Here is a 62776-nt window from a genome sequence, read left to right as displayed (position 1 = left end):
CATTTGTTTTTTTTTTTTCCTTTTGTTTCCCTTGCTCAAGGAGATATATCAGAAAAAATATTACTAGGAGCAATGTCAGAGAGTTTACTGCCTGTTTTCTTCTAGGATTTTAATGGTTTTAGGTCTTACATTTAAATTTTTCTTCCATTTTGAGTTTATTTTTGTATATGGTGTAAGAAGGTAGTCCAGTTTTCCTAATATAATTATTGAATAGACTATCTTTACCCCATTGTATATTCTTGTCTCCTTTGTCATAGATTGACCAGTGGTTTTTTCATGCTCATCTAATTTAATGTCTTTATATCTATTTATCCAACTTCTAAAAAACACAAAATACTTTCAGGTAGCTCCTTTGAATCCAACCCCAGATATTGAGGATAATGATAACATGCCAAATCACGACTCCTATTAGTCACAGAACAGATCCCCAATTTATTTGCTCTTTTCATTTTCCTATATGTAGATAGGATAAAAAATCTGGAACATTTACTTAAAAAATCTCCTTCAGCAGAAGATGAATACAACTGTTGGTAACATTAGTATCATGAGATTATTTTAAGACTTGAGATTTTCAATCTATAAAATGTAGGCTACTTAAAAAATATGTTCTTCACTGCTCAGTGAAAACTCTCTCAACAGGGAAGAATATGAAGGGAAAAGGTGAGGTTCTGGTGGTCTGGAAGAAGTTTCTTTATTTAATGATTTAATAAATTCTTTATTAAATTGATAAAAATGAATTTTTAAGAAAAATTTTCTCAGTGTGAATTGTTTTCCTTTTCCACCCCCAAAGAAAATACAAAAATTATCAGCACCCACACACATATACACCCAAAATTATAATAACCATCTCTAAACAGAACTACATTAGGTAGAATTTAAATTGCTAAAAAATCAAGACAATTCCAATAAGTGATTACCGGGATTTTTTTCTTCAAAAAACAGTTGACAGACAATATAGCAATTTAAACTTCTTTTGGTTGTCAAAAGTTTCCTGATGGTCACATTTCAACTAAAAGCAGATCCAAATCAAGGTTCTCCTTACCTCCACCCTCCCCTGCTCCTAAGAAAAAAATTGGATTTTTTTTAAATTAAAATTATTGGGGTGACATTGGTTAATAAAAGTGTACAATTCAATAATATGTCATATGTGTATTGCATTATGTGTTCACCAAAATTAAATTTCCTTTCACCACCAAATATTTGACCCCCTTAACTTCTATTTACCTCCTCCCTCCCCTGCTTCCCTCTGGTAACCACTAATGTACACATATCACCACCAAATTAAAGTAACAGAAACACAAAGGCAAACAATGGAGACACCAAGCTACCGCAAAAGTTAAAATGGCTACAGGAAAACTTCATATGTTTCAATAATCACCCTAAATGTTATTGGACTGAACTTACCAATAAAAAGGCACAGAGTAGCAGACTGGATCAGAAAACAAAACCCAACCACGTACTGCCTTCAAGAGACACATCTCAGCTAAAAGGACAAATATCGACTCAAAGTGACAGGGTGGAAAACAATACTCCAAGCAAATGGCATCCAGAAAACAGCAGGTGTAGCCATACTTATACCTGACAAAATAGGCTTTAAGATAAAAAAAGTAACGGGAGACAATGATGGATTTTCTAATATTCTCTGTTTTCTATGACACTTGGAATTTGGGGCAAATGTGTTCAGATCAGCCTTCAACAAAAGTATTATTTTTTTCATTAATTTTTACTTTCTGTAGCCATAAACAAAAGGAGGTACCTGGGGATTCTGGGCTTCAGGTACATACCATGATGTAAAGATCCTGGTAGGAAACACATTTTAAGATTCCTCCACTCTTCCAGAATTGTCAGGGCTATAGACCAGCTCCATTCTTCCCATCCATTCTCAGCCTCAGTTTGCTAAATTGTAAGGCTCAGTGACAATTTCTCCAGGCATCTCCAAGCCTACTTTTCATGTTTCCCCTCAGTTGTAACAAGTCATCTTCTCTCTTTGGCTGCAACATTTTTAGGCACTATTATGAGTCTCAAAACATATCACTCTTTCTTTCATTTAAGTGATAAACATTAAAAGTTAAGAGGCACCTGAACTCACCACCTTTTCTGGTTAAGGTCCTTGTTTAGAACCAAAGTACCTCATAATGGCATTCACATAACATTCTTAATCAAAACAAGTAAATGGATAAATTCTCATTTTAAGGTACATGCTAAGGAGATAAAAAAAAAAGAAAACCAAGAAAGGTCTTAAGAGTACACAATACCTAGTGTTAAGATATGGCCAAACTAAGACACAAGCCTCTTACCCTTAAAGGGCTTAATTATTTCTGAATCAGAGACCTCCTAACTGGGACAATGTAAATTCAGAAGGAGCAAGAGTGGACATCGGGACATGGGACACCAGTGCAGCGATAGGATAAAAAGCACACAAATTAAAAATAAATTTTGTGCACACACACACACACACACACAAAACAACAGGGCAATTGACCCCTCTCTTTCCTTTTATCATTTATTTTTTTTGTTTGTTTTTATTTATTTTTAGGCGAGGCAACCCTTGGTTGACCTCACAGATTGCAAGGACCTTGTCAGCTTACAATCCCTTATTTTTTAATTTTTTTTTACACCTACAGCACCTGGTCTTCCTAGGTGGTCTCCCATCCATGTACTAACCTGGCCTGATCCTGCTTTGCTTCCCCTTCCTTTTAAAACCAAAATAAAGCCCTTTAGAAAATCTGCAAGTTGCGAGTTCTGAGGCTAAAGCTATTCTTTTGAAATATTATAATCTGGGGGTCTTTTGGACATCATCTCATGTAAAGAGTGATGAAAAAACGATTTAAGGAATAAGTCAAAATCTTTCTAACACATATAGATTAGATTTATAAAGTGGAAATTAACTATAACTATCCTAACTGCATCACTGATCAGTCTTTCTTCCCCAGAAATTCGTCTCAAGTGAAGGGAGCTGAAAAACCACCAGAAAAATTATATGGAAGAAGTTTCTTCATGACATAGAGATAAGAGAAATGAAATGAGTCTACTGTGGTGTAGATTCCCTAAATTCTTGTGTGTTCTATTATCCTATCTAAGGAAACTGAAAAAGTTAGGGCTTTAGGTAATTCTAATGTTATCAAGCTTCATTTCTACCAGTTTACAATGCATTGTGTTTTCCTTAGGGGATGAAGTAAAATATAACTCCCAGCTTCAAAAGTTTTAATACTAAACTAGCATAATAAAGTCATATCCCATTAAGTTTTATGGAATTGTAAAATTAACCATTCCTGGACCTCAAAGATTTACATTTTATAAATCCTATCCATTTTCCCTCAAGTCTTTAGTCATTCCTTCTCCAGTTCCATCACAGAACAGACTTCCAACTCACCTCGAGTCTAGATTACTACCAGAGCTTCCCCAACTACCAGTCAGCCCATATAATCTAACTTTTTTCAAAATTCCTTTCACATATTTCCCTCCTCAAAATCCTACAATGGTTTCTATTTCCTATCACATTACATCTAAACTCTCTTGCCTAGATTTAAGGCTATAATTAGGCTCCATTTTTCCCATCCATTTTATATGATTTCCCAATCAACAGGTCCCCTCCTCCTAGGATAACTATGAAATTAACCTGCTCTTTTGTAGGAAAAACTTAAAAGAAAACAAGGAAAAGAAAAACAGACACTGAAATCCCTAACAGCAAAAGTTTATTTGCAATTGAAGTTAAGGAATAATTTTAATTCATGCTAATAAAACAGTAATATTCCAAACTTATAGGTTACTATTTGATAAGGAATACAAGACAATGTTGGGAAAGGTTCTGGCATATACAACTATTGGAAACGGGTTATCAGAACACTTAAACTATTAGAACTTTGTTATCAGAACACTTACATACCACCACCTACTTTTATATCACACCAACTTCATGGACAGATCATCTTCTAATTTCTCACTAGCTATTTGAGTAAATAGAATTCAAGGTTAAATGTTAAGACTGGGGAGTAAGAAAGAAATATAGAAGTGGTAAGCATCACAATATTTCAGAACCTACATATACGAATACAACAGTAAGATTAATTAAGAAACAGTGTTTCAATTTTTTCCTGAAACAACATTTGGTAATGTTTAGCGCATGAGAAGACACTGCTTTGGTCCATCCACTCTTTCCAGCTTTTCAAAGTGTTTCCTGGCATTGCGGATGTTGATCAGAGTAGCTGCAGAAGCTGCGGGTAGGGGTGGGGGAGATACCCAACAGAGTAAGTACAGGCAGCCCAAGGAATGTCTGACTAGTAAAAACAAATGAAAAAAACAAATAAACGAGAAACAAATCTCTCCATACAGTATGTCACAGACAATATACAGGAATAGGAGGCCCCAGTTTAACTGGGGTTTAAATTTTCTGAAAAATTAGAATATGTGTCTATATTCTAAACACAAAATTTCCAACATAAATTTTCAAAATCTTTTGGTTTGGGACTAATGGTATAAAACCCATTATCTTATGTTATATTTTAGTATTATTCTAAGGTAGAAAAAGCTAGTGGATCAGGGATAATTTAAACTTCTGGGAACATACTGGAAATACTGCTAAAACCTTTATTTCAATGTTTGTGATGTATATGGCTATTATGGCATAGAAGCACCAAATATCTCCCTTTATGCTCATGACACAAATATGGGAATACGGTACTTAGGAACATACACTGATATATAAAACAGTTTAACATTTAATAGTTTAGAGCTTAGATTGACTAGTCTTTTAAAAATCTACAACACATGGAGCATAAATCATGCATTTGGGTTCTCTTTTCTTTAAAAATCCCTAGATTTAGTAACTTGATTTTTGAAGTTCTCATGAAGAAAACATAACATAATTATTTTAAATAAAAAACTATTTCCTTCTATTACTAAAGTAGTTTTTTTTATTGTAAAATACACATAACAATAAATTAACCATTTTAACCATTTTTAAATGTACAGGTCAGTGGCATTAAGTACATTCACACTGTTATGTGACCATCTCCACTAGAAAACAGTTTTTCACATTTAATAAAGTACTACATCTAGGGCAATTAGTTTAAAGACTATGTGGCTTTGAACCTATGGTGGATAAGTTTAAACTTACGAATGGATGGATCAGACATCACAACCATCACATAAGTGTTGGATGTAAAGATGTCAATGAAAGCAGCAAAGTTAGAGTTCCTGACTTCCATGCTCTGGAAAGAGGCAGCCAGCTTGCTATAGGAGAAAGGAGAAAAGTAAAAAACATAAAATAATAGCAATATAAGAAATCCTTATCTTTTGTGTTAAACATTTTCATAGCATTATACTTCAATTCACCACTTCTTTAAGACAATTAATGACAAACTCCAATTTGTTTTCCAAGGAAACTCTAAAGCTGAATTTAACATCTTTTAGCAAGTGACCTTAGGAAGTGAGTTAGAACTTGATATTGACTGTGAAATGAAGCAGGCTTAGAGTTAGATTCATGTTAAAAATCATGCTATATAAGATTTCTCTAATATTTAAGATTTTTAAGTTTAAATTTCTCTGTCATCAAGATTAATAACAATATCTTTTGAACTTAGTTACACTGAAATTCGAGAAATAATCCCATTTCTTTGAAAACAAAGTAAATATTTGAATGTCATTTGATATTTCTTAAAAATGTTAGCATTAAACATGTCAAAAAGTCTCAAAGTGCCTTTAATCCTGTGGCATAAAAGGAAAAAAAGACTTTTATCTATTCTACTGTCTGGGTATCAAAGTTTTATCAGGATAAGAATTTTAGTTCTTAAATCTTTACTAAATTATGATCAGCCATTCTTTCTTCTTATATTCATAAAGCTAAGATTTAAATTGTATTTAACCAAAGCTGAAACTACATGATTAGACATTTCTAGACTCTCTATTTGTACCATTTGTAAATCATTACCTCCCTATTTTAATTACTGTAGTTTTATAGTAAATCTTGGCATTTGGTAGGGTTAATTATCCTTCTTTCTTTTTTTTCAAAACTTTCTTGGATATTTTATTTCTTCCCAAATAATTTTTTCTAGAGAGAAATAGATCACACAAGATCTCTTACCTGCAGCTCAGCTTAAACTGCTTAATAATGTTGCTGATTTTCTCAAATCTGTGGGCGTCACGCTGCTCTTTACACTGATAGTGAGAAATCACCTATGAAAATGAACAATGCCCTTTAAATCCATACGATGTAGTCATATCACCCTCTGCTACTCTTCAAGGCAGGCATCTGTCAGTCTCTTGGTCACTCTAATTTTCAGGGTAGACTGCACGTGGCTTATGCTCTCTTTTCCCCCGTCCCATACTCTGCATACATTATGAATAATTTTAACATCCTTATGGATGACCCATTCAGTACTGTCTGGATATAGTTTTATTAGATCATTTAAGTAGTATCTATACTGGTTCATTGCTGTTCTTTTTCACTAACTTTAATGATTAGATATTCATCTTATTTCAATATTTCACAGGATGGTCTTTGATAAAAAAGGTACGAATCAAAAATGAAAAAGAAATAAAAAGTCTTATATGTACTTAATATATTGTATTTAATTTAATTTAATTTAATTTTTTTAACGCCTATAGCACCTGGTATTCCGAAGTGGTCTCCCATCCAAGTATTAACCAGGCTTGACACTGCTTAGCTTCTGCGATCAGACGAGATTGGGCACGTTCAGGGTGGCATGGCCGTAGTCTAATGTATTTAATTTTAATGAAGGCTATAACCAAGTGGTTTTTGGTATTATATTTAAAATTGTCAACAAAGTGATTCTTATCTCTGAGAATTTACTACTTATAAATGAACCTATTCATGATGAACACTTAAGCCAGATGAAAGACTTCCCCTGCTTTCAGATTTTAATAAAACTGGACAAGCATTTCCTATAGGCTGAATATACGGATGTAAAGTTTTCTAGTAGGAAGCAAAACTGAGTCACTTGCCAGCATCTACGATATAGATTTTATTACCTCCATTTTATAGAAGCTCAAAGAGATTAAGAAATGTCTAAAATCACCAAGCAATGGTAGAGCACAGAAACAATTATTTACTGCGAGCTGCTCTTAGTTACATTTACTAAGCTGATCAGCAATTACTTATGCAGTGCTTTGTGACATCTCAAATTAGTTTCTATTACTATTACTTAAAAATTTTACTTAAAAATATTGGTTTTTGCATCCCTTCTCAAGGCCATACATACAGTAGGCTCTAATATAGTTAAGTTGAATTTATAAAAAGATTAAATACCAATATGCCTCTTTCCCCTTCTATCGGAACTCTTAAGCTATGTCACTGAGTTGACCATTACACCACATACATGTTAAATTTTCAAATCTGTCTTTTGGAGAAAGGGGTGAGATATGAGTTTCTTCAAAAGCGCAATGACTCTCATTTCATAATTAAATAGGGAGTAGAGATACTTTGACACAAATGTATAATGATTAGCAGAAATAATCTAAACTGTGTAGTAAGGAACACCTGCAAAAATCTAAGTTTTACCAACTACTAAAGAGCTATAAACCAAAAGACTTCTTTCAGGTCACATTCTGACACTATTTTATAAATAAGGTTATGCATGCTAAAGTAATGAGACAAAAGAGAAAAAGGTTTTTCCTGAAAGTGGCAACATGTTGTTCTCTATTGCTGAATAAAAGAAGGTAAGCGGAAGTACATCTGCAAAGCAGACAGTTCTCACCAGAAAAGTAGCTCTCTCAAATAGAAGCACTTCATCAGCCTCAATAATTTCAGCAAAATTCCTTAGGTTCCTTTCTAGCTGTTGAACATTGGGTATCAGCTGATAAACAATGCTGGACCAAGCCTAACAGAATAGAAGTATGGTATAATATTACTAACAGGTAGCCTGTCTCAGACCTTTCTTTGCAAATGCATTAAGTACACTATAATATATAGACAGAAAAATATGGTGATAACTGAGTCACAAATACTTAGAATATGACATAAAAATAAAATGAGAAAACATTTGATTTTCATCCTTCAGTTATTTTTGTTTTTTTTTTTTTTTTTTTTTTCAAACACTTTTGTAAAATGCTGGAGAAACTTCCTTCCACTGATAATTAAAAATAAAAATAATTTAATTCCATCATGTTGTCTTAGGAAAAGTTGAAAACTCTGACCTACTGGGCTAAAAAGCTAATTCAGTCATTCAACAAATATTTAAGTCTAATTGTACAGATTGCTCTAAAGAGCAGAACCTAATAATCTTATATTTAACATATATCGAAGATTTAATTTTGTGGCATTATCCTTTCTAAAGGCTTATTTTCAGCTGTATAAATCATTGATCAAATTGAATTAAAAATGGTATACTGTATGTTTGCTTAAAATTGACTTCATCTAGAGGAGTAGGACTAATGTAAGGAGTAGAAATTAACCAGACCTCCCTCTCTTCAGGCTCTTTTATTTGGATTTCCATTATAATACTTCCTCCAATCTCACTCTAATTTGTCTGGTAAGGTGTATAATGAATGTTCTTCTCTCTCCTTCTAGAGGGTCGGAACCTAGTCTTGGTCATCTCTGCATCTAACAGCATCAAGTAGATATGTAATGAGTGCTTGTAGAATAAAACGTATATAACAATTTAAGTTAGCTCTATACAACATTTATGTAGGAGATAGTAGTGCCATATCTCTGTTCCGATTAGTTTTATTACTTGGGCTTGAGGTTCCAAGTTCTCAGGTCGGTGTTAATGTCACTGCTGAATTTACCTTGGAGAAGGCACCAAAGCTAACCACAGCAGAGACATTGTCACTCACAGCAGTGTTGTGATTAGCCAATTGTCTTTGGTCATGTTATGTACTGCCATCCTTCATATCGCAGTTGGTTCTTATCAGTGCGTCATGTCCATCCTTATTCACGGTTACTTGTTCTATGGGAATAAGGCTTTGAGAGAAATTCAGCCCAAATTAATCTAGAACAGTATTTCCTAGACAGGTATCTCAAAAATGATCTGTTATTAGAGTGAGGCTGGGTCAACATAATATTAGGGAAAAATGAATCAGTTAAAAAAATAAATTAAGTGTTATTTTTAAAGTCCAATGTCTTTTTCTCCTTGGCAAATCAGGTTTCTGTGCTTCTGGTTGTAGATACTTGTCAGATGCAGTTGATACTGAGGCTGTGACAGAGAAGGATTCTTTTCCACCCAGAGTCAGACTTGTCAATGAATACCAGAAGCAGTTTGAAGGAAATGTCTGACCACAGGAGGGCCCAAAAGGAGCCTGTCTTTCAAATCACTAGATCAGTAGGAGAAAGGGAGGAAGCAAGATAAGGAGCCTATGTGCTGATAAGGTAACTTCGACTTCATCCATAACACAGCTATTGTTGTAACCTCTACAACTACTGCAAACAGTGTGGTATCCACTCCAGCAATGCTAGTTTCCATCTGACATGAAAGTTGAAGCTACTAAATACTAGGCATAACATATTTCATTCTAAGATTCCCTCCTCCAATCTCTCCCCTAAATATTGTTCTTCTATTGCCATCAAACTAAAGTAGACTGGTGTATATCCTGTAGCGGTACCTGAATATTAGACACAGCTCCGATCAGCATTGAGACCACAACAGGTCAAAATGGAAGATGGCCAGTGAAACCTCAGCTGTCATGAAGATCAGTATCAAATTAATTGTGACCAAACTGGTGAATTCTGTGTGGTTTGGTAGGTATGTCGACCCAATCTAAGATCAAAACCAAAATCTCTTAAGGTTAATTTTGACAATTTTTCAAATAATTTATTATAGATTATTTTTTTTAGTTCAACACATTCATATGGCTATGATAGAGTTTAAAATCTTTTAGTTTTGATAGTATCTTTCTAGCTTTTTTTCATGCTCTTAAAATGAGAAAACTCAGAGAAATATACACACCTTATAGAGAGTTTCATCCCAGATAGATGTTCGGAAACAAGAACATTCCAATGGGCGAGACAAACGCCTCAGATCTTCTTCTCGCTCTTTAAAAATCTGAATTAAAAAGCCCAACATACTGATCAGAATATATAGCTCTCCTCTTCCTTTGCAAAATCTGAGATGTAATTATTTTCAGTATATTTTAAACAAAAACATTTCCTATTTCCTCAAAGGAATTTTTCAGTGTATACATTACTTCAGAAACTAGGATGGCAGAAATATTTTCAGGTCAGGTCTAAAAGTGCAACAGCTACTAGAATTCCTTAGGCCCATGCTGCTTGTGCTGAGTACTAAGAGTACTATGTTGAAAAATAAAATTTACCGTATATAGGAGTCTTAAAAAAAACACATCTAACATTCCAGATCACCCAATCTGGGCAATTTTAAGATAGCTATCCCGTATCAAAATTTTGTACATCAAAATACCTTTGTAGATATCTTTCTCTTGCAAATACATATGTGCATACACTTGTATATATTATTTCTGTATGAACTGTATTTATTTGGCTATACAACACCCCCACAAAAATATCTTTTCATCTTGGATATGTATCTATGTATGTGTGCCCACATACATATGGAAAAATATCTATTTATACAAATATTACACACACACACACACACACAGCTATTTTCCATGACTGGGTGAATCTGTAGTAAGTGCATGTATACACTGTGATGGTTAATTTTATGTATCAACTTGGCTAGGGCATGGTACCAGACATTTGGTCAAACACCAGTTTAGATGCTGCTGTTAAGATATGTCTAGTTAAGAGTAATATTTAAATCAGTAAACTTAAAGCAGATTCCCCTCCATTATGTGGGTGGGCTTCATGTAATCAGTTGAAGGTCTGAAGAGGGAAAGACCACCACTCCCAAAAAGAGGGAATTCTGCCTCCAGACTGTCTTCTGACTTTAGCTGCAACATCTACTCTTTCCTGTATCTCCAGCCTATAGGCCTACTCTGCAGATTTCAGACTTGCCAGCCTCCACATTAGTATGAGTTAATTCCTTAAAATCAATCGATCTCACTCTATGCCCCTCCCTTGCCTTCCTGCCTGCCTGCCTCTATCTACCTATCTACCTCTCTATCCATTATCCATCCATCCATCCATCCACACACACAAACACATATGTGCACATGCACACATGCACGCACTTACTGGTTCTGTTTCTTTAATGAACCCTGACTAATACACACATACACACAGGGAAACATCTATCTTGCTTGAAACTGATATTTAGGGAAGCACGCTAGCCATTTTTACTTCAAAACTTCTTTAATAAAACAGAGTATACTTTTCTTAATTAAGCTTAAAATCCCACGGAGAACATTTATGTATCTTCTGGGATATGTATATAAGTATTCAGCAAGTAGTAAGTCGATTGCTAAATATTAGAAGTAATTAAAAAATTCATAAAGAGCTCATCTGTTGGAATGCTCTAGGTTTTTCTATTACAAATTGGACCATGAAATGAAGTGATTTTTACAGGAAACGAAACTGAAAACGGCAAGAAAAACAATAATAAAGCCCTCATAATCTCAAGACCCAACCCACATATAGGATTTTCTGCTGAACTAAAACAGAATTAATACTTAGAGAGGGAAAGGGAGAAGGAAATAAAAAGATTAGTTACTCAAAGTAGTTTTCAGAGCCAAATACGAAACTCTGTCAAGTAGTTTTTGAAAGCCTGTAAGCTAACCTAGAAACACCAAAACATACCCAAACACTGGAAACTTGGAGGCAATCCTATAACTAGTTACAGGAAAAAAAAAAGTATTCCAGACCAGTTACTAAAAAAAAAATCCATTAGTTAAATAAAGGGTGTGCTTAGGCTCCTAGGCTCCAAATTAAAGAGGAACTATATTCTTCTATATCACCAGCATATTTTAAAACTAGTTTCCTCAGCTTTACCCTTGGAAATAGAGCATCTTCTATTTCAGCTTAGAATCCAATCCTCTTATTTTATATTGAGCAAACTAAAGCTAGACTATATGTGTGACTTGACAATTTTGGGGCCTCATAGCTAACTAGAAGTTTGCCCTTTTTAGTGTGTCTTCTCTGGTTCAAATTTATGTGTACTAAGGCCCATGCTAGAAAAGAAGAGAAATATACCATATCAGTACCATAAAGAGGGACCTGGCATTCTGTCAAACACAGTGTGATTGGCACTTGAATTGCTGCATTCCAGTTTCCTAAGTCAACCTAAAGACAGCTGTCGCCTTTCTTCAACTCACTCTTGGGGGGGTCTCTTAGTCTTGACAGTAACTGTCCACTCTGAAGGACAGTAAAACAGGGGTGGCAAACATATTTTTAAAATATATAAAGGCTGCTTATTAATTATCACATAGTCAGGTTCCTTATCTAAATGTGAAAATTATTTGCTAAACGAATACTATCTTTCCCTTATCATGGATAATTTGTTTGATTGTTTTAAAAAAAAAACAAATGTCAGAACTTTATTCTGAAAGCTTATATGAAGATTTTTTTCCCAGAATTAAGAATGACATAAATATATATATACTTCTACAAAAGAAGTTTGCAAAGCACATCTACCATTTGCAGCAGCACTTTCTGTCTCTTACCAGGTCCCGTTGATCCTCCTGTACCAGATCCATTTTGTGCACCAAGCAAAAGATTTTTGCATCTGGGGAGTTTTGCAGAATGGCCTCCAGGCATGATTGGTAATAGTGCATGTCCTTTTCCAGTTCACGGCTCTCCACATCAAAGACATAAATCAAAACCTCCACATTTCGGAAGATGTTGTCTCGTTGGCTAGTGAAATAATTTTCCATGAAGGTGTCCTGTCTAGTAGGTAAAAAAAAGATCTACGTAGTAAGCAAGTCCTCACTTAGTCACTCCTACTTATGATCTATTTTTGTTGGCTTAATTGATGTGAAAGATAACCTTAAGGCTTCAAATTAAAGGGCAAATAATAGCAAATCAGTCTGGCCTCAACTTACTCTTGAGTGACACCTTGTAAGAACCTACACCCCTCTCCTTGTGCTCTAAATCCACTTTGACCTTCCCTCAGTTCCAGTGTCCCATGGTCTATTCACCAAAAGGGTCCTTTACACATGCTATCCCCCTACCTTTATATCTAATTAACTCCTACTTGTCCCTTTAGATTTCAGTTCAATCCATATTTCCTCACGGAAACCATCCCAGGCCTCCCAAACTTGGAAAACTCCAGGCACCATAGGCCCTATACCAATACACTGTTCTTCTTTTGAACATTTACAAGTGTGATATTACACATTTGTGTGAGATTCTAATTAATGACATTCACTTCCCTAGACGAGTTCTACGAAGGCAAGGAATATGTTTGTTACTGTTTGCCATTGTTTCCCAGCTTTTAGCACAGAGCCTGCCATAGAATAGGTGCCCAATGAATATTTACTGAATGAATAACCAGTCAAACAGTATAAACTATATGAAAATGACTCCAAGATAACTTTTTAGCAGAATGTTGCTCTCTGTTCCTTAGGCTGTTTGCTGTTTCCCAATAGTTCTCAATTACCAGCTGCCTAGCAGAAAACAGTAGAGTTTTGTTGTAGAAAAAAAAAAATTTTGAGAATATCATGCTAAGCGAAATAAGTCAGATGGAAAAAGTAGAGAACCATATGATTTCATTCATATGAAGGATACAAAACTGAAAACAACAAATGAACAAAACAAACAAACAAACAAAAACTCACAGACACAGACAACAGTACAGTGGTTACCAGAGGGAAAAGGGGGCAAAGGGAGGCAGAAAAGAGTAAAGGGGGCCAATATACATCATCTGTATATTGCATTGTGTGTTCACCATGCAAAGTCTAATCTGTTACACATTACCGTACATTTGGCCCCTTTTACTCCATCTGCTAGCAATAAGGGAGACATTTTCTTATAGAATATTTGGTTATTTCATTTTTCTTTCAACAAATATTCACTGAGCACCTATTCCATGGCTGGCTCTATGCTAGGAGCTAGGAAACACTGAGCTAACAATAATTATTTATTTTGTGAGGCATTTTGCTATGCATTTTATATATATTATCTTACTTAATCATCGAAACAACCCGATGAGTTGGCACCACCATTATCCCTATTGTACAGGTGAAGAAAGTATGGATCAGAGACTTTAAATGATTAACTAACAGAACTGAAATACAAACCCAAATGTAACTCTGCAGCCTAGACTCCTAACCACTACATGCTGCCACTAAGCACAGAGATAAAAATGGTCATGGGGTAGGTAGCAATACCTGCATACAAGCACAGGTATTGTGCATTTGCATTGGGATACTGCAGAATTGCCTTGGTTGTGAGAGGAAAACTATCTCCTGCTCCTTCAACATTGGGTCACTCAGCTGAAGGATATGTGTTCAGGTCTGTTCCACAGTACTCAAGAGTGCCTGGAGATAATTACTGAAATAAAGAATGAGGTGGTATGGTCTGATAGCTAAGAGCTCTGCACTGATGTCAGATGGCCTGAGATGGAAACCTAATTTCTTCGCTTGCAAAAGAGGAGGATAATATATCTCATATTACAGATACTTAAATACAGCTTGTGTTACTGCTGCTTAAACATGTCACATACAAAGGGCATTTTCACAATTACATAAAAGTCAGACATCTTTATTTAATCGAGTGCCAATTTTGAAGTAATTTCTATCCAATGCATCTATTACAAATGATAGTTACTCTAGTGTAGTCTCCATGCTGATTATACTAGATGTCAGCACTGTCACTGGCCTCACAAACAAGTAAGCAGATGGTACTTACCCACCGCAGTCCCACAGGTTCAATACCAGGTTTCCCAGAAATCGAACATGAGAATGTTCTACATCAACTAGAAAACAAATATAACAAATCTAGTAATTGTAGCATGTGAAGTGAAATTCAAAATAAGCAAAGCACTAACCCATGGAATTTAGAAGGACCAAAGTGGAGTGAAATGCTCAAAGCCACAACAAGAAGGTGATTTACAGCTTAGTAGTGTGGTTTAGTGGCAAGGTGGGCACCTAAACTACCCTGAGCTATAGAACTAGCTCTCATGTAAGTCATTTTACTTTTTAGTAGTTTAGTGCTTAGAGCAGAAACAATCTCCAATTATGATACTAATGTTAAAATTTCAACATGGAAGACAGAGACATATACCATTTAACAGTTCCCTGACCCACTTGCCCCTACCAATGCCCTCCACACACACAAAAAAAAAATTTAAAAAAAAAATACAAAATGAACATACAACATCACCATACTCACTCTACTGATTTCCTTATTTTGGTTACTGACCCTACCAATTTCCAGTTGGGATGGGGGTCATTTTTGACTCCTCTGTCCACATTCAATTATTGCTATTCCTTTGTCATCTCTCTCAATTCCACTCCTTGTTTTACAACCTGCCACTAACATTAAGGAAGGCCTGTACCTTCTCAAGTCTACACAAATACAATAGCTCCATAATTACTTTCCACCAAGAAGCCTTACTCCCTCTATTTCATTCTATAAGCTACTGCCAGGTTCATCTTCTTAACACTACTTTGAACATGTCACTCCCCATTCAAAAAACTTTCAATGACTCCTTCATGACTATAGGAGGACATTCGAAGTCCTTCAGAATTTAGCTTCCAATCTACCTTTATATTCCCCAATGAGTTACATAATAATGTCTTTTGCTCCAGTCCAATTTGGTTTTTTCATAGTCCTCCCAAATCCCACTACCTCCCCAACACCCAACATATCTTACATCAGGGGTCGCAAACTTGCTAATAGGGGCCAGGCCAGTAAACGTATAAAAGCAAAGCTGGTCATTTATGGTGAGTAAACATCTACCCAAGGGGACGATGGAGTGAGTGGCAGGTACTCAGCTCTAGCTTATTTGCCATACAGGAACATGGGTTCGGGGTTACCAGATCTTTAAATTTTTCAATATAGTGGGAAATCCAGATTTTTGTGGAAACTTTTACCTATTGATGACTAATTCCAATTTTTCTAAAAACATCACACAGGCCAAATAAAACACATCTACGGGCCTTATCCAACATATAGGCTGCCTGTTTGCGACCTCTGCCTTACACTTCCCTCCCCACCGTATACTTTGCTTATTCTATCCATCTGCCTAAAAAGTCCTTCCCACCTTTCTTTCAAAGTTAGATTCATCTTTTAAGACCCAACTTGAATCCCATCTCCTCTAAAAGCCCTACCTGGCCACCCCCACTTACCGTCTTCATTCCCTCTGAATTCATTCAAACATTTATTAAGCATCTACTCTCTGCCAGGCACTAAAACTCACAAAGAGGAAAAATAAAAATTCTTATCCTGGAAATTTCTCAAAGTCTAGCAATTATCATCTTTACAATTTATGTGACAGTCATAAATCACACAGTGGTGCTTCATATATGACTATCTCAAAGCTGGTGCTTAAACTGACTGTCATCTAACTTTTGTGCAATTTTAACTCCTCATAAACTAGATCAGAAGCGGCACTGTTTTTAAAAATGGGCACTGGAGTCAAACAGTCCTTAGTTCAAATACCAGCTTTACCTCTCTTTGTGACCTTGAACAAATCACTTAACTGTTAAGTATTAGTTTGCTCTTCTATTAAAAAAAAGGTAGGAGGCATAGTATTGACCTCACAGAATTACTGTGAAGATTAAAGGAGTTATAGATAAAGTGCCTGGCACATAGTAGGTGCTCAAACTACTTCCCTTCTCCCCTTTACTTCCCCCTCCTTGGAAAAGGAATCATATCTTACATGTCTTTGTATTTCCAACAGAGTCTACGAGAGAGTAGGTGCTCAAACTGCTATTAATTTGAAGACTATGTAAACGGTCTAGTACTAAAAAAAAATGGAAAGAAGTGCTACTGAGAAAGGGAAAGACAATAACAAAAGAAGTGACAGGATTCAGTGACTGTTTAGATATGGAGCACATGGGATAGATATCTGGTTTCTATAACCATATCATAGATAGTTGTTCTCATTAATTGACCAATGCCCCCACTGCCAAATCCAGTGGACTTTGTAGTCCTTATCTTACTTTCTGCAGCATGACACTGTTGACTACTTTCTTCTCAAAATATTCTCTTCTCTTGGCCTCTGATATCACACCTACGATTTTTCTGGCAGATCTTCCTTCACAGGCTCCTGTTCTTCTTTCTGTCCCTTAAATGTTGGGAGTTCTTCAGGATTCCATCTTTGGCTACCTATTCTTTCTGTGTTCTTCTCCCAGACAAGCTAATCTATTCATATTACTTTATTTACCATTTGGACACTGATAAGTAATAAATATGTATCTCTAATACAGACTTCTCTCCTCCCTTTCTGAACCATATACGTGACATCTTCACTTGAATAAACCATTAGTATCCCAAACTCAATGTATCCAAATATAAACTCATCATCTTCCCATACTTCCCACAAAATCTATTCCTCTTTTAGTCTTCTCCATCTTGATGAATTTAACCAGTTGCCTAAGCCAAAACTTAGATTCATATTTGAGTCCACTTTCCCCCACCATGCCCCCTCAAACTATCGGCAAGTCCTATTGACTCTACTTCCTAAATATCTCCCAAATCCACTTGCTTCTCACCATATCTACAATCACCACCCTAACCCAAGTTAAGCCTTCATCATTTCTGACCTGGTCTACTAAAATAATTTCCTAATTTCTCAATCTGTTTCTACCCTTGCTTCCCTCCAATCCATCCTCCATATTACAGATATAATGACCTCTCTAAAAAGCAGATTTTTATTCCTTTTTCTTTAAGAAGAAAAAAAGTCTGTATAGATATGATTATATACACCCTGAAAAAAAAAAAAAAAGGCCAGACAGATAGCTACTAATGGTGGTTGTCCCTAAGAATGAGGCCTCCTGAGATTAAGAGAATGAATAGTTCCCTTTCAATAATTAATTCAGACTGTCTGAATTTTTCACAAGTACTACTCTTGTAATTAAAGTTGAAAATTAAAAATTAAATCTGACTGTGTTACTTTTCTGTTTAAAACTCTAGGGGCTGCCTCTACCCTCAATTGAAACTACTTGACATGGCTTATAAGGCACTTTATAATCGAACCCCCACTTTCTGCCTCTCTTTAGCCTTATGTCTCCTATAGAGCCCTCTGACTCTCTTAGTCTTCCTGTCATGCTGTCATAAGAGCAACTGAAAAGAATCAAGAACAGAGCTTTGGGAAATCACATACACTTATGGGGCAGAAAGAAGAAAATATACTTTTAAAAAGGGGGGAGGGATGGTTAAAGATAAAGGAAGAAAACCAGGGTAATAAAGCATTAAATAAAAGCCAAGGGAACAGAGAATTTTGAGAAGGTAGGAAATCTCAGAGCCATCAACAGTGTTTTATACTAAAATACTTCATAATCATTTTCACTGATAAGTTTACTATTCCAACGAACATTTTAACAGCCCCCTAATAAATTAATTATATCACTATTCTGTATCCTTACTTTAAATTTCAAAACAAAGTAGGATCTAAGTTTAACAAAATAAAACTGGACTTTTTCAGCAATGACCATCTAGAAAAATACTAAACATTAAAAGTGATGTAGTATTTTCAAAGAAGTACTCTTTTACTACTTTTAAAGAAAATCAGCCACCGTGTAAAAAGAAATAGCAAGTAAAAATCAATGTACTATATGAATTTTAATTAGTCTATAAGTTAAGCAGTAGAACCCAGACCTTTCTTTAGCAATGCAAACTAGCTAATGATACACTAAGTATTAAGGCCAACATAATATTTTAAAGTATACTTTTACTACCTTTCAGGAAATACAGTAATTGCTAACAAAGTAATATCAATAAAGGTCCCATTTGAGATATCCTTAAGGGCAAGAGCCCTGTCCCATTCACAGTGCCAAGCATACAGGAAGCTCCAGAAAAGCACTTGTTGAATAAATGACCTGCTTCAATGTATAGAGGTCATATAATTCACAACATTCTGTTCGTAACTTTCTAATGATGCTGTTAGGTTATTTCAAAACTATTTTAAGTAGCTTGAATAGTCCTGAAATTTGGGTTGCAAGACTATTTACTAGACTTAGGGCAGTATATCAACTCTGCTGATTAGCTGAAAACAAAAATATTAATTGGACTAGAAAAAGGTGCTTTGATAAAATGTGCAGAATTTAAAATATAAAAAGAAAGAAGTCTGCCAGGAATTGTAGCTGTAGCATAATGAATAGAACAAGAACAAAGATTGGCATTCCATCTCTAACACTTACAAGTTGATTCGGCTTAACTTCTAGGTCATATTTTCTACATCTATTAAAATGAAGTTAATATAAAGACTAAAAAATAAAAGATTATACAACATTAGCTTTCTCTAATATACTAAAACCAACTGATTATTAAGTCTGGATATTTAACTTGGAAGAATAGAAAAAATAGTATCTAGCAAACTGAGACAGGGAGAAGTTTGGACAGATAATTTCTAGAAGGAAGCCTCTTGAGGCATAATAGGCCAAAGGACCCTGTCCCGACCAAAAATTGTGATGAACTACTTAGATGAAAACTAGATGAGATGCCTATCCAATGTATAAACTGCATGAAGCTAGGAAGAACAGGTAACATATCAGATAAGAGAATAGCTAAAATAAAAATAGAATCCAACCTCTTTCCTACAGATAAGGAAACTGAGGCCCAATGAGATAGTGACTTATTTTGGACTTAACAGTAACAAACACTGGGTATAGGAACATATCATGAGCTAAAACAAACAAAACTGAATAATTTAATAGAGATAAGCATTTATTCTTGGTTCAAAATATTAACTGCACAACAATCAGACAGAAAATATATGTTTTAATAACAATATGTGTTAAACGAAATTACATGTTTTTGGTATGACTCAGTATAATGAAGGCCACTCCACAAAAGTAGAGTAGGGCCTAGACTGTGCTAACAACAGCGTGATGCCCAGAACAAGAGATATAATAGTCCTACTCTGCCTTGATCAGACCACACTGGTATTCAAGTCTCAGGGCTTTAAGAAAAATATAGTTATGTTTAAACAAATCCTTAAAAATTCTTCAAAATTACGTCAAATGAGGAACAGATGGAGAAATTGGAGATGTTGAAGGAAGATAAGATTTGGGAGGCAAGAGATAGCTAGGATAGACCGAGATATTAATCATACTCAAGAGAACAGAAAGGGGACCAGCTAACAGAAACAAAGGGAAATAGATTCAGGGCTGTAACTAAGAAATAGATTTCTAACCATTAGTGCTATCCCGATTATGAGAGTATATACTACATTCCCAGTACTTTAAGAACAGAAATGAGGTTTCCTTCTCCTTTGTATCCCAGCATCTGGAACATACGGGTTTTAAAAATGTTTGTTGTTCTTAAAACCAGAGTGAGATACCTCATGAAATGGTGGGTGGCTTGTCCCTAAAAGCATTCAAGATGCTAGAAACCCAGATCAAGTAGGGTACCTCTGATGAAAGTCATCTAAAAGGTCAAGAACCAAGGCAGAATCCAGAAATGTTTAGATGCTGCAAAATGAAATGGCATAATAGCCTAGAGACAAAAGGAGTCTTCCAGGAGCATAGATCCACTGGCTGCCCAGCTAGCCTATACTAAGAAGCCTGATTTAGCATTCAAACCATAAAGGGCAATGAAACATTTCTCAGGTCAAAGCTAGAACTCCAGTGAGAACATCTATGTGTGTCCAGGAAGAGAAGCAGCAGAGTACATACAGATCAGGTTAATCTCCCTCTCACAACCACCACCCGCCTCCCAGCAATTTACTTTTTAATGAAGACTAGGACTAACTACTGCTTAAAAAAGAATCTTAGGGGATTTTATTGTTAAGATTGTAAATACCTATCAATTAATTTGCTTTATATAACAATTAAAAACACCCCCCCAAAAACACAAATAAACAAAAAGGTCCCTATGCTTGTTTAAGAAAGAACAGGGTAACAAAAGAAGTTGGACAAGGGCATCCCAATTGGTAAGCAACCTAGAAAGAACCCCCCAAGAAAGCGAGCAATAGTTACCAGAATTAGGCCATACAACTCTTGAGAAGAAATGCAAAAAAAGGGAAAACATGCTCCAAAACAAATCTTTCAACCTCTGCATCCCCAAGTTACTGCAACCAAGTGTGTTATGCAGATTATTAATAGTTAAGATCACCTGACTTTACGATAAGATAAAACATCTTACTTGTTGCACCAAGTCGACGTGTGTCTCTGGCAATATAATTTGCAAAGATAATAGACCTCATGCTGGTCTTACCAGACCCACTTTTACCCATCAAGAGCACCTAAGGACAAAGTGGAAAAAAAAGAATGAAAAGAAGTTAGCAATCTAGAGCCAATTAAGTCTAAAGGGATCTATTTCTCTCCCATACTTGATATTTTACTGAAATGACAGTACCAACAACCTGGTACAGATACTAATAACTAACAAGCTCCCTAACCAACTGTGAAGACAGAGATACCTAGAATTCCAGGGGCCAGGCACTTACCTGTCATGCATGAGTCACACATCCTCTTAGTGACAGAACTGCAGCGAATTCATTATGCTATTAATATACACTATCATATATTCAGAACTATATTAGAGAAATAGACCAACTTGAGAGGAAATTGAACCCTGATCTCTCATAATCTAATATTTTATGCACTGAACTACCTGGCAAGGGTTTTCAGAATAACTGAAAGTTTGTATTCCTGTTCAACATCAACCTTTCCACCTCTGCTCTTTATCTCCTCCCTTCTATTTACCTTCATGATTGTGTTCCATTAATTACTCTGTCTCTTTTTCTGTTCAAGTGTCCTATGGCCTACAGGATCAAGTCTTTATTTTTCTTCAATTGGCTGCAAAACTCTAGCTGTTTAATAACAGATGCTTCCCTCTCCTCCCCCACTCACAGCACCAAGAGAATCATGAGTCTAACAATATGTGTGTGTGTGTGTGGTAGGATGGGGGCTTTTTTTAAAACTACATACAACATCCTCCTTGATATGCCTTATCTACTCTTCTGCACTCATCTTCTGACCCTCTTGGCCTGGAACTTGTAGAATCCAGCCACACTGAACTGAAATGCCTGTAGTCCCTTTGATTGCTCCAAGATCTCCAAGGAACTCTGCTCTATGTCTGTTTCACATTGTACTCTCTTCCAGTAACTTGCAATTCCCTTTTCTCCCTTCAGTTAAGTTCCACTCATCCTTCAAAACCTGGTTCAGTATTCATCTCCTCAAAAAGCTTCTCTGACCCCAATGCCCTAGGCTGGCTTAGGTGCGTCCCACCTCTGTCATCTCATGACAATTGTATAGTAAAGACCATAATGCATTGCAGTTATCCATTTTTCTGGTCTGTCTCTCACAAGACTCTGAGATTCTGAATAGCAGAAAGAGTCTCTTCTGTAATTCCAGAGGCTAACATACAACAGATGCTCAAAATATGTTCATTAAAAGAATGAACAAGCTATCAAAACGAAGATATAAAACAAGCAAAATTTTAACAATGACACTTGTCCAATGGAAAGAATGGTCTTATGAAGGTGAATAGCCTTCCTGTCAATGTCAGCATTTAACAAAGATTCTACAGATTCTTGCACTCGGAAGAAATTGTGTAAAGCAACTTTTAAGAGTCTTTTCAACTTGAAATTTATGAAATATATTTCCAATTGTCTTGCTTTTCTAATGAAGGGGGTAGATAGTCTATCTTTAGTCCCAAAACATTTTATAAAAATTTCTAATTACAAATATAAGGAGTATTAATGGAAATATATTACACTTGGCCCATTTTAATCTGGCTATTTAGATAATTAACTTTATCTCACTAAAGAAATGTTACTGACTAGCCAGTCAAAAATTGTAACAAAATAGTTTTGTTTTTATTCTTAATCATGCAGAAATGTCAGGTATTTTTAGACATCCTTGTTGACAGCAACTTTAGACAGGCTCATTAAGAACATTCCCTTAGCAAACTGGAATTTTTTATATAAGTGACTTATTAGATGAAGTTAAGGCTAAATATGGTACATTTCTTGTTTTTTTTTTAATTTATGAAATCTTACCTCAATTGCTTATGAAAGACTTACCAAGGTTAACTGTGTTAGATACTAATTTAAGTGCTCTACATGTTATTTGCTCATTTAAACTTCCTAACAACCCTACAAGATAGGTAATATTATCATCATTTTACAAATGAAAAAAACTAAAAGCCCAAAAGGTTCAGAAATTTGCTCCAGAGCTGCACTCTTCTTGATTTTGCCCAAATTCCATGATGGGTACCATAGGAGTACAAGGGAAGGAGTGTTCAATTCCATCTGGTGAACTCACATATGACTTATAGTGGCAACATTTGAATTGGGTTCAACATAAATGTGCAAGCAGAGGCCTGTGTAGTGTGTGTGTATGGCTTACACAAAATGCAAATTAATTTATAAATTTTGAGAAAAACAAATTCTGTATGGCTACGATAAGGTGCATAGGTGTGGCAGATGATTTAGTCTGGAATAAATTTTTAAAGGGCATTCTAAGCAATGAAGTCATTTATATTTTATTCTGTGGGCTCTGAAAAGTTACAAAAAGTTCTTTAGTATGTGAGTGACCCAGTTAGATTTATATATTAGAAAAATTAAACCTAATAGCAAAGAAGGGGCCAGGAGTCGGAGAGAACACTAGAAGGTTCCTGCCACAGTCTAAGAAAGATGGTAATATATACACCACAAATATATTTTCTGAATAGTAACTTCTTACCTTTGCCTTCATATTTTTGATGTACCTAACACGTCTTACCTTTTTCTTCATGGCTGTATTTGGTAGCACCCACCTGCAGATATAAACCGAGACAGAGTTTGCATGATCCAAGTGCCTTAGATATTGAAATTAAATACAAATAAATGTGGAGATACAAAAGAGCATGTTTAGCACAACAGCTGAGTACAACTGTGTGTGGCCCTCATTTTCCTAAATTATAAAACAGAAATTATAGAACTGTTTTATGCTCCCTATCCCCTAATTATGTGCTCAAGTGATAGCTTATAGGAAGATTTATTTAGGAATATAAATAAGCCATTAAAATTCAAGATTTAATTTTTCATCATCTTAAAAAATTATCAAAGCAATATATACAAGTGCCTTCATAAATCGAACAATATTTTAATATTTGAACAGCCTCCTAATTTTAAAATCTGGGAGTATCTTTAGTCCTTAAGTTTTCTTTCCAAGTCATATTTCATTCATTACTTGCACAAAGCATATAAAATACAAGACTCAATTTCAGGTACACATTGGCACTGAAAGCACTCTCAAACCACTGATCTCTGCCTAGGAAATGCCAACTTTCTACCTAGTCTTCTTAACCTCGACATGATGTCAAATCTCCTCAAGTGATAATTCAAAGCAACTCAGAACAGTTTCAATTAGAATACCCTCCCAGAAGTGGTATCAGACCTGTCTTGTCCCATCCCAGGGGTTATTCCGGTCCAATTTGCAACCAGTCCTCTTTCCAGCTTATCATCTCACCAAAAAAGCATGATACTAATCAAATTTACTGGTAAACTGAAGTAATTTATCGTAGGTGGGGTGTTCTGATTCACAATATTCTCTTCAGTTAGAACGCCCCCCCCCCTTCAGGTTTGGCATAATACCTACCCACCCAGAGATCCTTCCCCGGTTCCCCTAGGAAGGATCATTCTCGACTTAGATTCTCTTTCTCCATCATCTTTTCTCAGGTCAGTCTTCCATCGTGCCAACAAGGTCAGTAGTCCTTCTAAAGCCGCATAGGCCTTTTTTTTTCTCCTTGTTGCTGCCCCTCAGCCGCCTATTCTCATGGCCTGCGGCCCTTAGGCCTGTTCTATTCTTGCCTCCGCCTTTGTCCACTGGGGGGCTGCTTCCCCCCTCCGTTACCTTTAATGCCTCAAACTTGGCCTCAAGGCACGGCCTAACCGGCCAGCTCAAAGGCTAAGTGATTCAGTGGTGTAAAGGAAGAGATGGAAGGTGAGAGGGAAAGAGGGGTGGGGGTGGAGGGTCGTCTCGAGTTTGGGCCTCAGGCCCCAAGGTCTCGAAACCCAAAGGTGACTTCACCGCACAGAAGTGGGGACGACGAAGGCGGAGGTGGGAGAAAGAGCAGACCCGTGCCGTAGGCACTAAGCAGTGAACGCCTCAGCCGACTCCTTGTTCTTGAGACTGCGCGCCCGAGAGAGTCCGCCGGCTGCTGCGGTTACGACCTAACCGCCCGCCCTTCAGCAACCCAGATACCTCACCGCAGCCACCCGACTGCAGGCCAGAATCACGTGGCTACCTGTCGTAAACCCGGAGCCCTTCACGTGACTGCCGCTACCCAAGGGGCGGGATGCTGGGAAGAATACCATAGAGAATGCGCGGAGAAAGACAGAGTGCCGCCGGTCGCCGTCACGTGGCCCTGGCTCTCACTAAGTCTTGGTTTGGTGGGGCGCTGCCAATCGATCAGCGCTTTCCTGGTGGTCGTTCTGGTCCCACCCACCCACCATGGAGAATTAAAGGAGACAGTTGTAATTTCAGTACGCCACAGCCAGCTTTTCCCCCGCCCCCCCCGCCACTGTTTTTTCACTCTTAACATTCTTGGTGGGAAGGCTGATGTTGTGTGTGTATCTTTGTATTTCTGTTTTTTAAGTCTCCCTTTTTAAAAAAAATTATTAGTCCCTGTAACTGAGCATGTAATTATATGAGTTAATATCATCAAAAGTGATTACAACTGTGTCTTCCACATAGTAAGCGTGCAATAAAATTATTGTTGGGATTAGTGGTTCATGGGAGATTTTATGAAACGTTCATCTCCCCACTCATTTATAACTAGAAGTAAGGGAAATAAATTCTCATATAGTAAGAAGTCAATAGATAAAGTCTAAAATTGATAATTGCAGGACTACTAGTAGGTGTATATTAACTATATTTAGATATAGAGACCAGCAGAAAAAATGGGTGAAAGAGTTCAAAGGGGTTGCTTCTGGAGAGGGGCAGGGGATAGGAAGTGAGGGGACTGTCGCTTTTCACCTTAAGCCTTTTCATACTATACATATAGTGTATATATAGTAAAACATATATATTTAAACCATGCGTATATATTCCTTGATAAGAAAGAAAAGGAAGGAAATGAGAGGAAGGAGAGAAGGGGAAGAGAAAAGAAAATGGACAGAAACAGGATGCTGCTTGCTCCCAGACTTCTCCATTTGCTTTCCGATATGATCCCTTCTCAGCACAACTGCCATGCCTCAAGAAAAATTTATTCTTTTCTGATCACGGGCTTTCTTAGCCCTATCACTCCATAATCACCTTCCTCTTCCTCATCAGATGTCTGCAAAACAACTCCTGTTCTAGTTTCCCCAGAGTGGTGAAGGATCCTGAGTCTCAAACCAGGAAGTCACTTTAGATGCATTACCCTCCATACAAGACAATGAGATTAAGTCATGATTAATGTCAAAGATAAACACTGCCTGAGTTAAAGCATTGAAACAAATTTTATTTAATAACTATTGACAGTAGGGGAAAAAGCTGAGTTCCATTCGAATTTGTACAGAGGTAACTGGGCATTTTAAAGGGACAATGAGGGAGGGGGAGAGCTAGGGCTCAGTAGAGTCAGAGAAGTGAAAAATTACAAAAGGTTGGTCAGTGTAAATGCATTTAAGCCAACTGTGTGTGCTAGCTGGCAGTTATCAAAGTTAAGGGTCTGTCTTCTCACAAATACTAGGAGACAGAGGCCCTAGTGTTCTTGATTATTACATTTTAAAGAAATGACTCTCAGGTCCTTTAGAAAGACTTCTGAGTTGTAAAAGATACATATTCACAATTGTAAGCCCCCCGCTTTTTTTTAACCAAATCCTCTGATAAAAGTAGGTCAGAACCCTACCATCAGATTAGAAAAAATAGTAAATTCTTGCAGTGTTGAGCTTTCTCAGACAAACATTTTGATGGGGGTTGGAACCAATGGGGAGCCGGGGGTCATCCTAGGAGCATGACAAGTCTCTTAGTGCAGTGGTTTAGACAGAGTTATGTGCTGAGGGTCCTGCAGTTCTCATTAGTCCTTTTCTACAATCTGTCTGCTCCTTCCTATTCTTACTGTTGCTGTTTTTTGTTCCAGCTGTTAGAATATCTAGCCTACGTAATTAAAATAGCCTCCTAAGTGATTTTCCTATAGTGGTAGTTCCAAAGGAGTTGGGAGTGAGTGGAATAAATTTCATCGGTCATCTTACCCCCCCAAAAAACATTCAATGTGAGTAATATGTGCTTGTTATGTAAAGGCAGCTTTCAAACATATCTTCTAACCCCCAAAACCACCAGCCTTCGCCAGCCAAATTGTTCCCTTAAACCACTCTTTTACAACAATTCACTGTCTCCTTGTTGCTGATCTCCCCTCCGCTTCTTCAAATCATCACGTTTCTCTACCCTCTCTCACTGCTTCCATTAAGGTTCATGAGGAACAGAGGAAGAAAGGGAGGAATGGGAAGAGGAAAGGTAGGAGAAAGGAGAAGAGGAAAGAGGAGGAATAAGAGTAGGAGGATGGGAGTGGAACGAAGATATTTGAGAAATATTGAGGAACTAAAGCAAATTAAGAATTAATTCCAAAGAATGATGAATAAGACTGTTAGCATAATGCATTCCTATATGGTCTAGAGGTTAAGATTCTGGTTTCCACTCAGGTATCCCTGACTGTTTATATTTGCATTTTCATTAAAGAATCTTACATAGATAAGAGATGAAGGTTGCTTTTTATTTTTTTCAAATTAATTTTTTAAACTTTTTTATATAGGTTCTTTTCAGAAAGCTCTACAGTTATTTGTGTATTCATCCAACAAAGATTTATTGGGCAGCCGGAAACTTTGTTGGACACTAGAGATACAAACAACCTTCTCTTTCAGATCCCACTGCCTATCAGTGCTTCTAACACGTAGCTCCACTACATTCATATACACATAAACATACACACGCATCAGTATTCTCTTTGTCCAGATCCTACCCCATATTTTTTTCTTTTTCTTTTTTAAGGTTTTTATTAAAACATAGCTAGCATACAATATTTTTAAAATCATCCATCTCAGCAAGACAAAGTAGTATAGATCCCTAAGATCCAATAAGATATGTTTCTTTTTATTCTTTAAATTCATTTTTGTCACCTTTATCTTCAGCCACATCTGTGGGCCTCCAGTTCCCAATTTGTCCTTCTTAACTTCCCACCCTTCCCTCCTTTATCTGTTCCCATAGCTATCACTGCTACTAACCAGAATCCCATGAGCTTATTCCTACATTCTGCTGGCAGCTTTTCCCTCCTCATTCCTACCAATTTGCTTGAAATATCAGGAAATGATCTTCCAGTTAATTAGACTTACGTATTTAATGAATAACAGTCTAATGGAGAGACTTACAGTTTCCTGCCCAGCATTTAAGGAGCTTAGAAGTTGCCACTCCATACTAACAACAGGTACTGGCAGCAGAAGGGGAAAAGTAACCATTTTGAAATAAACCACATTTTCTTTTTTTCTTAACAAGGTCTGCCCTCAGGAGAAATTATTTTATATAATACACTGGAAACGTATTTGATTATATTAATCAATAATAAAAAGAAAAAACTACACCTAAGCATATCATTTCAAATTACAGAACATCAAAGATAAAGAAAAAATCTTGAAAGAAGCCAGGGAGAAAAACCAACACCTTATCTATAGAGGGACAAAGATAAATATTACAGCTTACATTTCCTCAGAAGCCATGAGGAGTGAAATATTTAAAATATTAAGAGAAAAAAAGTACCAACCTAGAACTCTGTACTCTACAAAATTATCCTTTAAAAATTAAGGAGAAATAAAGACTTTTAAGGCAAATAAAAATTGAGGGAATTTGTGGGCAGTAGATCTGTATTACAAAATATGTTAAATGATCTTCGGAGAAAAGGAAAATGATATAGGTCATGAATTCAGATCTAGATGAAAAAAGGAAGAGCATTAGAGAAGGAATAAGTGAAAATTTATTTTTTTCTTTCTTATTGATTTAATAGATAACAGTTTGTTTAAAATAATAACAGAAGCAATATATTTGATGATTATAGCTTATATATAAGGTAAATAATGGCAATTATATAAAGGATAGCAGGGAAAATTGGGATTATTTTGTTATTATAAGGTACTTGCACCATCTTATAATATACTTATTATAAGATGAAGTAGTATAATATTATTTAAAAGCAAACTTGGGTTAATTTTAAGTGCATGTTGCATACTTTATGGAAACCACTAAAATTAATTTTAAAAGAAGTAAACTAATATTCAGAGAAGAGAGAAAAAATGGAATGAATTAAAACCACAAAAGACAGAAGTACTGGAAGACAAAAATAGAAAAAAGGAACAAGGGAAATAAATAGAAACTAAAAATTATGATAGATCTTAATTCAAATATATCAATGATCATTTTAAATTTCAGAGTGGATCAAAAGACAAGATCCAAATACATGTTGTTGTGTGGGAGGAAAAATTTTCCTTGACCATTTTGGCAATTTTGGCTGGATCTAAAAGCTAAACTGACAAAAATGGATTAACAGGAAAAAAGCATGTAATTTAAAAAATATAAGTCAATTGTGACGCAGGAGCCTTCATAAGGAAATGAAGACCCAAAGGAACAGACCTGTGTATTTTTATGCAAGCTTTGATGAAGAATGTACAGTCATGTAGAAATATGACAGGTTGAGGAATATAAGTGAGGTAAAACTGGGGAAACTTAGGAAGTACTGTTTGTTAGCATTCTTCTTGCCATCTCTTTGTCCTCAGAGATAAGGATGCCCCTTTCCTCTGGGTACAGGTAGGGCACCACTCACAGTAGAGATTTATGACCTCTTTATGGGAAGAAGGTGGAAGGGAAGTCAGAGTGACTTTCTTGCTTTTGTTGTTTTCTCATATTCTTTCAAGTTAAAATATTCAATATGTCAAGGTGCCACATTTTGGGGTAGTATGTCCTGAACTCCATTATTATGTACAAGACACACTTTAAATATAAAGACACATATAGATTAAAAGTAAAAGGATGAAGATGTGCAATGCTAACATTAATAAAAACAACTACATTATTCATTTTATTTATTTTTTAAAATTTATTCTTATTACGGTGATATTGGTTAACAAAATCCAGTAGGTTTCAGGTGTACAGTTCAACAGTAAGGCATACATATTGAATTGTGTGTTCACCACCCATAGTTAGATTTCTTCGTGTCACCACATATTTGACCCTTTTTACCCCATCTACGTCACCCCACATCCCTACCCTCTGGTAACCATGAGTCTATTGTCCATGTCCATGAGTCTCTTTGTTTGTCCTATTTGTTGCTTTTAGATTTATATCCCACATATAAGTGATATCATGTGGTTTTAACTTTTTTCTGTCAGACTTATTTTGCTTAGCATGATTATCTCAATATCTATCCATGTTGTTGCAAATAGCAGTATTTCATCTCTTCTTATGGCTGAGTAATATTCACTTGTATATACCACAGGTTCTTTAGCTAATCATCTATCATAGGACATTTTGGTAGCTTCCATGTCCTGGCCACCGAGAATAATGCTGCTATGAACATCAATGTGCAAAAAACTTTTTTGATATATGTTTTCAAGTCTGCGGGGTAAATACCCAGTAGAGGGATTGCTGGATCATATGGTAGATCAATTCTACCATTTTGAGGACCCTCCTTACTGTTTTCCATGGTGGCTGTACCAATTTTCAGTCCCACCAACAGTGTATGAGGGTTCCTTTTCCTCCGCATCCTCTCCAACATATGTTTTTACATGTCATATTGATAACAGCTATTTTAACAGGTATGAGGTGGTATCTCATTGTGGTTTTGATTTGCATCCATTTCCCTAACAGCTAGCAATGATGAGCATCCTTTCATATGTTGGTTGGCCATTTGTATGTCTTCTTGGAGGAAGTGTCTGTTCAGGTCCTCTGCCCAGTGTTTGATTGAATTGTTAGATTTTTGTTGTTGTTGTTGTTATTGAGTTGTATGAGTTCTTTGTATATTTTGGATATTAGGTCCTTACCGGAGAGTTCCTTGCAAATAGCTTTTCTCTTTCAGATGGTTATCTCTTTACCTTGTCGATGTTTCTTTTGCTGTGCAGAAGCTTTGATGTAGTCCCATTCATTTATTTTTGCTTTGACTTCCTTTGCCTTTGAGGTCAAATTCATAAAATCCTCTTTAAGTCCAAGGTCCATGAATTTAGTCCCTATGTTTCCTTCTATGCGATTTATTGTTTCAGGTCTTATATTCAGGTCCTTAATCCATTTCGACTTAATTTTGATGTGTGGTGATAGACAATGGTCTGGTTTCATTCTTTTGCAGGTGGCTTTCCAGTTTTCCCAGCACCATTTATTGAAGAGACTTTCCATTCTTCACTGTATGTTTTTGGCTCTTTTGTTGAAAATTCTTTACCATATAAACATGGATTTACTTCTGGACTATTGATTCTGTTCCACTGGTCTCTGTGTCTGTATTTCTGCCAATATCATGCTGTTTTGATTATTGTCGCTTTGTGGCATAATATGAAGTTGGGCAGAGAGATGCCTCCAGCCTTATACTTTTTTCTCAGGATGGCTTTGGTGGTTTAGGGTCTTTTGCGCTTCCATACAAATCTAATGAATTTTTTTTTCCTATTTCTTTAAAAAATGCCAATGGGATTTTTTAAAATGTGATACATACTTTTATTCAACATCTTTAAAATATTAGGTAGGTGGTGAACAATACTGTTTTGGTTTCTGTACTTAGCGCCAAGCATAAGAGCACTCAACAAAATTGACATGAAAATTTCTAATTTTAATATCTAAAATTGATGAGTAAAAATGTTATTTGGAGAAGGATTGATATGTATTGACAATGATGCTAAATTTTTTAACATGTGTACAATTGCTATATTTTTATGCCTGTATTTTAAAAAAAGTGGTAATATTTACTTTTATTAAGGCAAACATCAATTCATGTATTCAACAAATTTTTAAAAATATATTTTAATTTTATTTTATTAGTTTCAAATATAGAGTACATTGGTTAGACATTTATATAGTTTATAAAATGTAACCCCTAATTGCTCCTTCTCGCCTCTGGTTTTTCACCTAGCCAATATATTAATGCTAATTATTTCCCTATGCTGTGTACCCCATCACTGTGGCCATCTATCAACTACTAATTTGTACTTCTTTAAACCTTCACCCCATTTTCCCAGCTCCCAACACCCCCATCCCTTCTTTCTCTCAATAAATTGTCCTCTATACTTGTGAGTTAGTTTTTGAATAGTTTGTTCTTTTGATTCCTTAGATTCTGCATGAAAGTGAAACCATGTGGTGTTTATCTTTCTCTGACTTATTTCACTCAGCATAATAACCTCTAGGTCCATCCATGTCATTGCAAATGGTAGGATTTCATTTTTTTGTTTGTTTGTTTTAAATGAGGCAATCCTTACAGAATGCAAGGACCTTGACCTCACAGATTGCAAGGACCTTGTCAGCTTACAATCCCTTATTTTTTATTTTTTATCCCTACATCGCCTGGTCTTCCTAGGTGGTCTCCCATCCAAGTACTAACCAGGCCTGACCTTGCTTAGCTTCTGAGATCAGACGGGATCAGGCTTGTTCAGGGTAGCATGGCCATACACAGGACTTCATTTTTTTTAATGGCTGAGTAATATTCCATTGTATATATGAACCATAACTTCTTTATCCGATCATCTGTTGATGGGCATTTAGGTTGCTTCCATATCTTGGCTATTGTAAATTGAGCTGCCATGAATATTGGAGTGCATAGATCTTTATGAATTATTGTTTTGGTTTTCTTTCGGTAAATACCCGGAAGTGCAATCATTGAGTCAAAAGGCATATCCATTTTTAATTTTTTGAGAAATCTCTAGACTGTTTTCTATAGTGGCTGTACCAATTTGAAATCCCACCAACAATGTATGAGGGTTCCCTTTTCACTGCATCCTCGTCAACACTTTTTTTTTTTTATTTATTGATGATAGCCATTCTGACAGGTGTGAGGAGATATTTCATTGTGGTTTTAAATTGCATTTATCTGATGATTAGTGACTTTGAGCATCTTTTCATGTGTCTATTAGCCATCTGTATTTCCTCTTTGGAGAAGAATCTGTTCAGGTCTTCTGCCCATTTTTTAATTGGATTGTTTGTTTTCTTTGTCGTTGTTGTTGAGTTGTATAAGATCTTTATGTATTTTGGATATTAACCCCTTATCAGATGTATCATTAGCAAATATCATCTCCCAACCAGTTGGGGTTTTTTTGGTCTGTTTTGTTGATGGTGTCCTTTACTGTACAAAATTTTTTTAGTTTGATAAGGTCCCATTTGTTTATTTCTTCTTTTGTCTCCTTTGCCTGGGGAGATACATCTGAAAAGAAATTACTGTTAGTAATATCAGAGAGTTTACTGCCTATATTTTCTTCTAGGAATTTTATGGTTTCAAAACTTACATTTAAGGCCTTACTCCGTTTTGAGTTTATTGTATATGGTGCAAGAAAGAGGTCTAGTTTCATTTTTTTTGCATGTACCTGTCCAGTTTTCCAAACACTTTTTATTTGAAGTTTCATTACCCTAACGTATATTCTTGCCCCCATTTGTATATTCTTGCCTCCTCTGTCATAGATTAATCGATCATATATGCACGGGTTATTTCTGGACTCTCAATTTTGTTCCATTGATCTACGTGTTTGTTTTTTTTTGTTTTTGTTTTGTTTTGTTTGCCGGTACCATGCTGTTTTGATAACCATAGCCTTGTAATATAGTTTAATATCAGGTAGCATGATACCACCAACTTTGTTCTTTCTCAAGATTACTGTGGCTATTCAGGGTCTTTAGATGCCTTTTTATTATTGTTTCTTGTCTGATTGCTGTGCCTAGGACTTCCGGTACAGTGTTGAATAAACATGGTGAAAGCAGACATTCTTGTCAGGTTCCTGATCTGAAGGAAAATGATTTTAGCTTTTCAGTATCCAGTACGATGTTATCTGTGGGTTTGTCATATGTGGCCTTTATTATGTTGAGGTATGTTCCCTCTATTGCTGTGAATTTTATCATGAATCAATGCTGGATTTTGTCAAATGCCTTTTCTGCATCTATTGATACAATCATATGATTTTTATTTTTCATTTTGTTTATGTGGTATATGATATTAATTTATGTTCAGATATTGCATCAACCTTGGCTTCTAGGAATAAATTCTACTTGATCATGGTATGTGATCTTTAAAATGTGTTGCTGAATTTGGTTAACTAATATTTTGTTGAAGAGCTTTGCATCTATATTCATCAGAGATACCGGCCTTTTCCTCTTTTTTTTTGTAATGTCTTTGGCTGGTTTTAGAATCAGGGTAAAGGTGGCCTCATAAAATGAGTTTGAGAGCCTTCCTTCCTCTTGAATTTTTTTTTCAAAATATTTTGAGGATAGGTGTTAATTCTTCTTTGAATGTTTGGTGAAATTAACCTGTGAAACCATCTGGTCCAGGACATTTGTATGTTGGGAGTTTTTTGATTACCAATTCAATTTCATTAGTAGAAATCAGTCTGTTCCGATTTTGTTTCTTCTTGATTCAGTCTCAGAAGTTTGCATGTTTCTAGGAATGTATCCATTTTGTCCAGATTGTCCAATTTGTTGGCATATAATTGTATAATTGTTCATAGTAATTTCTTATAATCCTTTATATTTCTGTGGTGTCAATTGGCACTTCAATTTTTTCACTTCTGATTTTATTTGGGTTCTTTCTTTTTTTTCTCGATGAGTCTTGTTAAGTGTTTATCAATTTTGTTTATCTTTTTAAAGAACAAGCTATTTGTTTCACTATATTTTGTATCGTTTTTTTGGACTCTATTTCATTTATTTCCACTCTGATCTTTATTATTTCCACCCTTCTACTCGTTTGGGCTTTGTTATCTCTTCTTTTTCTAGTTCCATTAGGTGTAAGGTTAGATTGTTTAGTTGAGATTTTTCTTGTTTCTTGAGGTAGGCTGTGTTGCTATGGATTTCCCTCTTAGGACTGCTTTCACTGAGTGTCCCATAGATTTGGGGTCATTGTGTTTTCATTTTCATTTGTTTTAAGGTATCTTTCAATTTCTTTCTTGATCTCATCGTTAACACATTCATCATTTAGCAGCATGTTATTTAGCCTCCACGTGTTTGTGTTTTTTAGTTTTTTTTTCTTGTAATTAATTTCTACTTTTATACCATGTGTTCAAAGATGCTTGATATGATTTCAATCTTCTTAAATCTACTTAGAATTGTTTTGTGGGCTAACATGTTGTCTGTCTTGGAAAATACTTCATGCGCTCTCGAATGGAATGTATATTTTGCTCTTTTGGGGTGTAATATTCTAAAAATATTAATTAAATCAATGTAGTCTAATGTGTCATTTAAAGTTGCTATTTCCTTGTTGGTATTCTTGCCTGGAAGATCTAATCATTGATGTCCATGAGGTGTTAAAGTCCCCTACTATGACTGTATTATCGTCGATCTCTCTCTTTATGTCTGTCAGTATTTGCTTTATATATTTGCGTGCTCCTATATTGGGTGTACAAATGTTTACAAGGCTTATGACCTCTTGTTGGATTGGTCCCTTTATTATTATGAAATGTCCTTTGTCTCTTGGTATAGCTTTTGTTTTAAAGTCTATTTTGTCTGATATAAGCATTGCTATCTCAGCTTATTTTTGGTTGTTTTTTCCGTTTCCATGAAATACCTTTTTCCATTCTTTTACTTTCAGTCTCTGTGTGTCTTTCAACCTGATGTGAGTCTCTTGCAGACAGTATTTGCATGGGTCTTATTTTATTCATTCAGTTACCCTATGCCTTTTGCTTAGAGCATTTAATCCACTTACATCTAAAGTGATTATTGATAGGTATGTAGTTATTGCCTTTTAATGGTTCACATTATGTTTTTCCCGCTCTTCCTCTTAAGGAAGTCTCTTTAATATTTCTTTTAATACTGGTTTGGTAGTGATGAACTCCTTTAGCTTTTTGTGTCTAGAAAGCTCTTTATCTCTCTTTCAAATTTACTTTTTTTTTATTAGTTTCAAGTATACAGTGCATTGCTTAGACATCTATATAGTTCATAAAATGATCCCCCCAATTGCTCCCTCCATCCCTGGCCCTCCACCTAGCCATCATATTAATGCTAATTGCATTCTCTCTGCCATGATCTTCATGCCCAACTATCAACTACTAATTTGTACTTCTTTAACCCTTCACCTCATTCTCCCAGACCCTCAAACTCCCTCCCCTCTGTCTGGTACCAAATTGTCCACTATATTTGTGAGTCTGTTTTTAATTACTTTGTTTTTTATTTTCCCCCTTAGATTCCATAATAAGTGAAATCATATGGTATTTATCTTTCTCTGTCTGACTTATTTCACTCCACATAATAACCTCTAGGTCATCCAGGTCATTGCAAGTGGTAGGATTTCATTTTTTTTAATGGCCGAGTAATATTACATTGTATATATGAACCGTAATTTCTTTATCCAATCGTCTGCTGATGGGCATTAAGTTTGCTTCCATATCTTGGCTATTGTAAATTGTGCTGCCATGAATACTAGGATGCATAGATATTACGAATTATTGTTTTGGTTTTCTTTAGATAAATACCCAGCAGTGCATTGCTGGCTCAAAAGATATCCATTTTTAATTTTTCAAGAAACCTCCAGACTGTTTTCCATAGTGGCTGTACCAATTTGCAATCCCGCCAATAATGTATGAGGGTTCCCTTTTCTCTGCATCTTTGCCAAGAGTTCTTGTTTTTGACTTATTGATGATAGCTATTCTGAGAGGTGTGAGGTGATATCTCATTGTGGTTTATTTTGCATTTCTCTGATGATTAGTGACCTTGAGCATCTTCATATGTCTATTGGCCATCTGTAGTTCCTCTTTAGAGAAGTATCTGTTCAGGTCTTCTGCCCATTTTTTAATTGGATTGTTTGTTTTTGTTGTTGTTGATTTATATAAGTTCTTTATATATTTTTGGATATTAACCCCTTATCAGATGTATCATTAGCGCATAGCTTCTCCCAGTCAGTTGTCTTTTTGTTGTTGATGGTTTCCTTTGCTCTACAAAATCTTTTTAGTTTGATGAGGTCCCATTTGTTTATTTTTTTCTTTTGTTTCCATTGCCTGAGGAGATATACCTGAAAAGAAATTCCTATTAGTAATATCAGAGAGTTTACTGCTTATGTTTTCTTCTAGAAGTTTTATAGATTTGGGTCTTACATTTAAGTCTGTAATCCATTTTGAGTCTATTCTTGCATACTGTGTAAGAAGGCAGTCCAGGATGGTTTTTGCATGTATCTGTCCAATTTTCCCAACATCATTTATTGAAGAGATTGCCTTTATCCCATTATATATTCTTGCCGCCTTTGTCATATATTAAGTGAGTATATAGGCATGGATTTATTTCTGGGCTCTCTATTGTGTTCCATTGATTAATGTATCTGTTTTTATGCCAATAGCATGCTGTTTTGATTACTGTAACCTTGTAGTATAGTTTGATATCAGGTAGTGTGATACCTCCTACTTTGTTCTTCTTTCTCAGGATTGCCGTGTCTATTCGGGGTCTTTTATGGTTCCATATACATTTTAGGATTATTTGCTCTAGCTCTCTAAAATATACCATTGGTATTTTGATAGGGATTGCATTGAATCTATAGATTGCTTTGAGTAGTACGGCCATTTTAAAGATGTTAATTCTTCCTACTCATGAACACAGTATATGCTTCCATTCATTTGTATCTTCTTCAATTTCTTTTTCAATGACATATAATTCTCTGAGAACAAGTCTTTTACCTCCTTGGTTAATTCAATTCCCAAGTATTTGATAGTTTTCAATGTTATTGTAAATGGGATTGTTTTCTTAATTTCTCATTCTGAAAGTTCATCATTGGTATATAAAAATGCCACTGACTTCTGAATATTTATTAATCTGTTACTTTACTGAATTTATTGATAGGTACTAACAGTTTTTTTTGTGGAATTTTAGGGTTTGTTTAAATATATAGTATCATGTAATCAGCAAATACCAACAGGTTTACCTCTTCCTTTCTAATGAAGATACTTTTTATTTCTCTTTCTTGTCTTATTTCTGTGGCTAAGATATGCAATACAATTTTGAAAAGGAGTGGTGAAAGTGGGCAAACTTGTCTTGTTCCTGATCTTAAGGAAAATGCTTTGAGCCTATCCCCATTGAGTATGATGTTAGCTGCAGGTTTGTCATATATAGCCTTAATTATGTTGAGGTATGTTCCCTCTACTCCCACTTTGCTGAAAGTTTTTATCATAAATAGATGCTGGATTTTGTCGAATGCTTTTTCTGCATCTATTGATATGATCATATGGTTTTTATATTTTGATTTGTTAATGTGGTCTGTCATATTAATTAATTTGCAGATATTGTACCAACCTTGCATCCCAGGAATAAATCCAACTTGCTCATAGTATATGATATTTTTAACATATTGTTGAATTCGGTTTGCTAATATTTTGTTTAGGATTTTTGCATCAATGTTCATAAGAGATATTACCAATAGTTTTCTTTTTTTTTTTTTTTTTTGTAATGTCTTTGTCTGATTTTGGAATCAAGGTAATGGTGGCCTCATAAAAGGAGTTAGGGAGGCTTCCCTCTTCTTGAATTTTTTGGAACAGTTTGAGAAGAATAGGTGTTAATTCTTCTTTATATATTTAGTAAAATTCACCTATGAAGCCATCTGGTCCGGGACTTTTGTTTATTGGGAAGTTTTTGGTTACTGATTCTATTTCATTGGTGGTAATTGGTCAGTTCAGATTTTCTGTTTCTTCTTCACTCAGTCTTGAGAGATTGTATATTTCTAGGAATGTGTCCGTTTCTTCTAGATTGTTCAATTTGTTGGCATATAATTGCTCATAGTATTTTTTATGATCCTTTGTATTTCTGGAGTATGTAGTTCTTTCTCCTCTTTCATTTCTGATTTTATTTATTTGAGTTCTTTCTCTTTTTTCCTTCATGAGTCTGGCTAAGGATCTGTCAGTTTTGTTTATCCTTTCAAAGAACCAGTTCTTGGTTTCATTAATCTTTTGTATTGTTTTTCTAGACTCTATTTCATTTATTTCTGCTCTGATCTTTAGTATTTCCTTCCTTTGATTCACTTTGGTGTTTTTTTTTCTAGTTATTTTAAGTCTAAAGTTAGATCGTTTATTTGAGCTTTTTTTTGTTTGTTTCTTTAGGTAGGCCTGTAATGCTATGAATTTTCCTCTTAGGGCTGTTTTCGCTGTGTCCCATAGATTTTGAGATGTTCTGTTTTTATTTTCATTTGTCTCTAGGTATCTTTTCATTTCTTTCTTGATCTCATTAATAACTCATTCATTGTTTAGTAGCAAGTTATATAGTCTTCATGTGTTTGTGTATTTTCCAGTTTCTTCTTGTGGTCGATTTCTAGTTTCATACCATTGTGATCAGAGAAGATGGTAGATATGATTTCAATCTTCTTAAATTTATTGAGACTTGATTTGTGTCCTAACATGTGGTCTATCCTTGAAAATGTTCCTTGTGCACTTGAGAAGAATGTATATTTAGCTGCTTTGGGGTAATATGCTCTGAAAATATCTCTTAAATCCATTTCTTCTAATGTGTCTTTTAGGCCCATTGTTTCCTTGTTGATTCTTGGCCTGGAAGATCTGTCCATTGATGTCAATGGGGTATTAAAGTCTCCTACTATGAGTGTATTACTGTTGATCTCTCCCTTTATGTCAGTTAATAATTGCTTTATGTATGTAGGTGCTTCTATATTGGGTGTGTATATATTTTCTAGGGTTATGTCCTCTTGATTTATTGATCCCTTTATCATTATATGTAATGCCCTTCTTTGTCTCTTACTATAGCCTTTGTTTTAAAGTCTATTTGATTTGATATAAGTATCGCTACCCTGGCTTTTTAAAATTTCAATTTGTGTGAAATATCTTTTTCCATCTCTTTACTTTCAGTCTGTGAGTATCAGTTAATCCGAAGTGGCTCTTGTAGACAGCTCATGCATGGGTCTTGTTTTCTTATCCATTTGGCTGCCCTATATCTTTTGATTGGAACATTTAATCCATTTGCTTTTAAAGTGATTACTGATAGGTACATAGTTACTGCCATTTTATTATTTGTATTTGTTATTTCTATTTTCTTTTTTTCCCTTCTCTTTTTACAGAAGTCCCTTTAACATTTCTTATAATTCTGGCTTGTTGGTGATGAATTCCTTAAGCTTTTTCCTGTCTGGGAAGCTCTTTATCTCACCTTCCATTTTAATCGAAAGCCTTGCTGGGTAGAGTATTCATTTTCGTAGATTCTTTTTTCAAAACTTTAAATATTTCTTGCCAGTCCCTTCTGCAGTACCCTTGTAAGTAACTAGCTGTCTTCCTCTTGCTGCTTTTAAGATTCTCTCTTTCTCTTTGATCTTTGGCATTTTAATTATGATGTGTCTTGGTGTGGGTCTGTTTGAATTCCTCTTTTTTGGAACTCTTTGTGCTTCCTGAACTTTTATATCTAATTCATTGGTCAGGTTAGGGAAGTTTTCTTTCATTATTTCTTCGAATAGATTCTCAATCCCTTGCTCTCTCTCTTGTCCTTTAGGTTTTCCTATGATCCCAATATTGCTAAGCTTCATGTTGTCTGAAAGTTCTCTTAAACTATCTTCATTTTTATTTAATTCTTTTTTCTTTTGTTGTTCTGATTGGGTGTATTCTGCTACCTTGTCTTCCAGTTCACTTATTTGATCTTCTGCTTCATCCAATCTACTGTTGAATACTTCTAGTGTATTCTTCATTTCAGTTATTGCATTCTTCATTTCTTTCTGTTTCTTTTTTATGGGTTCTATGTCCTTTTTTATGCTTACTATCTCTCCATTGAGGTTCTCATTGTGCTCATCCATTCTCTCCCTAAGTTCATTGAACATCCTTATAACCACTATTTTAAACTCTGTCTCTGGTAGGTTGCTGCCTCCATTTCATTCTGGAGTTTTCTCCTGTTGTTTCATCTGTGGCATTTTTCTTTGTTTCCTCATTTTATTAGCCTCTCTGTGTTCATTTCTATGTGTCAGGAATATTTGTTTCATCTCTCAATATTGGCCAGATGGTGTAATGTGGAAGATGTCCTGTGTATTTCACTGGTGCCCTCTCCCTGATCCCCTGTGCTGGGAGATCTGGACATGACCTTTGTGTTGGTTGTGTATGATCTTCTGTTGTTGCCAAGACTTTATTATTGTTAATACCTCATTGTATGAGATTAATGCTCAGGCTGACTAATTGTGGGAATTGGCTGCACCCACAGAGGAAGAGTTACTGTTTGGGGGCTGACCCCACTGAGTGGGATTTGCCCTAGCAGGCTTGTGTACATGTCACAACCACCCTTTGTATGTACTGCTATTGGGGCTAGTCACAAATTGCTCTGTTGTGGTCTAGTGTCAGCTTCCCGATGCGTTGATTATGTGGCCCCTTGGGAAAGACTCCCCAGTAGGCCGAAGTCAGCCACTGCTTTTGATTGCTCAGGGGTACCAGGTGGGAACTACAAAGTGATCCGCAGATTATCGTTGCCTGTGCTGGATCTATAGGTAAGTGGAAGAGAAAAGGCTATAAGCAGTGGTCTGGTTATTCCCCGTCCTTTACCTAGTGCATTTTAGCAGAGGGACCAGTGCTCCTTTAGGTCTGCCACTGCCCGTCAGTTGCGAATAAGTCTCTGAAACTGGAAAAGCCTCTGGGTGATATACGTATTAGGTGGTGCAGAGAACCCGGGAGTCTTTTGTGTCTCCTAAGTAAATTTCCCCCTGCCACCGCAGTGTCACTTTACATGCCAGTGCTATCTCTGTGGCTCCCTGTACAAGTTTCCAATTGTAAACAAGCTGCTGCCCACCTTGGACCTGAATGTGCCACCCCAGGGCAGGGGCAGCTGCCAATCATCATGCAGCAGGCACATTGTGTATTGGATGGGGCAGGAGCTTAGGTAATCAAGGACCGTCAGGTTAATACCGACCCTGCCATCCCCTCAAGAGATATTGGAGCTTGTACAGGTAGCAGCGTTTTGCCTACAACTGTTTTCCTCAAAAAATGCTCGTTGCACTAGCCAAAATCTTTTGCTTGAGCAGATTGCGCCACCCCAGAGTCAAGCAGGCTGGGGAGGCTGACTGTCAGTAGGCTGCAGGCACTTTGTAGCTTGGGTGAAGCAGGGTCTCAAGGAGACAAGGACTGTCAGGCCAACACAGCCTCAGTTTTTGCTGCGACTTCTGTGCCCAAGCATTCTCACTGTAGTTACAGATCACAGTGAGACCAGCTGCCATCTTTGGTGGTCCCACAGACCCCTCTGCTCCCCGGATGCAATATTGCAACTCTTGCAGGGAGCAGAGGTCTGCCTGCAACTGAGTTTTGTGCAGTGCCTGCCTGGTGCTAGCCAAAGTTTGTTGCCTGTGTGGATAGAGAAAGGGGGCGGAGAAGGGTGATGGTGATTCACTGTCAATGGGCCACCTGGGGCAATTTGTGGGTAGGGTGGGACGGAGTCTCAGGGAGACAGTGGCAATCAGATCAATACAGTCTCAGTCTTGCTGCAACTTCAGTAACCATTCACACATTCCCACAAAAGTCCCGGATCCCAGCAAGACAATCTGCTATCTGGGACTGGCCCACAGATCACTGTTGGCAGCAGTGATCTGCCTGAAATTGTCTCTGAAATGCACGCTCAGAGAACCGGCCACCAGCTGCGAATGCTTGGCCCTGAAATCTCGCAGGGCATGGAAAACATCTAGCAAAAAAGCCCCAAACAATCTGTAGGTTGTGTGGGGCGGGCCGATCTCCTCAGGCCAGAGCTTCTTAATGGCCCTGTGGGAGGGGTCTTCAAGGTCAAGCTGGTGCGGTCTGTAGATGGTCAGGTAGGGGACTGGAATAAGGCACAATGATGGATGTCCTTTCAGTCATCGTTATAGCACCAGGTAATGCACACTTTCCTGGTACAAATCCCGCGCAATCCTCCAAACCATCGCCGGTGTCTCAGGTGAGTGTCCGCAAGTCAGAAAGCCTTTGTGTGAGTTTTTCAAAGGGGCATCTAGGGTTTCAGTCTTCTTCTGTCTCACCCAGTTGGTCTGAATACCCTCTGGTTTATGCAGAAGTATTGGAATCTTCTTTTCCCTGGGCTGGGAAGCCCCCATAGGAGGCCAGGACCCCCTCTCCTTCAGGGGAGCCTCTGCAGCCTCACTCTCCCTTCTGGTGTTCCTCTACCACCAGCAGGTGTGGGTCCGGCCCAATTCACGACTTTATCACTCTTACTTTCTTGCTTCAATGTGGCACCTTTGTATTATCAGACGTAGGTGTTACGATCAGCTGGACTTCAGGTGATTCTGCACATTGATTACTTTTTAACTTGGTTTTAATTTACTTGTGAACATGGGAGGAGACAAGCCTTGCTTTTACCTATTCTGCAATCTTACCTCCAAATTTTGCCAATGGGATTTCATGGGGATTGCATTAAATCTGTATAATGATTTAGATAATAAGGCAATTTTAAGTATATTGATTCTTCCAATCCAAGAACATAGAATATCTTTCCCTATCTTTGTATCTTCTTCAATGTCTATTAATAGGGTCTTGTAGTTTTCATTATGTAAGTCCTTCACATGTTTCATTAGATTTATTCCTAGGTATTTTATTCTTTTTGTTGTAATTGCAAAAGAAATGATTTTTTCCACTTCTTTTTGTTACAATTATTAGATCATAGGAATGCTATGGATTTTTGAACATTGATTTAGTATCCAGAAACTTTACTGTATTTGCTTATTGTTTCTAGTAGTGTTCTTGTGAAGTCTTTAGGGTGTTCTACATAATTATGTCATCCACAAATAGTGACAGTTTGACTTTTTCATTTCCTATTTGGACACATTTTATATCTTTCTCTTCCATTACTGTACTTGGTACAATCTCCAGTGTCGTATTGAATAACAGTGGTGAAAGTGGACAGCCCTGTCTTGTTCCTGATCTTAGAGGAAAGGTTTTTAGTTTTTCACCATTAAGAATAATGTTGGCTGAGGGTTTGTCAAATATGGCCTTTATTATGTTAAGGTACTTTCCTTCTATACTGATTTTATTAAGTGTTTTGATCATAAATGGATGCTGTATCTTGCCGACGGCTTTTTCTGCATCTATTGATATGATCGTATGATTCTTATTTTTAAAATTTGTTTATGTGGTGTATCACATTAATCAATTTTCATATGTTGAAACATCCCTGTGTTCCTGGGATGAGCCCACTTGCTGTACAATTCTGTTAATATGTTGCTGTATTTGGTTCACTAGTATCTTATTTAGGATTTTTGCATCTGTGTTCATGAGGGATATAGATCTGTAGTTTTCTTTTTTTCCATTATCCTTACCAGGTTTTAGTATAAGGGCAATACTGGCCTCATAAAATCAGTTGGGAAGTCTTGCCTTCTCTTCAATTTTTGAAAGAGTTTGTGGAAAATAGGTATTAAATCTTTTTTGAATGTTTGATAGAATTCACTGGTAAAGCCATCTGGTCCTGGACTTTCACTTTTTGGTAGGTTTTTCATGATTGTTTCAATTTCCATCCTATTGTTTGGTCTATTTAGATTTTCCAGTTCTTCTTGATTCAGTCTCAGAAGGTTATATCTTTCTAAGTACTGGTCCATTTCCTCTAGGTTATTAAATTTGGTGTTATATACTTTTTCATAGTACTCTTGTATGACCCTGTGTATTTTTGAGGGATCTGTCATAATTACCTTTCTTTCATCCCTGATTGTATTTGTGTTCTTTCTCTTTTATCCTTAGTGAGTCTAGCTGGTGGATTGTCAATTTTATTAACCTCAAAGAACCAACTCTGTTGCATTTATTTTTTCTATTTTTATTTGTTTTCAATTTCATTTAATTCTGCTCTAATTTTGATTATTTCTTTTCTTCTGCTAATTTTAGGCTTCATTTATTCTTCACTTTCTAAGATTTAGGCTTCATTTATTCTTCACTTTCTTCAGTTTTTTAAGATGAAAGGTTAGGTTGTTTATTTGGGCTCTTTCTTGTTTTTTGAGATAGGCCTGTAATGATATGAACTTTCCTCTTATGACCGCTTTTGCCATGTCCCAAAAGTTTTGATATGTTGTACTATCACTATCATTCATTTCTATGTATCTCTTGACCTCTCTTTTTATTTCTTCTCTGACCCAGTTATTCTTCAGTAGCATGTAGTTTAATCTCCATGTATTTGCGGTTCTTCCTGGATTCTTTTTACAGATGATCTCCAGCTTCAAAGCATAATGATCAGAGAATATGATTCATATGATTTCAACCCTCTTACATTTGTTGAGGCTATCTCTGTGTTCCAGTATGTGGTCAATCCTTGAAAATGTTCCACGTGCACTAGAGAAGACTGTATAAGCAGTTGTTTTGTGATGAAAGGCTCTGTAAATGTCTATTATGTGTAGTTGGTCCAATGTGTCATTTGAGGATGTTATTTCTTTATTGCTTTTCTGTTTGGATGATCTGTCCATATCTGAAGTGGGGTATTTAGGCCTCCTACTACAATAGTGTTTTGGTCTGTTTCTCCCTCTAGTTCTGTTAGTAATCGCTTTACATATTTTGGGGCTCTCCGATAGGGTGCATAGATACTAAGAAGTGTTATGTCTTCTTGCTGTATGATTTCCTTTAATATTATGAAGTGTCCCTCAGTATATTTCTTTACCTTTTTTATTTTGAAGTCTATTTTGTCTGACTACTCGGGCTTTTCTCTGAATGCCATTTACTTGAAATATCATTTTCCACTCTTTCACTTTGGGTCTATATTTGTCTTTGGATCTAAGTTGTGTCTCCTGGGGGCAGCATGTGGTTGGGTTTTGTTTTTTCATCCAAACTGCAACTCTATGCCTCTTTATTGGTAAATTCAGTCCACTTACATGTAGGATGATTATCGAAAGATGAGTTTTTCCTATAACAATTTAATCATTTGCTTTCTGGTAGCTCAGTGTTTTCATTGCTTCTTTGTCATTCTGTTTTTTTGTGTGTGTTTCCTTTTTGTTGTTGTTGTTGTTGGGTTTTGTGGATTTTCCCTCTGGTCCTTCTCGTTTTATGTTATATATTTCAGTTCTGAATCTTTGGCATATGGTTACCATTATGAATATGTAGAGGATACTTATATAGAGACCTTAGTCCATTTTATTTTGCTTGTGCCTTATCTCCATTCTTCTTGGTGAATTTGGATCTTTGAATCCTCCCCTTTTCTGTCACTGTTGTCTCAGTTTGTCCTATGCTTGCTGAACATTCATTACTATCTTGTTATAGTAATTATCTTTTTTTATTACATATTATTATTAATGCCTACAGTACCTGGTTTTCCTAGGTGGTCTCCCATTCAAGTACTAACCAGGCCCAACCCATAATTCTCTTCTTATTGTTTAAGCTTATAATGCCCTATTCTTAGTAAAGTTTGCACTCCTTTGCTTCTATCTGCCTGCTAGTCGCCTTATTCCTAGTTTTGTAATTTTTTTTTTTTGTCAATTTGCTTTAGGTGAGCTGATCCCTTTCAGTATTTCCTGTAATGCAGGCCTCATAGTGGAGAATTCTCTCAATTTTTGTATGTCTGGGAAGGTCTTAATTTCTCCTTCATATGTAAACGAGAGCTTTTCTAGATTCTTGGCTGGTAGTTCCTTTCATTTACTAATTTGAATATCTGATTCAAATCCTTTCTGGCTTTTAAGGTTTCTGCTGGGAAATCCAATGATAATCTAATGGGTTTTCCTTTATAGGTTACTGTCTCTTTTTCTCTGACTAACCAGAGAATTCATTCGTTGTCATTAGTTTTTGATATTTTTAATATTATGTGTCTTGGAGAAGGCCTTTTTGGGTTGAGATAATTGGGAGTTCTATTGACATCTTGAATTCCAAGCTCCAGCTCATTCCTTAGATTTGGGAAATTCTCATCAACTATTTGTCTCAAAATGCTTTCTAATCTCTGCTATTTTACCTCCTCTTCAAGAATGCCCATTATTCTTATGTCTCCTCTCCTGATGGTATCAGCTTGTTCTTGTATTTCTCTTTCATTAATTTTCATTCTTCAGTTTCTCTCTTCTTCCTTCTGATTTATTTCTAGATTTCTGTCTTCGATATCACTTATCCTTTCCTCCATTTGGTTGACTCTATCCCAAGATTGCTATATTATTCTTCATCTCTTTTAATGCCTTTTTCAACTCCAGATGTTCTATTTGATTCTATTTGAGGGTTTCAATATCCTTGCTAAAGAACTCAATCTATTCATCTAGTTTTTTTTTTTTCCAATTCTTGGAATTGCTGTTATGATTTTGGATGTCATTGACTTTTTTCAGAAGTAACATCTTGAATTCTCTGTCACTTAAGTCGCATATTTCTATGCCTTTAAGCTTATTTTCTGGAGATTTTCTTTTTCTTTCTGAAATGCCTTGTTACCATTGTTGATCATGGTGTTTAATAGACTATATTCCTCTGGGCATTAATAGAATTGTATTCTGGTTTGGTTTTTTTTTTTCCCCAGAAAGAAGATGTATTATATAAATGTCTCTGTTCGGCCTGTTGCTAAGTAGGCGTTTTTCTTTTGGTCTCCAGTAATTGATGCCTAAGCCTCTTGGATCCCTGCTTTATATAAAGTTTTAATAATGCCTTTCTATTTTTTATAAATATCCAACCATGCTCACTACCTTCAGTCTCAGTCCCTGTAGGTGTTAGCTACCATTTCGGTAACATTTGCTCAGATTCCCCCGGAGCTCCGCTGTGTAGGGTCTTGGAGGATATCGGAGAGGTGTCGTCTGGGTTGCTGGATGGGGTCTTTGGCTCACTCTAATGTTTTGAAACCATGGCTAGTAATAATCAACTACCATAGCCCCTTCTCTTCTGTCTACCATAATCAACTACCATAGCCCCTTCTCTTCTGTCTCACTTCTCTGCCATTCCCTTTCTGTTCTGATCCTGGGAACTGCTGCTGTATGGAGCTCACATTTCTCTCAGGCAGGGCTGTTCATGGAGCCTGCCACACCTTCTCCCCTCCCCTTCCTCCTAATGGGAGCTCCAATTGCGAGAGGCAGTTTCTGTGTTTCTGCCAGTCTACCACCGACTCCCCTGTTTCTGACCTACGTTAGCTCTTATTCGCTGATCTTGCACTCAGGCTTGCTTGTGTGCAGATTGGGTGTTTTTTGTTGAGTTGTAGATATTCAGCTTATTGTTGTTTCAAGGGGAGAGATCTGGGGATCTCTCTCACTCTGTCATGTTCCTGACCTACTATATTAATTTTAGACAGAAGAGATTCCAAGCAAGGAAAATTATCAGAGATTAAGAGGGGTAATATATAATGATAAAAAAAATACATAACAAGAACACATAACAATCCTTAATGTTTATGCACCTAACATCAAAATCTGTAAGGTGAAAAATGATAGACCTGGAAGGAGAAACGGATGCACTATTATAATTGAAAACTTCAATTCTCTTCTATCAGAAATGAGCAGATGGAATAGAGAGAAAATCAGTAAGGACACAACTGAATTGAACAGCAACATCGCTCAACTAGATAAAATTAACATCTATAAAGTACTTCATTCAACAACAGCAGAATACACAATCTTCTCTATTTCACATGGATCATACATCAAGACAGACCACTTTTGGGGTCATACATTAACAAACTTTAAAAAATGAAAAACATACAATGTATGCTCTCATACAGCAATGGAATTAAACTAGAAATTAATAGCACAATGGTAGTTGGAAAAATCTCAAAATATTTGGGGGTTAAATGGAATACTTCTGAATAACATACAGGCCAAACAAAATCTTAGGAGAAATTTAAAAATACTTTTAACTAAACGAAAATGAAATTTATAAAAATGTGTGGGATGAATGATGTCAGAAACATGGCAGAGTGAGAGACATCCCCAGATCACTCCCCTTGAAACAACAATAAACTAAACATCTAAAACTCAACAAAAAACACCCAAACTGCACAACAGCACATCTGAGTGCGGAATCTGCGCATAAGAACTACCACAGATTAGAACACTGGGTGTCTGCTGGTGGACTGGGAGAAACACAAAAGTTGTCTCTTGCAGCTGGAGCTCCGTAGGAATGAGGTGGGAGGGGAGAAGTTGCAGAGAGTTCTCTGAACAGCCCTGCCTAGGAGAGCTGGGAGCTCCACACCACAGCGGGAGTGCCCAGGCATCAGGGCAGAAAGCAGAGAAGTGGAGATGACAGAGAAGCAGGGAAAGCAAAGAAGCAAGAGTTGATTTATATCAACTGCAGGTGCAAAACATGAGGCTGAGCCGCAGACCCCATCACCCAACACAAAAGGCCCCTACCACCATATCCTCCAAGACTGAGCACTGCCGAGTCCAAGGGGAATCTGAGCAAATCCTACCGAAACTATTGCTGACATTGACAGGGACTGAGACTAAGAGTAGCAAGCATAATCGAATATTTATAAGAAAGAAAAGGCATTCAGAATGTATATAAAGTGGGGATCCGAGAGGCTTAGATGTCAATTACTGGAAACCAAAAGAAAAACGCCTACTTAGCAAGAGGCTGAAATTTTATATAATAAATTTTCTTTCTGGGAAAAAAAATGGAATACACTTCCACTAATGCCCAGCTGGAGAAAGAGTCCATTAAACACCATGAACAACCAATGTGACAAGGCAGCTCAGAAAAAAAGATAAAGATCTCCAAAAAAGAAGCTTACAGACATAGAAATATGTGACTTAAATGGCAGAGAATTCAGCATGGCACTTCTGAAAAAACTCAATGAGATCTGAAACAAGTCATATCAACAATTTCAGAAATTGAAGAAACAACTAGATGAGCAGAATGAGTTCTTTAGAAACCCTCAATAAGAACTGAATAGAAATTCTGGAGATACAGAACACACTGAAAGAGTTGAAAAATGAAACAGCAAGCTTGGGAAATAGAGTCAATCAAATGGAGGAACAGATCAGTGATATCGAAGACAGAAATCTAGAAATGAATCAGAAGAAAGAAGAGAGAACTGAAGAAAGAAATATAATGAAAGAGAAATACAAGAACTAGCTGGTACCATCAGGACAGGAAACATAAGAATAATGAGTATTGTCAAAGGAGAAGAAAAAGAGCAGGGATTAGAAAGCATTTTCAGATAAATAGTTGATGAGAATTTCCCAAATCTAAGGAATGAGCTGGAGCTTAGAATTCAAGAAGTCAACAGAACTCACAATTATCTCAACCCAAAAAGGCCTTCACCCAGACACATTGTATTAAAATTATGAAAAAACAATGACAAAGAGAGAATTATCAGGGAAGCCAGGGAGAAGAAGACGGAAATTTATAAATGAAAACCCATTAGATTATCGTAGGACTTCTCAGCACAAACCTAACAAGCCAGAAAGGAGTGGAATCAAATATTCAAACTTTTAAGTGAAAGGAACTACCAGCCTAGAATAATGAATCCAGCTAAGCTCTCCTTTAGATATGAAGGAGAAATAAAGACTTTTCCAGACATACAAAAATTGAGGGAATTTTCCACTATGAGGCCTGCATTACAGGAAATATAGAAAGGGGTTAGCTCATCTAAAACAAAATGACAAAAAAAAATACATAATTAGGAGTAAGGCGACTAGCAGACAGATAGAAGCAGAGGAGTGCAAACCTTACTAAGAACAGGGCATTATAAGCTTAAACACTAAAAAGAGATTTGCTATAGCAAGAAAGTAATGAACGTTTAGCATACATAGGGACAAACTGAGAAAACAATGACTGAAAAGGGGAGGATTCAAAGATCCAAATTCGCAAAGGGGAATGAAGATAAGGCACGCACAGAAGAAAATGGATGACTGTATATATATAACTATCATTTACATATTCGTAATGGTAATCACACCCAAAAGATTCTGAACTGAAGTATATAACATAGAACAAGAAGGACCAGAGGGAAAACCCACAAAAGCCAACGGAAATAAAGAAAACAGAAACGCAAGGACAAGGAAACAATGGAAACACCAAGCTACTAGAAAGCAAAAGATAAAATGGCTATAAGAAGACTTCATATTTCAATAATCACCCCAAATATAAATGGACTGACCTCACCAATAAAAAGGCACAGAGTTGCAGAATGGATCAAAAAACAAAACCCAACCATATGCTGCCTCCAGGAGACACATCTCAGCTCCAAAGACAAATATAGACTCACAGTGAAAGAGTGGAAAATGATATTTCAAGCAAATGGCATTCAGAGAAAAGTCGGAGTAGCAATACTAATATTGAATGAAACAGATTTCAAAATAAAAAAGGTAAATAAAGGTACTGAGGGACACTTCATAATGGTAAAGGGAATCATGCACCAAGAAGTCATACACTTATTAATATCTATGCTCCCAATCAGGGAGCCCCAAAATATATGTAAAGCAATTACTAACAGAACTAAAGGGAGAAACAGACCAAAACACTATTGTAGTAGGGGACCTAAATACCCCACTTTGAATATGGACAGATCATCCAAACAGAAAAGCAATAAAGAAATAACATCCTCAAATGACACATTGGACCAACTACACATAATAGACATTTACAGAGCTTTGCATCCCAATAGAGCTGCTAATACATTCTTCTTTAGTGCACATGGAACATTCTCAAGGATTGACCACATACCAGGACAGCCTTAACCAATATAAGAGTGTTGAAATCATTCCGACCATATTCTCTGATCATAATGCTTTGAAACTAGAGATCGAGTGCAAAAAGAACGTGGGAATAACCACAAATATATGGAGATTAAACAACATGCTACTGAAGAATAATTTGGTCAGAGAAGAAATAAAAAGAGAGGTCAAGGGATACATAGAAACGAATGATAGTGATAGTACAAAATATCAAAACTTTTGGGACACGCCAAAGGCAGTCATAAGGGAAAAGTTCATATCATTACAGGCCTATTTCCAAAAACAAGAATGAGCCTCCCCCTCCCCACAAAAAACAACAACAAACAAACAAACAAAACAAAAAAAACCAAAAAAACCCTGATGCTTCATCTTAAAAAACTAGAGAAGTAAGAACAAATGAGGCCAAAAGTCAGCAGAAGGAAAGAAATTATCAAAATTAGAGCAGAAAAAAAATGAAATTGAAAACAAAACAAAAGAAATGATAGAAAAAGTAAATGCGACAAAGAGCTGGTTCTTTGAGAAGGTTAATAAAATTGACAAACCCTGGCTGGACTTACTAAAGAAAAAAGAGAAAGGACACAAAAAACAAAATCAGGAATTGAAGAGGAGAAATTATGACATACACTGCAGACATACAAAGGATCATACAAGAATACTAGGAAAAAGTATGTAACACCAAATTTAATCACCTAGAAGAAATGGACCAGTACTTAGAAAAGGATAATCTTCCTAGACTGAATCAAGAAGCACTGGAAAATCTAAATAGATCGATCAACAGTATGGAAATTGAAACAATCATCAAAAACCTGCCAGAAAGTAAAAGTCGAGGACCAGATGACTTCAGCAGTGAATTCTTCTAGACATTCAAAGAAAGATTTAATACCTATTCTCCTCAAACTCTTCCAAAAAATTGAAGAGGAAGCAATACATCCCAATTCATTTTATGAGAGCAATATTACCCCGATACCAAAATCTGATAAAGATAACACAAAAAAAGAAAACTGCAGACCAATATATCTCATTACACATATGAAAGAATTCTCAACATGATACTAGCAAATCGAATAAAGCGACATCTTAAAAATATATATACACCACAATCAAGTGGGTTTCATCCTAAAGGCACAGGGATGGTTCAACATACACAAATTGAATGATATGATACACCACATGAACAAATTAAAAAATAAGAATCATATGATCATATTAATAGATACAGAAAAAAAAAACCTTCGACAAGATACAGCATCCATTTATGATCAAAACACTCAACAAAATTGGTATAGAAGGAAAGTACCTTACCATTATAAAGGCCATCTACAAAAAATCATCAGCCAACATTATACTTAATGGTGAAAAACTAAAAACCTTCCCTCTAAGAACAGGACCAAGGCAGGGCTGTCCACTATCACCCCTGTTATTCAATATAACATTGTAGGTCCTAGCAAGTGCAATCAGGCAAGAGAAAGAGATAAAATGCATCTATATATGAAATGAAGAAGTTGAACTGTCACTATTTGTGGATGACATGATTCTCTATATAGAAAACCCTAAAGATTCCACAAGAACACTACTAGAAACAATAAGCAAATACAGTAAAGTTTCTGCATACAAAATCAACGTTCAAAAATCCATAGCTTTCCTATACTCTAATAATGAAGTGTCAGAAAAAGAAATGGAAAAAATAATTCTTTTTGCAATTGCACCAAAAAGAATAAAATACCTTGAAATAACTCTAACGAAACATGTGAAGGACCTATATAATGAAAACTACAAGACCCTATTATACAAAATCGAAGGAGATACAAAGAAATGGAAAGATATTCCATGTTCTTGGATTAGAAGAATCAACATAGTTAAAATGACCATATTACCTTAAGCATTATACAGATTTAATGCAATCCCTATCAAAATCCCATTGGCATATTTTAAGGAAATAGAACAAAAAAAGATCACATTTGTACAGGAAGCACAAAAGACCCTGAATTTCCACAGCCATCCTGAGATAAAAGAATGAGGCTGGAGGCATCACTCTGCCCGACTTCAAATTATACTACGAAGCGACAGTAATCAAAACAGCATGATATTGGCAGAAAAACAGACACATGGACCAGTGGAATAGAATCAAAAGTCCAGAAGCAAACCCATAATTATATGGGCCAATAATTTTAACAACAACAACAACAACAAAAAAAAAAACCCCACAAACATACAGTGGAGAAAGGAAAGCCTCTTCAATAAATGGTGCTGGGGAAACTGGAAGCCACCTGCAAAAGAATGAAACTCGACTGTTGTCTATCACCACACACCAAAATTAACTCTAAATGGATTAAGGACCTAAATATAAGACCCGAAACAATAAAATTTATAGATGAAAACATAGGAACTAAACTCAAGGAACTTGGACTTAAAGAGGATTTTGTGAATTTGAACTTAAAGGCAAGGGAAGTAAAAGCTAAAATAAATAATGGGTCTACATCAAACTAAATAGCTCAGTGCAGCAAAAGATACCATCAACAAGGTAAAGAGACAACCATCCGAATAGGAAAATATATTTGCAAGCAAGGCCTCTGATAAGCGCCTAATATCCAAAATATACAAAGAACTCATATAACTCAATAACAACATAAAAAAACCCCAGACAATCCAATCAAAAAATGGGCAGAGAACCTGAACAGACACTTCTCCCTAGAGGACATACAAATGGCCTACAAACATATGAAAAGATGCTCAACATCGCTAGCTGTTAGGGAAATGCAAATCAAAACCACAATGAGATACTGTCTCGCACCTGTTAGAATAGCTATAATCAATAGGACAAGCAATAAAAGATGCTGGAGAGGATGCAGAGAACAAGAAACCCTCATACACTGCTGGTGGGACTGCAAATTGGTACAGCCACAATGGAAAACAGTATGGGGGTTCCTCAAAAAAACTAAGAATTAATCTACCATATGATCCAGCAGTCCTCCTACTGGTTATTTACCCCAGAGACTTGAAAACTCATATCCAACATGATATTTGCACACCGATGTTCATAGCAACATTATTCATGGTGGCCAGGACACGGAAGCAACTGAAATGTTCTACGATAGATAATTGGCTAAAGAAGGTGTGACACATATATACAATGGAATATTACTGAGACATAAGAAGAGATGAAATACTGCCATTTTGTGACCATATGGATGGACCTCGAGATAGTCATTCTAAGCAAATAAGCCAGACAGAAAAAGTTGAAAATCACATGATATCACTTATATGTGGGATATAAACCTAAAAGCAACAAATGAACAGGACAAACGGAGATTCATGAACATGGACAATGGACTAGTGGTTACCAGAGGGTAGGGGGTAGGGGAGGAAGGGAGAGGTAGACAAGGTAAAGGGGGTCAAATATAGGAGGGTGGGCGTAGGGCAAAGTGGGTAAAGGGGATCTAATATATGGTAGCTGACAGAAACTGAACTTTGGGTGGTAATCATACAATTGAATATATAGATGTCATATTATAATGTACACCTGAAAAATTCTATAATTGTATTAACTAACATTACCCCAATAAGCTTAATAAAAATAAATTAAATAAATAAAATGGGACAAAATTCTTTAACAGACACTTTACTAAAAACAATATAAAGAACCTAAATAAACATATGAAAGATGCTCCACATCATATGTCACCAAGAAAATGCAAATTAAAACAACAATGAGCTACTACTACACACCTGTTAGAAAGGCGAATATCCAGGACACACAACACTAAAAGCTGGCAAGGGTATAGGCTGACAGGAACTCTCATTCATTGCTAGTGGGAATGAAAATATTATAGCCACATTGGAAGACAGTATGGTGATTTATGACAAAACTAAACATACTTTTTAGTTTACCACACAATTCAGCAATTGTGCTTGTTTGTATTTACCCAAAGAGGTTGAAATCTTATACCCCCACAAAAACATGCAGACAGATTTTTAAAGCAGCTTTTTCATAATTGAAAAAATTTGGAAGCAAACAACAATACATCTTTCAGTAGGTGAATGGATACATAAACTGTAGTATGTAGTATGTATCTGGATAATGTAGTATTATTCAGCACTGAAAATAAATGAGCTATCAAGTCTTGGAAAGACAGAATAATCTCAAATGCATATTACTAAATGAATGAAATCAACTGAAAAGGCAACATATTGTATGATTCCAACTATTTGACATTCTGAAAGGATCAATACTACTGAGACATTAAAAATATATATACCACACTTTCTTTATCCACTCATCTATTGACAGACACCTAGTTTGCTTCCATATCTTGGCTATTGTAGATAATGCTGCAATGAACATAGGGGTGCATATGTCTTTTCAAGTTTGTTTTCATTATCTTTGGGTAAATAAAAAAGTGGAATTTCTGGATCATATGGTAGTTCTATTTTTAATATTTTGGGAATCTTCCATAGTGTTTTCCATAGTGGCTGCACCAATATACATTCCCATCAACAGTGCACAAAGTTTCCCTTTTCTCCATATCCTTCCCAACAGTTACTATCTCTTGTCTTCTTGATGATAGCCATTCTAACAGCTGTGAGGTAATATTTCACTGTGATTTTAATTAGCATTTATTAGTGATGTTTAGCATCTTTTCATGTACCTGTTGGCCATTGGATGTCTTTGGGAAAATTTGTATTTAGTGCTTCTGACTATTTTTAATCTGATTGTTTTTTTGTTATTGAGTTGTATGAGTTCTTTATATCTTTTAGATATTAACCCCTTATCTATTATATGGTTTGTGAAAATTGTCTCCCATTTTACAGTTTGCCTTTGCAGTCTGTAAGTTTTTTCTTTGGTTGTGCAGAAACTTTTAACTTCGAGTAGTCCCATTTGTTGATTTTTACTTTTGTTGTCTGAGCTTTTGTGTCATATCCAAAAAATCATCGCCAAAACAAATGTTGAGAACTCTCTTCCCAATGTTTTCTTCTAGAAGTTTTTTAGTATCAGGTCTTATGTTTAAGGCTTTGATTTATTCTGACTTAATTTTTGTGAGTGGTGTAAGATAGGCATCCAATTTCATTGTTCTGTATGCGTTTATCCAGTTTTCCTGGCATCATTTGTCAAATAGACTATTGGGTTTCCTATTGGATGATCTTCATTCCCTTTTCAAACATTAGTTGGCTGTACAAGTAGAAGTTTAATTCTGGGATCTCTTTTCTGTTCCATTGATCTATGTGTCTATTTTTATGCCAGCACCATACTATTTTTATTACCGTATCTTTGTAGTATATTTTGAAATCAGAAATTGTAATGCCTCCAGCTTTGTTCTTTTTCATCAGGATGGCTTTAGCTATTCAGAGCTTTTTGGGATTCTACACAAATTTTAGGATTCTTTTTTCTATTTCTATAAATAATGCCATTGATATTTTGATGGGGATTGCACTGAATCTACAGATGGCTTTGGGTAGTATGGACATTTTAACAATATTATTCCTGTCTATCAAACAAGTGTCTTTCCATTTGTTTATGTCTTCTTTGATTTCTTTCAGCAAGATCTTGTGTTTTTCATTGTACAGATTTTTCATGTCCTTGCTTAAGTTATCTCCAAATATTTTATTGATTTTGGTGCTATTATGAATAAAATAGTTTTTTTTACTTCTTCAGATGTTTCATCTTTAATGTATAGAAATGCAATTGATTTCTGAATATTTAATTTGTATCTTGGAACTTTATTGAGATCATTGATTAGTTCCAACAGGTTTTGGGTGGAGTCTTTGGAATTTTCTATGTACATTCTTTGTCTTGTCTAATCACTTTAGCTAAGACTTCCAGTATTATATTGAATGAGTGGTAAGATTGGGTATCCTTGTGTTTCTGATCTTAGAGGAAAAACTCATTTTTCTCCTCTGAATACTGTATTTTCTTCCAGCAGTATTTTGTAATTGTCAGTTTATAAGACTTTTCCCTTCTTAGTAGGTTGATTCCTAATCATTTTATGCTTTTTCATGCTTTTGTAGATGGAATAGTTTTTTAATATATATTTTCTTTTTTATATTATTCATTGTTAGTGTATAGTAATGCAATGATTTTTTTGTGTTGTTTTTGTAGCCTGTAATACTCCTGAATGAATTTGTTAGTTTTAACAAATTTTTCAGGTGTCTATGGACATGTTAGAGTTTTCTACGTATAAGATATACATGTCATCTGTGAAGAGAGAATTCAACCTTTTCTTTTCAAAATTGGATATCTTTCTTTTTCCTTTTCTCGCCTGATTGCTCTGGTTAATCTTTCGATACTATGTTAATAGAAGTGGTGAAAGCAAATGTACTAGTCTTTTTTTCTGAGCTTAGAGAAAAAAATTCATTCCTTCACCATTAAGTATGATGTTATCTCTGGGCTTTTTGTACATGGTCTTTATTATGTTGATGCAGTTTCCTTCCATTTCTAGTTTGTTAAGTATTTCAATCAAGCAAGAGTGTTGAATTTTGTAAAATGTTTTTTTTTTTTGCATCAATTGAGTTGATCATGTGGGTTTTTCTCTTTTATTACTATTTTTGAAATTTTTATTATACAATTAGAGTTGACATTCAATAATATTTTATATTAGTTTCAGGTGTACAGCATAGCGGTTAGACATTTATATAATTTATGAAGTAATCTCCCGATTGGTCTAGTACCCACCTGGCACTGTAGATAGTTATTATAATATTATCGACTATATTCCCTATGCTGTACTTTACATCCCTGTGACTATTTTGCAACTACCAGTTTGTACTTATTAATCCCCTCACCTTTTTCATCCAGCCCCATATCACTTCCAACTGGAAACCATCAGTTTATTCTCTGTATCTATGAGTCTGTTTCCATTTTGTTTCTTAGCTTATATTGTTCTTTAGATTCCACATACGAATGAGATCATATGATATTTGTATTTGTCTGACTTAATTCATTTAGCACAATACTTTCTAGGTCCATACATGTCGTGATAAATGGTAAGATTTCACTTTCCATGGCTATCATTCCATTGTACATATGTACCACTAATTCTTTATCCAATCATTTATTGATAAACACTTAGGTTGCTTCCATGTCTTGGCTGTTGTAAATAGTGTTGCAGTGAATATAAGGGGGAAAAAATCTTTTCAAGTTAGGGTTTTGGATTTTTTGGATAAATACTCAGAAGTGGAATTGCTGGGTCATAAGGCAGTTCTATTTTTAATATTATGAGGAACCTCCAAACTGTTTGCCATAGTGATTGTACCAATTTGCAATCCCACTAACAGTGAACGAGAGTTTCTTTTTCCCCATAACCTCATTAACACTTATTTGTTGATTTATTGATGATAGCCATTGTGACAGGTGTAGGATGGTATCTCATTGTGGTTTTAATTACCATTTCTCTGATGATTAGTGACGTTGAGCATCTTTTCATGTGTCTCCTGACCATCCGTATGTCCTCTTTGGAGAAATCTCTGTTTAGGACCTCTGTCCATTTTTTTAATTGGATTGCTTATTTTTTTGGTGTTGAGTTGTATGAGCCCTTTTATAAATTTTGGATATTAACCCCTTATCAGATGTAGCACTGGCTAATATCTTCTCCCATTCAGTATTTTGTTTTGTTTTGTTTTGTTGATGGTTTCCTTTGCTGCGCAAAAGCTTTTTATGTTGATATAATTCCATTTGTTTATTTTTTCTTTTGTTTCTCTTGACAGAAGAGATATGTCAGAAAAATATTACTAAGAACAGTGTCAGAGAATTTACTGCTTATGTGATTTTCTCCAGGAGTTTTATGGTTTCAGGTCTTATTTTAAGTTTTTCAATCTTTCTGAATTTACTCTTGTATATGGTGTAAGAAGATGGTCCAGTTTCATTTTTTGCATTTATCTGTCCAGTTTTTCCAACATTTTATTAAATAGATTATCTTTACTGCATTGTATATTTCTGCCTCCTTTGTCGTAGATTCAATGACTATATCGGTGTGGGTTTATTTTTGTTCTCTTTATTCTGTTCCATTGATCTATGTGTCTGTTTTCATGCCAGTACCATACTATTTTGAAAACTATAGCCTTATAGTATAGTTTGATATCAGGTAGTGTGATCCCTCCAGCTTTGTTCTTCTTTCTCAAGATCGCTATGGCTATTCAAAGCCTTTTATGGTTCTATGTAAATTTTAGGATCATTTATTCTAGTTCTGTGAAAAAAGCCAGTGATATTTTGATAGGGATTGCATTGAATTTATAGACTGCTTTAGGTAGTATGGACATTTTAACAGTGTCATGTCTTCCTATCCAGTATATGCTTGAACACAGTATATGCTTCCATTTATTTGTATCTTCTTCAGTTACTTTCTTCAATCACTTATAATTTTCCAATACAGGTCTTTTACCTTCTTGGCTAAATTTATTCCTAGGTATTTTATTTATTTTTTTGATGCAATTATAAGTGGGATTGTTTTTTTAAATTTCTCTGTCTGATAGTTCGTTATTGGTGTATAAAAATGCAACCAATTTCTGAATATTAATTTTGTATCCTGCTACTTTACTGAATTCATTTATCAGTTCTAACAGTTTTTTTGGTCAAATATTTAGGGTTCTCTCTATATAATATCATGTTATCTGCAAATAATGACAGTTTTACTTCTTCCTTTTTAGTTTGGATGCCTTTTATTTATTTATTTTTATTGTCTGATTGTTGTGGCTAGTACTTCCAATACTATGTTGAATTATAATGGTGATATGGACATCCTTGTATTGTTCTTGATCTTAAAGAAAGTGCTTTTAGGCTTTCTTCATTGAGTATGATGTCACCTGTAGGTTTGTCATATATGGCCTTTATTATTTTGAGGTATGCTCCCTCTCTTCCCATTTTGCCGAGAGTTTTTATCAAATGAATGCTGGACTGTGTCAAACACTTGTCTTGCATCTATTGATATGATCATATAATTTTTATGTTTCATTTTCTTTATGTGGTGTATCACATTAACTGATTTGCAGATATTGAACCAATCTTGCATCCCAGGAATAAATCCAACTTGATCATGCTGTACGATCTTTTTAATGTATTGCTGAATTCAGTTTGTTAATATTTTGTTGAGGATTTTTTCATCTATGTATGTCAGAGATATTGGCCTATACATTTCTTTTTATGTAATGCCTTTGGTTTTTAAATCAGTATAATGGTGGACTTGAAAATAAGCATGGGATCTTTCCTTCCTCTTGAATTTTTTGGAATAGTTTGAGGAGAATAGGCATTTATTCTTCTTTGAATGTTTGGTAAAATTCACCTATGAAGCCATATGGTCCAGGAGTTTTTTGATACTGATTTGATTTCATTAAGAGTAATTGGTCGATTCAGATTTTCTGTTTCTTCTTGATTAAGTCTTGGAAAATTGTATGTTCTTAAAAATGTATCCATTTCTTCCAGATTGTCCAATTTGTTAGTATATAATGGATCATAGTATTTTCTTATAATCCTTTGTCACTTGTCACTTCTCCTCTTTCATTTCTGGTTTTATTTACTTGGGTCCTCTCTTTTTCTTGATGAGTCTGGTTAGAGGTTTATCAATTTTATTGATCTCTCCAAAGAACCAGCTCTTGGTTTCATTGATCTTTTATATATTTTTTAACTCTATTTCATTTATTTCCACTCTGATCTTTATTATTTTCTTCCTTCTACTCACATTGTGTTTTGTTGGTGGTTCTTTTCTAGTTCTGTTAAGTGTAAGGTTAGTTCGTTTATTTGAGATTTTTCTTGTTTCTTGAGGTAGGCCTGTATTGCTATGAATTTTCCTCTTAACACTGCTTTCTCTGTGTCCTATAGATTTTAAGTCATTGTGTTTTTATTTTCATTTGTCTCAAGGTATTTTTTGATTTCTTCCTTGATCTCATTGTTAAAGTAGTCATCATTTAGCAGCATGTTATTTAGCCTCCATGTGTTTGTGGGTTGTTTTTTTTTTTTTTCTGCTATTTCTTTGTCATTAATTTTAGTTTTATACCTGTGTTTTGATATAAGATTTCGAGATTTTCTTAAATTTACTCAGACTTGTTTTGTGGCCTAACATGTGGTGTATCTTGGAAAATATTCCATGTGCAGCTGAGGAGATTGTGTATTCTGCTGTTTTGGGTGAAATGCTCTAAAAACATCAATTAAATCCATCTGGTCTAGTTTGTCATTTAAGGCTGCTGTTTCCTTGTTGATGTTCTATCTGAAATATCTGTCTAATGGTGTCAATGGGTGTTATAGTCCCCTATTATCTCTGTATTATTGTCATTCTCTCCCTTTATGTTGATCAATATTTGCTTTATATATTTAGGTGCTTCTATGTTTATGGATGCATAAATGTTTACTAGGGTTAAACATTTATGGATGCATAAATGTTTACTAGGGTTATATTCTCTTTTTGATTGATCCCTTTATCATTACATAATGTCTTTCTTTGTCTCCTGTTATAGCCTTTGTTTTAAAGTCTATTTTGTCTGATATAAGCATTGCTACCCCAGATTTTCTTTTGTTTCCATTTTGATGAAATATCTTTTTTCATCCCTTTACTTTTAGCCTGTGTGCTTCTTTTGATCCAAAGTGAGTCTATTGCAGACAACGTTTGTATGGGTATTTTTTTTTCTTATTCATTCTGTTACTCTTTGTCTTTTTATTGGAACATTTAATCCATTTACAGTTAAAGTGATTATTGATAGATAAATAGTTATTGCCATTTTATTATTCATATTTATGGGGTTTTTTTCACTGATTTTTCTTAAGGACGTCCCTCTAACATTTCCTGTAATACTGGTTTGGTAATGATGAACTCCTTTAGTTTTTTTCCCATCTGGGAAGCTCTTTATTTCACTTCCGATTTTAATTGATAGCCTTGCTGGGTAGAGTTGTCTTGGTTGTAGATCCTTGCTTTTCATTACTTTAAATATTTTGTATCAGTCCCTCCAGCCCACAAAATTTCTGTTCAGAAATGAGCTGCCAGGCTTATGGGAGTACTCCTAGAAGTAATTAACTGACTTTCTCTTGCTGTTTTTAGGATTCTTTCATTGTCTTTAACATTCACCATTTTAATTATGATGTGTCTTGGTGTGGGCCTCTTTGGATTCATTTTATTTGAGACTATACACTTCCTAGAATTGTATGTTTATTTATTTTGGCAGGTTAGGGAAATTTTCAGTCATTATTTC

General features: G+C 35.6%; 1 protein-coding gene and 1 pseudogene across 13 annotated transcripts; both read right to left on the bottom strand.

Moving 5' to 3' along the window:
• Positions 1 to 3705: 3705 nt before the first annotated feature.
• RRAGB (Ras related GTP binding B) lies at positions 3706 to 25318 on the bottom strand. Of its 13 annotated transcripts, none has more exons than XM_039851370.1 (11): positions 25211 to 25318; positions 23704 to 23737; positions 21119 to 21218; positions 16692 to 16775; positions 14717 to 14783; positions 12532 to 12754; positions 9903 to 9998; positions 7716 to 7838; positions 6083 to 6174; positions 5117 to 5232; positions 3706 to 4277 (listed from the first exon to the last, which is right to left on the bottom strand). In XM_039851370.1, exons 2-11 carry the CDS (start codon positions 23713 to 23715, stop codon positions 4117 to 4119), a joined length of 1074 nt encoding a protein of 357 aa, XP_039707304.1. In that variant the 5' UTR covers positions 23716 to 23737; positions 25211 to 25318; the 3' UTR covers positions 3706 to 4116. The 13 variants fall into 13 exon arrangements, with proteins under 13 accessions (XP_039707304.1, XP_039707295.1, XP_039707298.1 ...); XM_039851361.1 differs by having other exon boundaries at positions 25168 to 25241; XM_039851364.1 differs by having other exon boundaries at positions 3706 to 4214; positions 25168 to 25238.
• Positions 25319 to 32451: 7133 nt separating this feature from the next.
• LOC120593583 (uncharacterized) lies at positions 32452 to 32570 on the bottom strand (annotated as a pseudogene).
• Between the last annotated feature and the right edge of the window lie 30206 nt (positions 32571 to 62776).

This window comes from Pteropus medius, unplaced genomic scaffold, assembly GCF_902729225.1.
Source record: "Pteropus medius unplaced genomic scaffold, Ma_sr-lr_union100, whole genome shotgun sequence".
Classification (NCBI taxonomy): Eukaryota; Metazoa; Chordata; class Mammalia; order Chiroptera; family Pteropodidae; genus Pteropus; species Pteropus medius.
Note: the sequence above shows the minus strand (reverse complement) of the source record. Positions and strands in the feature narration are given on the sequence as shown.

Coding starts and splice junctions, on each gene's coding strand:
- RRAGB (XM_039851366.1), bottom strand. CDS start 23,715: ATGAAGAAAAAGGTAAGACGTGTTAGGTACATCAAAAATATGAAGGCA. Junction 16,776..21,118: donor ACGTCGACTTGGTGCAACAA/GTAAGATGTTTT, acceptor ATTTTTTTTTAG/TACTAGACCGTTTACATAGT. Junction 4,278..5,116: donor GATGTCTGATCCATCCATTC/GTAAGTTTAAAC, acceptor TGTTTTTACTAG/TCAGACATTCCTTGGGCTGC.